General features: G+C 47.1%; 1 protein-coding gene across 4 annotated transcripts; it reads left to right on the top strand.

Annotated features, from left to right (window-relative positions):
- The first annotated feature begins 11,928 nt into the window (after positions 1-11,928).
- On the top strand, positions 11,929-58,932 carry p2ry1 (purinergic receptor P2Y1). 4 transcript variants are annotated; one of them, XR_013886338.1, is made up of 2 exons: positions 11,929-12,189; positions 48,820-48,965. XR_013886338.1 is itself a non-coding variant. In XM_080186019.1 (2 exons), the coding sequence occupies exon 2, from the start codon at positions 53,432-53,434 to the stop codon at positions 54,515-54,517; it is 1,086 nt and encodes a 361-aa protein (XP_080042145.1). In that variant the 5' UTR covers positions 11,929-12,189; positions 53,387-53,431; the 3' UTR covers positions 54,518-58,932. The 4 variants fall into 4 exon arrangements, 3 of the variants coding, with proteins under 3 accessions (XP_080042145.1, XP_080042147.1, XP_080042146.1); XM_080186019.1 differs by lacking the exon at positions 48,820-48,965 and adding an exon at positions 53,387-58,932; XM_080186021.1 differs by lacking the exons at positions 11,929-12,189; positions 48,820-48,965 and adding exons at positions 45,438-45,565; positions 53,387-58,932.
- Positions 58,933-72,089: the final 13,157 nt, after the last annotated feature.

Consider the following 72,089-nt stretch of genomic DNA (forward strand, 5'->3'; position numbering starts at 1 on the left):
AAGTCTGCAAGTTTCCCCAGTGTCTGCGTGGGTTTCCTGTGGGTGCCAGTTTTCGCCCACAGTCCAAAAGATGTGTTGGTTAGGTGGATTGGCCGTGCTAAATTCTCCCTCAGTGTACCCGAACAGGCGCCGAAGTGTGCCAGCTAGGGGATTTTCACGGTAACTTCATTGCGGTGTTAATGTAAGCCCACTTGTGATACTAATAAATGAAACTAACTCCGCATCAAACTCGAGATAGGCTAAAATCAGAGTGTTTGTTCACACAATAAAAGAAAAATAAGGGAAAGGGCAAAGGCCATGGACAAAGTAAGAATTATCACTTGAATTAAGTCCAGGGCCCAGAATCAAAGATCCAATCCTTCAGAGAGGTTAGCTGACTGAAACTGGTGTGGGGACAACCATTTTTTCTGGTAGCATTTACTTCCACAAAGGGAGAAACAAGTAGAGATGGATTAATCTTGTAATAGGCAGTGGTACAGAACATAGAACATAGAACACTACAGCACAAACACGCCATTCGGCCCACAAGTTGCACCGATCATATCCATACCTACCAAGCCATAGAACTATCTGTAACTCCCAATCCCATTAAATCCCATGTACTCTTTTAAAAGACCCCAGCGAGTTTGCCTCTACCAACACCGACGGCAGCCAATTCCACTCACTCACCACCCTCTGAGTGAAAAACGTACCCCTAACATCTCCTCTGTACCTGCTCCCCAGCACCTTAAACCTGAGTGCTCTCATAGCGACCATTTCAGCCCGGGGAAATAGCCTCCGAGAATCCACCCTATCTATTCCTCTCAACATTTTATAAACCTCAATCAGGTCACCTCTCAACCTTTGTCTCTCCAGGGAGAAGAGACCCTCAACTTATCAGACATTCCAGTAGAAACAGTATTGGTGAGGGCCAGGCAGCTAAAACCTAATCAGGGCTCTGCTTCTGCCACTGTTTTCATAGAATCCCTACAGTGCAGAAGGAGGTCATTTGGCCCATCAAGTCTGCACCGACCACAATCCCACACAGGCCCTATTCCCGCAACCCCACATACTTACCTTGCTATTCCCCTTGGCACTACAGTCAATTTAACATGGCCAATCAACCCAACCTGCACATCTTTGGACTGTGGAAGGAAACCAGAGCACCCAATGAAACCCATGCACACATGGGGACAATGTGCAAACTCCACATGGACAGTGACCCAAGCTGGGAATCGAACCCGGGTCCCTGGCGCTGTGAGGCAGCAGTGCTAACCACTGTGCCACCATGTTGGTGCAAGGTAACAGAGTGCCTCCCTTAGCTTGACGAAGCAATATTACGGATTTTAGCAGCTTTGAGGGCATAGTTGGTGAGGGTGAATGGGCGGGGGTTGCGAAGGTGATAAAGAGACATAACTCCCATTTCTTCCCCTTGGTTTGGACGAATAATCTATATTGCTGGCCTGGCTTCTTGAGATGGCTGATGTTTCACCCATTAATAAGTTTACCAGCGGTGTTAAGATCCTTTGGCTTGGCTGACAAATCCTTTGGCCAGAGCTTTGCCTCAGAAATGTAAAGGGACTTTGTGGATTTATTTGGAATTTGGTAGCTGCAGTTACAGTATTTTTAAAAATTACAAAGTTGCTGCCATCTTTTGAAGGCTAGAAATTTCTTTTGTATGGGGCAGCACGGTGGCACAGTGATTAGCTCTGCTGCCTCACAGCGCCAGGGGCCCGGGTTCAATTCCTGGTTTGGGTCACTATCTGTGTGGAGTTTGCACATTCTCCCTGTGTCTGTGTGGGTTTCCTTCAGATGCTCTGGTTTCCCCCCACAGTCCAAAGTTGTGTGGGTTAGGTGGATTGGCCATGTTAAATTGCCCCTTGGTGTCAGGGGGACTAGCTAGGATAAATGTATGGGGTTATGGGGATAGGGATGGGTGCGATTGCCACTGGTGCAGACTCGATGGGCCAAATAGCCTCCTTCTGTACTGTAGGGATTCTATGGCTCTATAACCAATCATCACTTCAGTCTTATTTCTGTATATATTTATAAGTTATAACGAACATGTTTTTAAAGAAAATAATTAAAAAGTGATCACAATATAAAGGAAAGAAGTGTGAGGAATTAATGATTGAAAGTAAGTGAAAGCAGAGGATGGTGATATATAGAGAATACAAGTAACTTCTCAGAAATTGCGATAAATCAGGAACTGGGAGGGAGGGAGGAACTCAAAAATTAGTCATCAGGGAAGTGGTATAGAGCAAATTTTGGAGCTGGAATCTGATCTAAGCTGTGGCCTCAAGTTTTTACAAGTTATATCAATGACTTTCTCAGGAGCCACTCCTGCAGGCCCTGACCCCTCAGGCCCCACCCCTTTGGCATTGCCAGGGTGCCCGATGGACAGCACCATGGTGCCAAGCCCTGCCCCCAAGCACCCGGGGACATCAATGGCCTCCAGTTCCACTACTGAGGCTGTCACATCTGGTAACCGTTGGTGGGGACCATCTGTGGCCTTCACTGGTGAGGGCCATGACCAGTGAGGAGGTTAAGGTGAGTCATAAAAATCATAGAAAACTACAGTGCGTAAAGAGGCCACTCGGCCCATCGAGTCTGTATTGACCGCAGTTCCACCCAGGCCCTATCCCCATAACCCGATGCATTTACCATAGCTAGTCCCCCTGACACTAAGGGACAATTCAGCGTCGCCAATCCACCTAACCCGCACATCCTTGGAGTGTGGGCGGAAACTGGAGCACCCGCAGGAAACCCACGCAGACATGGGGGGAATGTGCAAACTCCGCACAGACAGTGACCCGAGGCCGGACTTGAACCCAGGTCCCTGGCGCTGTGAGGCACCAGTGCTAACCACTGTGCCACCCTTGCCGCTCTTGTGACCCGATAGCATCGGGGACTCATTAATGAAATGTAGGTCATGTCATTAATATTGAAATCAGATTATCAGGTTCATGCCCTTTCTGGGTGTGAGGCTCATTTCGCCGACAGAACAATGCCGACAAGATCACGAGAGGTGGGAAACCGGGTACAAACCTGGTTTTTCGCCTCTCGATGGTAGTCATGATGTGGAGATGCCGGCGTTGAACTGGGGTAAACACAGTAAGAAGTCTCACAACACCAGATTAAAGTCCAACCAATTTATTTGATATATATTTATTTGATATATGATCTGTCTGAGGCCAGAACTCTCCATTCACCTGATGAAGGGGCAAACCCCGAAAGCTTGTGAGTTTACTAGCAGATAAATTGGTTGGACTTTAACCTGGTGTTGTGACTCTTCTTACTGTTTTTGCCTCTAGCCAGATCGTGCCCCTATTTGTTTCATTCATGCCTTTTCTATCTCCTTGGCCTTACACGATAGAAATTGGATAAATGAAGCTCTGTAAGCCCCATCCATCACGTGGATGCTTTGATGTACAAGGTTAAATTTTGCATTGGCTCCTCTCCACTGACCGGAAGTTGAATAGCGCCCTCCAAATGTTCATTTAAATCAAAGAACATGAAATGACAAACAGTGGGGTACATCTTCCAATGAGCGGTGCCGAATATGGGAGAAACAACACCTCGCCATATTTACCTGGCTAGATTGACTCTGGAATTGAAAAATAAAATTTGACCTTCCACGCCCACAACCGTTTGGGTTGTTTTCGTTGGAGCAGAGAAGACTAAGGGATGATCTGATTGAGGTGTACAACGAGAGAGACATGGGCAGAGTGGATAAGGAGCAGCTGTTCCCCTCAGTTGAAGGGTCAGTCACGTTGGGACATAGGTTTAAGGTAAGAGGCAGGAGGTTTTGGGGGGATGTGAGGAAAAAGCTTTTAACCCAGAGGATGGCGAAGGTCTGAAATGCACTGCTTGGGAGAGTGGCAGAGGTGGGTTGTCTCAGATCCTTTAAAAAGTACCTGAATGAGTATTTGGCGTGACTTAACATTCCAGGCTATGGACCAAGGGCTGGTAAATTGGATTAGTTGGGAGATCAGGTGTTTCACATGTGCCAGTGCAGACTCAATGGGCTGAAGGGCCTCTTCTGCTCTGTATGATTCTATGAATCTAACAGTGATGGCCAAACACTCTTGATTTGCTGTGAACCACTGAAAATTTCTGAATTCATTGATGGCATTGTATCTGATGTCTTCCTATATTTGTCTTTATCTTGGAGATTGTCTTTGTGTGTTAAAAACTACAGTAACTATTGGTGGCTTCCAAGTACAAAATGACAGAGTCCTATCATTCCAAAGAACAAGTTTCACTGTGTATGGCAGGTTCAGAGATTAATATAAAGTTTATTTATTAGTGTTGCAAGTAGGCTAACATTAACACTAAAATGAAAATCTCCTAGTCGCCACATTCCGGTGCCTGTTCGGGTACATGGAGGGGGAATTTCGCATGGCTAATGCACCTAACCAACATGTCTTTTGGACCGTGGGTGAAAATCAGGACCCCCCCCGGAGAAAACCCACGCAGACGCGAGGAGAAGGTGCAGCCTCTGCACAGACAGTGAGCCAAATTAGGAATCGAACCTGGGTCCCTGGTGCTGTGAGGCAGCAGTGCTAACCACTGTGTCACCGGGCATGACCTCGATAACCCTAGAGGAGAACAGTAACTCACCGTTACCATTATTCTGTGGGCAGTTTGAATGTCGGCTCCTTGTGCGGATCTGATAAGTTTCTGGATTAAACTGAGCTTCCTCTGTAACTATGAAAATCTCCCTGTATCAATGCTTCAACACTAAATGCTCTTAATGCATCCTATTCCACTGAACAGCTGACACCATTAATGAAATAGCCCCCATTAGAAAATCAACAAGTGAATTATAAAGCACTGATGTAAGTTCTTTGCAACTCTATTCTACAATGCCCACCCTTCCTGTTTTTCCCTTCATTAATGCCTTATCTCTGTTCAGTTGCTCCAGCAGCAGGAGCAGTGGATAAACAGAGACCAAGATAAGACAGTGAGGCTGAAAAGCAAGTCCTAAGGGATAGATAACATTGAGAGCTTCCAACGCTTGCAGAACATTGCCCATTAGAGACAGTCTTAGAAATTTAGGAACTCCCATTACCGTAACTATGCCGCCTTGCCTGGAAATGGTTCACAGGTTGCAGCTTTGTCAATTTTACTTTCATTTCTTATGCTCAGTCGTTGACTTAACCTCATTATCATGTGCTCAAAATCAATGACTTGCCGATCTTCCTATGCATTCTGGGCTAAATGATAGGTGCTAAGCTTGCAAACCCATCTCCACCTCTTCCCCAAAACGCGAGCATGAAGGCTTTTATTCCTCTCTGGTTACCAGGGTCTTGAGCGGAAAACATTTTCCAGCTTGCATGACAAAATCTTGAGTGTTTCAATTCCTTTTTCCTTCACAGAAAGTAAGATGAGGCTGGCATTAATAAAACAGGAACTAGGCGGCATGGTGGCACAGTGGTTAGCACTGCTGCCTCACAGCACCAGAGACCTAGGTTCAATTCTGGCCTCAGGTCACTCTTTGTGTGGAGTATGCATGTTCTCCCCATGTCTGTGTGGGTTTCCTCCAGGCGCTCTGGTTTACATAAGAAATAAGAGCATAAGAAATAGGAGCAGGAGTAGGCCATCTAGCTCCTCGAGTCTGCCCCGCGATTCAATAAGATCATGGCTGATCTGAAGTGGATCAGTTCCACTTACCCACCTGCTCCCCATAGCCCTTAATTCCCTTATTGGTCAGAAATCTATCTACCTGTGACTTAAACACATTTAACGAGGTAGCCTCCACTACTTCAATGGGCAGAGAATTCCAAAGATTCACGACCCTCTGGGAGAAGAAGTTCCTCCTCAACTCTGTTCTAAATTGACTCCCCCTTATTTTGAGGTTGTGCCCTCGAGTTGTTGTTTCCATTCTAAGTGGAAACAATCTCTCTGCTTCTACCCTGCTTCCAGTCCAAAGACAAGAACAAAGAAAATTACAACACAGGAACAGGCCCTTCGGCCCTCCAAGCCTGTGCAGGTACAGGTTAGGTTGATTGGCCGTGTTAAATTAACCCTAGTGTCAGGGGGATTCGTGGGGTAAATACGGGGGGGTTATGGAAATAGGGCCTGGGTAGGATTATAGTCGGTGCAGATTCAATGGGCCAAATGGATCCTTCTGTATTGTAGGGATTCTATGATTCTATGACAGGCAACATTCAAGATTGATTACAGGGCAGTAGTTTTTACGGAACAGCCTATGTTGTTTCAGTCTTGGCTTACTGGTTGTAATCACATCTCAGAGTATGGGTTGCAGGTCCCACTCCAGAAACCTCAGCATCAAATCTCAGCTATCTGTCAATGTACCCAAAATATAAATATGTCACAAGTAGGTTTATATTTAACACTGCAGTGAAGCTACTGTGAAAATCCCCAAGTCTTCACACTCCGGCGCTTGTTTGGCTTCACTGAGGGAGAATGTTGCACGGCCAAAGTACCCTAAACAGCACGTCTCTCGGACTGTGGGAGGAAATCGGAGCACCCGGAGGAAACCCACGCAGACACAGGGAGAATGTGCAGGCTCTAGTGACCGTCGCGAATCAAACCCCGGTCCCTGGCATTGTGAGGTAGCAGTGCCAACCACTGTGCCACCTTGACGTCCACAGACAGGTATTTACTGCCAGACATACTGACCAAAAGCACTTCCGAGCCAGTGGGTTATTTCTGTAGTGTCATGCCGTAATGCAGCAGCTAACTTGCACACAGCAAGATCCCAAAGATACAATTTGGATAATGAGCAGAGAGTCTGTTTTAGCGATGCTGGTTGAGGAATGAATAAGGAGGAGGTGCCAGGGTGAATTCCCTGCTTCTCTATGAAATGGAACACGTCCACCTGAGAGGACAGGCCATGCCTCGGGTTTAATGTCTCATCTGAAAAACCCCAGTCGGGGAAGCTTTGCACTGCGCCGGTACTCAGTGCTGAACTGGGAGTATCCGTTGGGATTTCGTGCCTCATTCCCTTGTGGCTCTTAAGTCTGAAACCTCTGACTGCGAGGCAAGAGTTGAGCCGAAGCTGACACCAACAACTAACTGACAGGAATCAATTGCTGCAATTAGCCAATGACTGCTCTATCGTTGTCAGCTGGGTAGAAGGAGGTCTAGATGGAGGTTGGTCACCGAACGTTACCTCTTGCTCCTCAGAGGCAGGTTTCATTCACTGGCACATTCCTGCTAGCTGAGCCTGATGTGTATCAAGTGATAAACTCTCACCTTGATCTGCACGACTTAAAAGGAATCACTAGAAATAAAACATTAGTTTCACGTTCCACAGTTCATTCCTCTCACAGTTAATGTTTTAACAGCGCTGCAATCAGAGACATCTGTGAGACAGGTCATGGGGGTGGGGGTGGTGCCATGCAGGAGTAGCTGAGGAAATCTGCGCTCTGAATTTTTCAACTCTTGCATTACAAATGGCTTTCCAGGAAAACAATAGAATAAAAATTCCCTCCTGTCATTTGTCAGTTTCTTAAGAAGTAGAGACTGCCAGCTGCCTCCAGTTGGAGGAGACATTGCCCCAGCATCAACCTTGGAGTTACATTACTCTCTGCAAGCTTACTGCGACCCACTTCCACCGTGCCTTGTGGGCTGGGATGAAAGGGGTAATATCGAACGAGAGGACGTCACAACATGCCGCTTTGTACATTCAACTGGGGGCAATGGAGGAGAAAGTAGGGTGAGGCACACCATCCCTACCGCCATCAGACTGTTGAATGGACCTCCCACATATTAAGCTGATCCTTCTCTTCACCCTAGCTGTGACTGTAACATTATATTCCGCACCTCTCCTTTCCTTCTGCCCTATGCACTTGGTGAACAAGTCTGTACAATGTGCAAGAAAGTTTTTACTGTATCCCAATACACGTAACAATAATAAATCAATTCAATTGTGGCCAACCCATCTTAAGTGAAAATTCCCTAGTCACTCCAGCACCTGTTTGGGTGCACAGATGGTGAATTTAGCATGGCTAATACACCTAACCAGCACATCTTTCGGACTGTGGGAAGATAACCAAAGGGGAGAACATGCAGACTACACACAGACAGTGACCCAAGCTAGGAATCAAACCCAGGTCGCTGGTGCTGCGAGGCAGCAGTGCTAACCACCGTGCTACTGTGACACCATTGCACAGTTAAAATTACCACACTGCGTTGGCACAAAGCAATGAAAAGAAGGAAAGCGTTTGTCTTTGCATAGCGCCTTTCGTGACATCAGGATGTCTCAAGGCATTTTGTGGACAATTAAGTACTTTTGAAATGTGATCCATGTTGTAAATGGGAATTAGGCTTTGCCTACTCTTTAGCAGGCGGACTAAGATGTTTATTGGAACATGTTCTTGCTTATAGCAGACAAAGCCCCATCATAATGATGAGTGTTAGTTTCTGTAAGGTAATATCACACAGCTGGCTGAAATTGCTTGCTTCCAACATTAAACTAGTTCAAAGAAAGATGGAAACTGAATTATGTAATACTTTTCATGCCCTCGGCATGTCTCCGACTACTTTGCCACCAATAAGTTACTTTTGAAGTCCAGTTGCTGTTCGTTGGTGACCAAATGTAGCAACCAATCTGCGCGCAGCAGAATCTCAGAGATAGCAAACAAGAATGTTCACCAGTTCATTGGTAAATGGCAAATGAAGGCCAAGATACATCCACTGCTTTTTCTCCAAGTGATCCCCTGAGATAATGATATTTAGTGAGACAGCAGGTAACTTCAACATGGGCACAGAAAGGGCAGTAGCAAATCTACCAAGGCAAATTGTGCAGGGTGCACAGAATCATCGATCCTTGCAGCCTGGAAAGAAGTCATTCGGCCACCATCTCGGTGCCGGTCTTTCTGAGCTTCAGTGGAATTGTTCTTGTATTTGTTCAATGGGGTGTGGGCATCGCTGGCTGGGCCAGCATTTATTACCCATCCTCAATTGTCCTTGAGGAGGTGGTGGGAAGCCACTGTGACCCAGGTGCATGGTGGGCAGCCCAAGTTGACTATTACCCCTGTTGAGAACCCCACTGATGCCACCTACAACAGTGTCTCAAAACCCTGAAGGATAATTTGAAACAAGTTCTTCGTGGTGTATATTCATTTGTGAGGAACAAAGTGCAGCCCAGTCCCATAATGTGTAAACAATTAATAAAGAGTAGTTTTAAAATAAAACATACGGCAAGAAAGATTAATATACACTATGACACTTAAGGATATTAATAACTACACAGGGTGTTTTACCTTAAATTATCTCCTGTTCTCAAAATATACAAATGTTCCCTGAACTCACTCTTCTTCCCAAACAACGTCCAATTTACTAACTCTATGGCTGGCATTTTACGACCTCGCTTGGGTAAAGCCTGTAAAATCCCACTCGAGGTCAATGGAGAATTCCGTTCCGCACCCTCAGTGTGGGCGTGCTGGCACAATTCCGGCCTACAAGTCAAATCCTGCTCGTTGTTACCACACAATGCAACTTAGACAACCAGGTCCGGGAATCGTCTTTTACTGGTTCAGCAAAGGTATGAAATTTTCGCCGAAATTCTATCGCCCCGCCCACCACGGAATCGGAGCAAGCAAGGGGCGGACCATGGAAATGTCCGTTGACATCGGGCGGGATTTTCCAGTCTTGCTGGAGCGAGGGCATAAAATCCCACCACTTGTGTTTTTGAGGACAATGTCGGGAATGGCTATAAATATTAGATGGAACATCTGGCCTTTGGGTGGAAAATTGGTTTCCTTCCACACTGAGGGTGCCAGAAGTTATATCGCTCAGCTACTTTGTGATTCCATCACGTGGATTCCTTGTTTTTAGAAGTTATCATTTTGAGCCCCACCAATCTCTGATAAACAGCTTTCCTGCGATGGCTATCTGCACCTCAATTTCTCTGGATGCCTGCTAATCTTACTGATGGGCAAATCACATCTCATTATTCCTCCAGATGCCTGCTAATCTTGTTACTTGTCTGTTATTTTGTTTTCATCTTAAGTTCAACTGTGAACCTCCCAAATTCCTCACTCCCCAGTACTATCCCAGTTTAACATCTCGCCTCCAACCATGTAACACACAGTATGTTATCAGTTTATTGCAATGCAGCAGTCAATCTGCACATAGGAAAATAGCACAAGTGGTAATAAGGCAATGACCATGACGATAATGATGCTGATTGATGGGATAAATATTAGCACATAAATTGGAGAATAATGAATTTAACAAAATATCTTTAACCGAATGCCCTCCAATATTTTGCGCAAATACGTGTTGAAATTCATGTGTAATCAAACCTGGACGAAACTATATAAAACGTATAGAAACATAGAAAATAGAATGGGTTTCCTCCAGGTGTTCCAGTTTCCTCCCACAGTCCGAAAGATGTGCTGGTTAGGTGCATTGGGCATGCTAAATTCTCCCTCGATGTACTCGAACAGGTGCCAGAGTGTGGCGGAATGTAGGGATTTTCACAGTAACTTCATTGTAGCGTTAATATAAGCCTAATTGCGACTCTAATAAATAAATAAAAAGTGTAGGCTATTTGGTCCTTCAAGCCTGTTCCGCCATTCACTTTGATCATGGCTGGCCATCAAATTCAAAATGACATCTCATAGAAACATAGAAGATAGGAGCAGAAGGAGGCCATTTGGCCCTTCGAGCCTGTTCTGCCATTCATCATGATCATGGCTGATCTTCCAACTCAATAGCCTAATTCTGCTTTCGCCCCATAACCTTTGATCCCATTCGCCCCAAGTGCTGTATCCAGTCGCCTCTTGATTACATTCAACATTTTGGCTTCAAGTACTTCCTGTGGTAATGAATTCCAGAGGCTCACCACTCTTTGGGTGAAGAAATGTCTCTTCATCTCCGCTCTAAACGATCTACCCCGAATTCTCAGACTGTGACCCCCTGACCCTGAATTCCCCCATCATCAGGAATATCCTCCTGCATTGTCGTCCCTGTTAGAATTTTATAAGTCTGTATGATATTATTAAATTAGAGCTAAACAATTAAAGGATATTATTAACTTGAAAGAATGCAGAAAAGATTTACTAGGATGCTACCAGGACTTGATGGTTTGAGGTATAAGGAGAGGCTGGATAGACTGGGACTTTTTTTCTCTGGAGCGTAGGAGAGTGATATTATAGAGGTCTATAAAATAATGAAGGGCATAGATCAGTTAGGTAGACAACATCTTTTCACAGAGGTAGGGGAGTCTAAAACTAGAGGTTTAAGGTGAGAGGGGAGAGATACAAAAGGGATCAGAGGGGCATTTTTTTCACACAGAGGGTGGTGAGTGCCTGGAACAAGCTGCCAGAAGTGATAGTAGAGTTGGTTGTAATTTTGTCTTTTAAAAAGCATTTAGACAGTTACATAGGTAAGATGGGTATAGAGGGATACGGGCTAAACATGGGCAATTGGGTCTAGCATGGTGGTTAAAGTAAAGGGCAGAATGGACAGGTTGGGCTGAAGGGTCTGCTTCTATGCTGTAAATCTCTTTGACTATATGACACTGTGAGATCCCACCTTCATTGGTCTGAACTGCAGCAGTAACTCACTGGACTCTCCCATTGTCCTGGTGGGTCACCGCTGCTCATGCCAACTATTGTGCTCCAAAATATCTCCCTTTGGGAGAAGAGAGCACGGCCACAACTGTGTCTAAGTTAAAAGGCAGATGTCACTCGTCCTGAATTCCAAAGGGCAAGGAGTGGAAAAACTGCAAAGTTTGTAGATTTATCTCCAGTAATAACATACACACACACACACACACAACACTGGCAATTAAGATCTGGGGGTGTCTGGGTTGCGAAAGGAGATTGGTTTTGGAGAGGAATGGGCTGGTTCTCTCTTTACCAGAAGTGAAACTGATTATCCCAGGGCGAATGCCTTTTCACAATCAGCAGTAGTCACTGGGAGGGATGTAACTCGATGCATGAAGCTTGTGAAAGAAAGTACCACGCCTTTGCATGACGCTTACCCCGCAGAGACAGCGAGGAGGTAGAAGTGACATTTGAATGTGTTACACACAAGCAAAAAAAAACAAGCGTGAGATCTGCCGGAGGAAGAGCTGGATTTTCAATGGGAGAGATTAGAAGGCAGAGAGATTCGAACCTGTGCTGCTCTGGGTCACGCATTGCTGCTGGATCTGTCCGACTGTGCGTGTGAGGACTGACTAGGAGTTCCTGTGCGGTTACTTGTTTCAGAAAAGGTCGGCGATATGTGGTAGGAAAGTTTATTTAAAAGTTTGTTTGTCAACATGGAGTGAAGTGTGCTTGGCCCTTCGACTAACTCGAGCAGGGGACAGAGCCTGGCTTCCTCCCCCACTGACTTTACCCATTGAATGCTGCGTCTGACTCCTGCCCCTCATCAGCAAAACCCATTTATTTTCAGTCTTTGACTGTTTAAGAACCTGTATTGGGCGAACTCCGACAAAGCCTGGCTTACAGTGAGAGTGGCGCAATGAACGCGGTGTGAGTTGACACTGTGGGAGTCGGGGAGGGACACACATGTACACTGGACCGTGTCTAAGTGGGCAGGAGTTAGTGCAAACCCTTTCTCAACCTGAGTTCTTCTCTAAGAGGAGCTTTGACAGCAGGCTCAGACCAGGGGAAGATTCTTCACGGGGTAAAATAAACAGGGACTGTTCCTAATAGTGGCTAGGTGGGTAACCAGAGATCACAGCTGATTTGGAAAAAGGAAGGAGGCGGAGATTGTTTTTATTTTGTTACAAGAGTGTTTAAAGTTTATTTGTTAGTGTCACAAGTAGGCTTACATTAATGGAGTTACTGTGAAAATCCTCGAGTCGCCTGTCCAGGTACACTGAGGGAGAATTTAGCACCAAATCAGCACGTCTTTCGCACTGTGGGAGGAAAGCAGAGCACCCCGAGGAAACCCATGCAGACACGGGGAGAATGTGCAGGCTCCCCACAGACAGTGACCCAAGCTGGAGATCGAACCCGCGTCCCTGGCGCTGTGAGGCAGCAGTGCTGCCGCGGTGATCATCAGTGTGCTGCCTGTGAGGTTGGTGGAAGCTGGCCAAAGGTAATGTTCCAATGGGCAATGGGATAGATACGGAAAACAATGCAGTTATTGAGGTGTTGCGGGGGGGGGGGAGGGGAACTGAGAAAAGTCTCTCCAAGCGAGCAGGCACAACGACAACAAGAATCTAGGAGTCACCAGATAAAGGAGGTCGAGGACTGAGACGAAGAGAAATTCCTTCACTCAAATTCTCTGCCCCCAGAGGGTTGTGTGGAAGCACCACTGGGAAACACGATGGCACAGTAGTTAGCACTGCTGCCTCATAGTGCCAGGGACCTGGGTTCGATTCCCAGCTGGGGTCACTGTCTGTGTGAAGTTTGCATGTTCTCCCTGTGCCTGCGTGGGTTTCCTCCGCGTGCTCCAGTTTCCTCCCACAGTCTTAAAGATGCGCTGGTTAGGTGCATTGGCCATGCTCCATTCTCCCTCAGTGTACCCAAACAGGCACCGGAGTGTGGCGATTAGGGAGATTTTCACAGTGACTTCATTTGCAGTGTTAATGCAAGCCTACTTGTGACACTAATGAATAAACTTTAACTGATGGATTTTGTGTTCCGGGGAACTTACGAGATGTAGGGATACTCTAGGAAGGTGTAGCTAAAATACATAACCTTGACCTTATTGAATAGCGGAGGAGCTTTAAAAGGGTTAAATTCCTACTTCGTATAATGGGCCGAATGGCCTCTTTCTCTGCTGTATGACTCTGTGATATTCCAGGTGGAGCAGGCGGGTTCACTAGCAATCCTTTATTGTTATGGAAGGATGCTCACTGAACAAACTCATTGTGTGTTGTCTCACATGGGCCAGTGGACTTTTATTCATTTCTGTTTGTGTGACTTTCAGCCAGCGAATGCTCTTGAGCATATATTTCCCCTCGATAGCTCAGCATCCCAGTGCGTTTTCCATGGTTTCTCAGATCTCGTGACAGCTTCTTTCAAATTTGCCCATACTTGCTTTACGCTTGTATGAGAGTTGAGACCATTAATCGTACCCATTGGAATAAAATGTGGGATAATGTAGGTCTATTTTGGGTCCCCTTTCTTGAGGAGGGATGTTGTTCTGTTGGTGGCGGTTCAGAGGATGTTCGCTCGGTTAATTCCAGAGATGAGCAGTCTGTCTTACAAAGAGACATTGTGCATCTTCAGCCTACACCCCCAGGAATGGGAGGAGATCTAATTGGGGTGTACAAGATGAGGAGGGAGATTGAGAAAGTTGACGCGGAGAGAACGTTTCCTCTGGTGGGGCAATCTAGAACAAGAAATCATAGTTTTAGGATAAGGGGTAGCAGATTTAAAATAGAGATGAGGAGAGATTACTTTTCTCAAAGGGTTGTGAGTTTGTGGAATTCACTACCCCAGTGCGCGATAGATGCCAGGACTTTGACTAGATTTAAGGAAGAGGTGGACAGATTTTTAATCAGTAACGGGTTGTAGGGTTATGGTGAATGGGCAGGAAAGTGGAGATGAGGCCGAGATGAGATCAGCCATGGTCTTACTGAATGATGGAGCAGGTTCGAGTATTGCCCACTCCTGCTCCCAGTTCTTCTGTTCTTATGAATCTTATAATGGAGCCTTATGCATGAAATAACGCAAATTGAAGGGTTAGGGTTGGTGTTACAAGGCAAAAAACAACCATAGAGTCTGTTTCTATTTAGGAAATGCCCAAAACGGTTGACTTGTAATTAGAATTCTTCCAAGTGCAGTCTGATTGTGGATGTGGGTGAATTCCTCTGCGTGAGTTACAGCAGATGAGGGAGAGTGAGGAATTTTACCAGCTTAATCATGACTTCAGCATGCAATGACTGTTGTGAAGCAGATTCAGGATATGAGCGCTGAGTTGCAGCTCGATCACTCCCTCTGGCCACTGCCTGAAGCTGAACGTTTGCAAACTGAACGTCCTATTTGACCTTGAGCTGAATTTCTGAGGCCCTCCCCATCTCTGTAACATTGTTTTTCTTTGCCCCTGTTTCTACACAATGGTTCCATAAAATAGCAAGTTGTTGTGCTCCCTAAACGCGAACTCATCCAAAATTCATAATTCACATTGAGACCCATTCATTGACCTCCAGTGTTCTCACCGGCTTACATTGACTCTTGTCCTGTCAATGGCTTAACTTTAAGTTCTCATCTTTGCTTTTAAATCCTTCTGTAGCATTGTCTTTGCCTAGCTCTGTAACCTGCCATGGGCATACAACTCTGAGATCTCCAATTCTGCTTTCTTGCACATTTGATTTGATTTATTATTGCCACATGTGTTAGTATTCAGTGAAAAGTATTGTTTCTTGCGCATGATACAGGCAAAGCATACCTTTCATAGAGAAGGAAAGGAGAGGGTGCAAAATGTAGTGTTATAGTCATAGCTAAGGTGTAGAGAAAGATCAACTTAATGCGAGGTAGGTCCATTCAAAAGTCAGATGGCAACAGGGAAGCAGCTGTTCTTGAGTCAGATGGTACGTGACCTCAGACTTTTGTATCTTTTTCCTGAAGGAAGAGGGCGGAAGAGAAAATGCCCAGGCTGCAAGGGGTCATTGATTATGCTGGCTGCTTTTCCAAGGCTGTGGGAAGTGTAGACAGTGTCAGTGAATGGGAGGCTGGTTTGCATGATGGATTGGGCTTCATTCAAGTCTCTGCAGTTTCTTGTGATTTTGGGCAAATCAGGTGCTATACTAAGCTGCGACACTTTCTTTGGTGCATCTGTAGAAGCTGGTGAGAGTCACAGTGGACATGCCAAATTTCCTTAGCCTCTTGAGAAAGTAAACAAAGTAGAAGATCCTGACATCAGCCTAAACTCTGGAATTCCCCCTTTAAAGCTCTCCAGTCCTTTCCCACCCATTGTCCTTAGGGCTGGTCTTCGTGTTCTCCTCCTCCCCTCCCAGCAGACACTGCGTTTGCACCACTCCGATGCTTTCACAGAATTTAAGGAATCTCAAGAATTCATTGTCTGAAGTGGAATCCGCTTTTCTCTATCCATCTTAACACTCAGTTGCTTGTATTTCAAGCAAGCTTAACTCTATCCCCACTGAACCGAGTCCGACCCCAACCACTCAAACAAAGGCAAGTTAACTTTCATCACAGTGGGATTGATATATAGCAGGAAAGAGACTCTTAAAACTGAATGGGGGAGTGGTGGTCTGGGGGACACATGCAGTCCCATCTCGGTTCTGAGTGTGGCCTACGAGACATTTTTGGGGTGACTGTTGCCCACCTGTAGGGTTACTAGATTTCCATCCGTGGAATTTTCTTCCGTCCCAGTATGATTGAAATGATTCGCACGCAAAACAAGGGCAAAGGAAGTGATGGTCACAACATTGACTGTAAAAGCTGTGCACTCCCTCTGCGTCCAATGAGAGCTTAAATATTTCTTCTGCTTTTACCATTTGAATTTGATGGTTGTTCTATGAATAATTAAGAATTTTCCTCCAAATTGTTATGAAATACTTGGCATGTATTAATTCTCATTTATGGGTTTGTGGTTAGTGAACAAGTCTGGCTTCAATATTTTGACCCACTAAGAGTAAGGATATTGACTCATGTGGCCCATTCACTAGCCTAGTTACCTATCACTGGTACAGGGTTACTGTAAGGCTGGGCCTTGTGTACAGTTTTGGTCCCCTTACTTGCCTCAGAGATAGTGGAGCAAGGATTCACTTGGCTGGATCCTGTGACTTTTAGAAAGGAGAGATTAATGTACACGAAGCTTATGTTCCCCAGAGTTTGAATAAATAAGTGGTCATTTAAATGAGACAAATAATTTTGGTTCGGATCGATGCTGGAAAGATGCTTTCTGTACTGAAGAGTATAGAACTAAATTTTAAAAGTTTATTTATTAATTTTCAAGTAGACTTACATTAACACTGCAATATCCCCGAGTCACCACACTCCAGCATCTGTTCGGGTACACTAAGGGGCAATTTAGCAAGGCCAGTGCACAACTTTGGAGTGTAGAACGAAACTGGAGCACCTGGAGAAAACCCACGCAGACACGAGGAGAACGGGAGGACTCCGCCGAGACAGTGACCCAAGTCGGGAATCGAACCCAGGTCCCTGCTGCTGTAAGGCAGCAGTGCTAACCACTGTGTCACTGTGCCGAGCGGTGAGGGGGACGGGTGGGGGTCACAGTTTCAAAATAACTAGTTATCCATTTCAATTTGAGATATGGAGAAGTTTCTTCACTTAAGAGATTGTGAATTTGGAATTTTCTATGCACGGAGCTGTGGATACTCATTTGTCGAGAATATTTAAGTCAGGGGTTTTGGGGATAGTGCAGAAAAGTAGTGTTGAGGTGGAAGATCATTCATTGTCACATTGACTAGCTGGGCAGGCGCGAGGACCTGAATGGCTCTTCCTGTTCCAGTTTCTTACATCATCCCTTTCTCCAGTTTCCTCCCTGTATTCTACCCACACCTAACATTCAACACGTCAACCCTTTCTATTTTTCACAGATCAGCTCAATCAGCAGAAATATTAGCCGTGCACAGTTGAGAAATAATCATCATTTATAAAGGATGTTTTCTGTACTGAAGAGAATAGAACTAAAGTTTAAAAGTGTATTTATTAGTGTCACAAGTAGACTTACAATAATCCAAAATCCCTATCTGCGTTAAGAAAATGACCATCATCCAGGTATCTAAGAAAAACCAAGCAGCATGACTTAACGACTATCGACCGGTGGCTCTGACATCCATCATTATGAAATACTTCGAAAGTCTAGTTATTGCACAAATCAGTTCCAGCCTCCCGGACTACCTGGATCCACTACAGTTTGCTTACCATCGTAACAGGTCCTCAGCAGATGCCATCTCCCTAGCCCTGCACTCAACCCTGGAACACTTAGATAACAAGGACACCTATGTCAGACTCCTATTTAGTGACTACAGCTCAGTCCTCAACACCATTATTCCCATGAAACTCATCTCTTAACTCCATGGCCTGGGAGTTGCCTCCTCCCTCTGTGACTGGATCCTGAATTTCCTAACTCACAGATCACAATCAGTAAGGATAGGCAACGACACCTCCTCCACGATCGTCCTCAACGCTGGTGCCCCACAAGGCTGTGTTCTCAGCCCCCTACTATACTCCTTATATATCTCCGACTGTGTGGCCAAATTCCCCTCCAATTTCAAGTTTGCTGATGACACCACCGTAGTGGGTTGGATCTCAAACAATGATGAGACAGAGTACAGGAATGAGATAAGACCTGGTGAACTGGTGCGGTGACAATAATCTCTACCTCAATGTCAACAGAATGAAGGAGATTGTCATTGATTTCAGGAAGCGTAGTAGAGAACTCGCCCATCTACATCAAAGGGTATGAAGTAGAAAGGGTTGAGATTTCAAGTTTTTATATGTCCAGATCACTGACAACCTGTCCTGGTCCCCCCATGCCGACACTATAGTTAAGAAAGCCCGCTGCGCCTCTACTTTCTCAGAAGACAAAGAAAATTTAGCACGTCAGCTACGACTCTCACCAACTTCTACAGATGCACCATGGAAAGCATTCTTTCTGGTTGTATCACAGTTTGATATGGCTCCTGCTCTGCCCAAGACCGCAAGAAAATGCAAAAGGTCATGAATGTAGGCCAATCCATCACTCAAACCAGCTCCCCATCCATTGACTTTGTCTACATTTCCCGCTGCCTTGGCAAAGCAGCCTGTATAATTAAGGATCCCACGCAAACTGGACATTCTCTCTTCCACCTTCTTCCATCGGGAAAAAGATACAAAAGTCTGAGATCACATAACAACTGACTCAAGAACAACTTCTTCCCTGCTGCCATCAGACTTTTGAATGGACCTACCTTGCATGAAGTTGATCTTTCTCTACACCCCAGCTATGAGTGTGACACTACATTCTACACTCCCTCATTCCCTTCTGTATGAATGGTATGCTTTGTCTATGTAGTGCGCAAGAAACAATACTTTTCGCTGTATACTAATACATGTGACAATAATAAATCAAATCAAAAAACATCAAGTCGTGAGAGCGGCGCAGTGATTAGTACTGCTGCCTCACAGCGCCAGGGACGCAGGTTCAATTCCGGCTTCGGGTCACTGTCTGTGTGGAGTTTGCACATTCTCTCTGTGCCTGCGTCAGTTTCCTCTAGGTTCCGGTTTCCTCCCACCATCCAAAGAAGTGCAGGTTAGTGGATTGGCCATGCTAAATTGCTTCTTTGTGTAGTGAGGGTAAATACCTGGGATTACAGGATGGGGTCTGGGTGGGATTGTAGTGCAGACTCAATGGGCCAAATGGTCTCTAAATAGACTAGGTCTGTACTCGTTGGAGTTTAGAAGGATGAGGGAGGATCTTATAGAGATGGATAAGATAATGAAGGAGATAGATAGGGTAGAGGTAGAGAGATTCTTCCCGCTTAGAAAGGATAGCAGGACTAGAGGACACAGCCTCAAGGTAAGGAGGGGGGGCAGTTTAGTTCAGAGTTGAGGAGGAACTTCTTCACTCAAAGGCTGGTGAATCTCTGGAATTCTCTGCCCGTTGAAGTGGTGGAGTCTACCTCGCTAAATATGTTTAAGTCACGGGTAGATAGGTTTTTGATCGACAAGGGAATTAAGGGTTATGGGGAGAAAGCGGGAAAGTGGAACTGATCCACTTCAGATCAGCCATGATCTTATTGAATGGCGGGGCAGGCTCTCTTATGTTCTTCTGTCTCCTTCTGCACTGCAGGAACTCTAGGATTCCATGATGTATTTAGCATGCCCCATGAAGCAGGGTATAACTAGTGCATTACTCTTGAAGTACAGTCAGACAAATACAGTTTTTAGACAAGCAGAGTGCTCAATTTGCAATTTAGCCGCAAACAGAAAATCAATAATAAAAAAAAACTGATGGTTTGATTTTTGTTGTGGAGGAATTGTTGGCAAAGATACCAGGAGAATCTTCTGCTCTCGACTAATGTCATGAGATTTTCTTTTAATTATCATGACAACAAGAACATTGAGTCTTAGTTGAACATTTAATCAGAAAGGCAGCAATTGCCTCCAGACTGGGCCGACATTTTCAGTTTTGACATTGCTGCAGATAGTGACCAGAGAAGTTGTTGCCACGATGGACAGTGAGCATATTGTTTGGACTGCAGAAACAACACTGTTCCAAGGTCGGAACTGTGGGATTGCTACACGCATTGCGACACTTTACTGCCAACAAGAATTTCTTTTTTCTTTAAACGTTTGTTTGCTTCCATTCTCTGCTACCTACTGGCATGAACTGAAAAGCTCTCAGCCGCTCAAAAATATTGAAAGCAAACCATTTGTCCACAAGGACTCCTGCTGAGGGCTTTGTGCTTGTTCAACTGTCTTCAGAGAAGAAAAGCCAGTCTTATTTTTCTCCCTCCGTCCTGATTCCATTTACAGCACGGCACAATGGCTATTTGTAACTTGCAATAGGTATTTCAGGCCAGTCGTACTGCACCCTACCAGTGAAAAGATGAAAGAAAGGCTTGCATTTCTGTAGCACTTTTCACTATTCCAAGACATCTGAAAGTACTTTACAGGCTCAGACTTTTAGTTGTATAGTTACCATTATGATGTAAAATGCCGCAAAAATACAACTCTAGAAATAGGCACAGGATTAGAGCTTATTTATTAGTCACAAGTAGGCTTATAATAACAGCACAATGAAGTTACTGTGAAAATCCTCTAGTCGCCACACTCTGATGCCTGTTTGGATACGCTGAGGGAGAATTTAGCACAGCCAATGCATCCAACCAGCACGTCTTTTGGACAGTGAGAGGAAACCGGAGCACCCGGAGGGAGCCCACTCGGTGGCACAGTGGTTAGCGCTGCTGCCTCACAGCACCAGGGACCTGGGTTCAATTCTGGCATCAGGTCACTGTCTGTGTGGAGTTTGCACGTTCCCCCTGTGTCTGCGTGGGTTTTCTCTGGGCGCTCCGATTTCCTCCCACAGTGCAAAGGTGTGCAGGTTGGTTGATTTGCCTGCTAAGTTGTGCCTAGTGTCAAAGAACAAAGAACAAACAAAATTACAGCACTGGAACAGGCCCTTCGGCCTCCAAACCTGCACCGACCATGCTGCCTAATTTAATTAACACCCCCTACCTTTGAGGGCCAGTATCTCTCTCTTCCCATCCTATTCATGTATTTGTGAAGACGCCCCTCAAAAGTCACTACCGCATCTGCTTCCACCTCCTCTCCCGGCAACAAGTCCCAGGCACCCACCACCCTCTGTAAAAAATCAGCTTCATACATCTTCTTTAAACCTTGCCCCTTGCACCTTAAACCCGTGCCCCTGGGTAATTGACTCTTCCACCCTGGGAAAAAGCTTCTGACTATCCACTCTGTCCATGGCTCTCATAATTTTGTAGACATCTATCAGGTTGCCCCTCAGTCTCCATCAGAGGGTGTCAGGGGGATTAGCAGGGTAAATATGTAGGGTTACTGGAATAGAACCTGGGTGGCATAGTGGTCACTACAGACTCAGTGGGCTGAGTGGGTTCCTTCTGTACTATGGGGATTGTAGGATTCTATGAAACTCCACACAGTGACCCCAGGGTTCAAATCCAGCCCCCGGATGCCGTGAGGCATCAGTGCTAACCTCTGTGCCGCCCCACGGCGTAGACTGTACCATCTGTCAAACCTGCTCCATCATTCAATAGGATCGTGACTGACCATTGGTTTTGCTCCATTTTCCTGCCCTCTTCCCCATGTCACATGATTGGCTTTGAGTCCAATTATCTGTCTAGCCCAGTCTTCAAGGTATTCAGCAATGGATGCATCCAGCAGCCTCTTGGGTAGGGATTGCCAGAGATTCATAACCCTTTGAGTGAAGTAATTTCTTCTCATCTAAAGCATAAGTGGTTGGCTCTTTATCCTGAGAATGAGGCCCCCTGATTTAGATTCCCTGACCAGTGGAGAAAACTTTTCAGTGTTAACTCATCAGAATCTTAAATATTCAGTGAGATTGTCTCTCATTCTTCAAAGCTCCAGCGGATAAAAGCCCATTTGCTTCTCATCATAGGACAAACTCCTTATCTCAGAGACTGATTTAGTGGCTTGTTACTTTCAATGCAAGTACATCTTGTTCTTGGCCGTTCATCGATGGAATTCTCTTCCCATGAGGCAGTGGAGGCCGGGACATTGCATTCAGGCAAGGCAGAGTTAGACAGGTTTTTGATGGGCAGGGGAGTCTAGGGTTATGGGGGGAGTAAACAGGAAAGTGGAGTTGAGACACAACCAGGTCAGCATGATCTTATGGAATGGAGGACCAGGCTTGAAGGGCAAAATGGCCTCCTCCTGTTCATAATAAAGAACAAAGAACAACGCAGCACAGGAAACAGGCCCTTTGGCCCTACAAGCCCGTGCCGCCCGTTTTAACTCTCAGTGAGTGCCTCATTCCAATCCTTCTTCTACCTACAACTTTTGTCTACGCCTCTTGGATTCCACAGTAAGGGGTGCAAATTTAGAGAATTATATGTGCGCCAGATTAAGGGAGGTCTAATTTAGGGACAATCTATTAACACCAATCAGCCTAAAATGCACTCCAAACATACTCTTTTCTACCTTCTTCTGTTGGGAAAAAGATACAAAGGTCTGAGGGCAAGTGCCAGCTGATTAAGGAACAGCTTCTTCCCTGCTGCCATCAGACCTCAAAATGGACCTACCTCATATTAAGTTGACCTTTCCCTACACTCTAGCGATGACTACAACACTACATTCTACACCATCTCCTTTCCTTCTCTATGAACAATATGCTTTGTCTGTATACTGTGCAAGAAACAATGTTTTTTACTACGTGATAATACATGTGACAATAATAAATCAAATCAAATCAAATCAAATCAAGAAGAGCAGTAGATTGCCCCAGGTCTCCTGGCCAATATTCACTCTTCAACCAACATTACTGAAAACAAATGATCTGTTTGTTATTACACTGTTGTCTGTGACACGTCCAGTTGGCAGTTTAATCTGAAAATTCGATATTAAACTTAAACAAAGCCAATTACATGAGCATGAGGGGAGAACTGGCTAAAGTTCAGTGGGTAAATAAGACTGAAAGGTAGTCAGTGAACAGTGGGAGACTTTTCAAGGAACAATTCAAAATGTTCACCAAAAATGCATTCCACTGAAGAATAGAAACTCAACAAGAAAGACCCATCTGTGGTTCACTCAGGAAGTTAAGGCTAATATTAGCTTGAAAGGAGAGGCGTACAAATCCCTCAAAAAATAGGCGCAAGTCTGCGGGATGGGAGTGGTTTAGAAGACAGCAACAGGCTACCATAAAAGAAGATAAAAGGGAAAAAAATAGAATGACTAAACCAGCCAGAAAAAAAACAGCTTCTTCCCTGCTGCCCATCAGCCTTTGCAATAGACCTATCTCATTGAGTCGACCTTTCTCGTCACTCTAGCTATGACAGTGACACTACATTCTCACTCTCTCCTTTCCTTCTCTATGAACGGTGTGCTTTGTCTGTATGGCCCACAAGAAACAATACTTTTCGCTGTACACTAACACATATGACAATAACAAGTCAAATCGAATCCACATTCCTACCTTAAATGTGGGGACGAAGACTGCACACAACTACAGATGTGCTCACACCAAAACCCTGTACAATTGCAGCAAGACTTATTTATTCCAATACTCCAATTGTTTTGCAAAAAAGGCCAACATACCATTTATCTTTCTAATTGCTTGCTGCACCTGCATGATACTTTTCTTTTGACTGGACCTATTTTGTAGTAGTTTTCTGTGTTCCTTATATGAGCACACCCCATGTTCCTCTGAACATCAACACTTGCACCTCTTAAAAAAAAATCTCCTTTTCTATTTTTATGACCCAAGTGAATAACCTCACACTCCCCTAGATCATGTTCCATTATCCTAAACATTAACCTGTATTATACTTCACCTTCCATCATGTTGCCTACTCATGTAATGTGCTGATACTTTTTTGCAGCATTTCCATGTCCTCCCCACAGCTTACCTTTCCACCTAGCCTTGTATCATTGACAAACTTAGATGGATTACTCTTTGTCTTTTTATCTAAGCCGTGAATATCGGTTGTCAATAGCTGAAGCCCAATACTGATTCTTGCAACACTCCACTATTCACTGCTTGCCACCTTGAAAATGCCCCATTTATGCCTGCTCTTTGCTTCCTGTCTGTTAAGCAATCCATGCTAACATGTTGCCCCTAGCTCCATGAACTCTTATTTTGCCTATTAAATGAAATGTGTGTGTGGCACCTTATTGAATGCCTTTTTAAATCAATCCACCTGGTTGCATCCTCAAAAAACTCAACTAAATTTGTCAAACAGGATTCTCCTACAGTAAAGGCAAATTATTGCAGATGCAGGAATCTGAAAGAAAAGCAGAAAATGCTGGTAAATCTCAGCAGGTCTGACAGCATCTGTGGAGAGTGAATAGGTCCAATGTTTCACGTCTGGATAGCCCTTCGTCAAGCTGTTTTTGTTCTCCTACAGTTAAACCGTGTTGACTTATTTTACTCATAGTTTGAACTTTAGGTGCATTGTTAAGACTTCGTTAAGAATAAATTCCAGCATTTTCCCAACACAGATGTTAGGATAGCTGGCCAATAATTCCCTGTTATCTCTCTCTCCTTTCCTGGAAAGTGATGTAACATTTGCCAACTCCCAATCTGATGGCAACGTTCCTGAAACTAAAAATCATTGCATTTAATATCTCTGCACCTGTGTCTTTTACATCTGAAAGACATGCTGGTTAGGTGCATTGGCCGTGCTAAATTCTCCCTCAATGTACCCGAACAGGCGCCGGAGTGCGACGACTAAGGGATTTTTCACAGTAGTGTCATTGCAGTGTGGCGGCACAGTGGCTAGCACTGCTGCCTCACCTCGCCAGAGACCTTGGTTCAACTCTGGCCTTGGGTCACTGTCTGTGTGGTTTGCACATTCTCCCCATGTCTGTGTGTGTTTTCTCTGGGTGCTCCGGTTTCCTCCCACAGTTCAAAGATACTTTCGATACTCAAAGATACTGGATCCAGAACTGTCTTGCCTGCAGAAGGCAGAGAGTGGTTGTGGCTGGGTCTTTTTCTGCATGGAGGTCGGTCACCAATGGAGTGCCCCCGGGATCTGTTCTAGGACCCTTGCTGTTTGTCATTTTCATAAATGACCTGGATGAGGAAGTGGAGGGATGGGTTAGTAAGTTTGCTGATGACACGAAGGTTGGAGATGTTGTGGATAGTCTGGAGGGATGTCAGAAGTTGCAGCGAGACATAGATAGGATGCAAGACTGGACAAAGAAGTGGCAGATGGACTTTAACGTGGATAAATGTGTAGTGGTCCACTTTGGCAGGTCCAATGGGATGCAGGAGTACAATATCAAGGGTAGGAGTCTTAGCTGGGTTGAGGAGCAGAAGGAACTTGGGATCCGGGTCCATAGGGCTCTTAAATTGGCCTCGCAGGTGGAGGATGTGGTCAAGAAGGCATATGGTGTGCTAGCCTTCATTAATCAAGGGATTGAGTTTAGGAGTCGGGAGGTAATGCTGCAACTTTATAAGACCCTTGTCAGACCCCACTTGGAGTACTGTGCACAGCTCTGGTTGCCTCACTACAAGAAGGACGTGGAAGCTATTGAGAGGGTGCAGAGGAGATTTACAAGGATGTTGCCTGGATTGGGAGGCATGCCTTATGAAGATAGGTTGAGGGAGCTAGGTCTCTTCTCCCTGGAGAGACGAAGGTTGAGAGGCGACCTGATAGAGGTTTATAAAATGTTGAGAGGTATAGATAGGGTGGATTCTCGGAAGCTATTTCCCAGGGCTGAAATGGTCGCTGTGAGAGGACACAGGTTTAAGGTGCTGGGGAGCAGGTACAGACGAGATATTAGGGGTAAGGTTTTCACTCAGAGGGTGGTGAGTGAGTGGAATCGGCTGCCACTGGTGGTGGTAGAGGCGAACTCGCAGGGGTCTTTTAAAAGACTCCTGGATGAGTACATGGGATTTAATGGGATTGAGAGTTATAGAATAGGCCTGGTAGGTATGGATATGATGGGTGCAACCTGTGGGCCAAAGAGCCTGTTTGTGCTGTAGCGTTCTATGTTCTATAAGCGGATTAGGTTAATTGGCCATGCTAAATCTTCCCTCCGTGTACCTGAACAGGCGATTCGGGGATTTTCACAGTAATTTCAATGCAGTGTTAATGTAAGCCCAGTGGTGACACTAGTAGATAAACTTACTCACAGCTCCCCACCACCCATCTCATGCACATGCTAAATTAACCCTGATGTCAAGGGGATTGGCAGGGTAAATATGAGGGGTTACGGGAATAGGGTCTGGGTGGGATTGCATTTGGTGCAGATTCGATGGGCCAAATGGCCTCCTTCTGCATTGTCGCGATTCTATGACAATATTAGCCTATTTGTGACACTAATAAATAAACTTAAAACTTAAACTTAGATCCCTAGGATGTAGGCCATCAGGTGCCACGGGTTGTTGAATCTTAGTCGTTTAAGTTTCTCCCATACTATTCCTCAGCCGATGTGAATTTTTAAAATTTCCTCACTTTTTGTAGATCCTAGGTCACTGTCAATTTCTGATATGAAACTTTTTGTCTTCTACTGAGAGGATAGACAGAAAATATTTGTTTAATATCTCTGCTAGTTCTTCATTCACAATGACAATTCCTCCTGTCGCTGCTTCAGAGGGACTGGGGTTTATTTTAGTTCCTGTTTACCCTTTTATATCCATATAAAAGCACTCACAAATTGTTTTTATATTCCTGGCAAATTTACTCAGTCTATTTTTTTCCCTTTTATCTTCTTTTATGGTGGTCTGTTGCTGTTTTCTAAACCACTCCCACTCCTCTGAGCGCGCCTGTTTTTTTGCAGGATTTGTAAGCCTTTACTTTCAAGCTAACATTAGCCTTAAATTCCTGAGTGAACCAGAGGATGGGTTTTTCTTGTTGGGTTTCTGTTCTTCAATGGAAAGCAGTTTTGGTCAACATTTTGTATTGTTCCTTTAAAGGTCTCCCACTGTTCATTGACCACCGTTTAGTCTTTTTTACCCGCTGAACTTTAAAGTTTATTTATTAGTGTCACGATTAGGTTTACGTTAACACTTCAATGAAGTTACTGTGGGAATCCATACTCCGGCGCCTGTTCGGGTACACTGAGGGAGAACTCAGCACCTAAGCAGCACGTCTTTTGCACTGTGGGAGGAAACCGGAGCACCCGGAGGAAACCCATGCAGGCCCAGGGAGAACATGCAGACTTCTCATGGACAGTGACCCAAGTGGGAATTGAACCCAGGTCCCTGGCGCTGTGAGGCAGCAATGCTAACCACTGTGCCACCGTGCCAGCCAGACAGCTCTCCCCTCATGCCCATGTAATTGGTTTTGTTTAAGTTTACTATTGCGTTTTCAGATTAAAATGCCAACTGGGTATAAAACAAGGTCTCATAGAAATAGTGTAATAATGATCAGGTAATCTGTTTTTAGTAATGTTGGTTGAAGAGTGAATTTTAACCAAGAGACCGAGGAGCAGTCTTCTGCTCTTCTTCACAACAGGGTATCGGACATCTATCTGAGACAACATGTAAGTTTAACAGCTCATCAGAAAGACAGTGGGGGAGAATTCTTCCATTCCTGCCGCCACGGGAATCATAATTGGGGGGTGGGGGGGGGTGGCGGGAGGTGCGTAGTCTATAAGAACATAAGAACATAAGAACATAAGAACATAAGAAATAGGAGCAGGAGTAGGCCATCTGGCCCTTCGAGCCTGCCCCGCCATTCAATAAGATCATGGCTGATCTGTCGTGGCTCAGTTCCACATTCCCGCCCTCTCCCCATAACCCTTAATCCCCTCTCTTATCAAAAACCCATCAACCCGCTTCTTAAAAATATTTAGCGAGGCAGCCTCCACCACTTCAACGGGCAGAGAATTCCAGAGATTCACGACCCTTTGAGTGAAGAAGTTCCTCCTCAACTCCGTTCTGAACCGCCCCCCCTTTATCTTGAGGCTGTGCCCCCTAGTCCTACTGTCTTTTTTGAGCGGGAAGAGTCTTTCCACCTCTATCCTATCCATCCCATTCATCATCTTATACGTCTCAATGAGATCTCCCCTCATTCTTCTAAACTCTAACGAGTACAAGCCTAGTTTATTCAGCCTCTCCTCATAGCTCAACCCCCTCAACTCCGGTATCAGCCTAGTAAACCTCCTCTGCACTCCCTCCAAGGCCAAAATATCCTTGCGCAGGTGCGGCGCCCAAAACTGCACACAGTACTCCAGCTGCGGCCTCACCAATGCCCTATACAGCTGCAGCAAGACCTCCCTACTTTTATATTCAATCCCCCTCGCTATGAAGTCTGGCCATGCAAAGCTTCGTTGACCTCAAGGAGGCTTTTCCAGTTTCAAGGCAGGCGCAGCTGGAAAATCCCACCCAGTATCAGGTAGCACAGGGGTTAGTACTGCGGCCTCACAGCGCCGGGAATCTGGGTTCATTTCCAACTCGGGTCACTGTCTGTGCAGAGTTTGTATGCTCTCCCCATGTCTGCGTGGATTTCGTCCGGGCGCTCCAATTTCCCCTCACAGTCCAAACGTGTTAAGTTGTTTGGCCATGTTAAATTGACCCTAGTGTCAGGGGGATTAGCAGGGTAAATTTGTGGGGTTACGGGAATAGGGCCTGGGTGGGATTGTGATGTGTTCAGACTCAAGGGGCTGAATGGCCTCCTTCTGCACTATGCTTCTATGAGTATCTCTGACAGTGGAGCACTCCCTCAGTGGTGCGTTGGAAGCAGCAGTCTGGAGAACATGCTTGACAGTGGGGTTTGAGCTGTGCAGAATCGTGGCAGGCAGGATAGAAAATTCGGCAGATCAATCAAAAGTCCGTTGACCTCGAGCGGGAATTTTCTGATCTTGGGACAAGCGCGACTGGAAAATCCTGCCCTGTATCTTTGGGATTTTAGAGTAAAACAGTTATGAACTAAGCTAATCTTCATGCTGGAGTGAATTGTGTTGACACCAATTTAGATTCTTAGTTGAAAGTACCAGTCCAGGACTCAACAAGAACATCAAACTGCACCCCAGTGAAGCTTTCAATGAGTCTTTTGGATGACATGTTAAACATTTTTAAAATTTACAGAATGCAAATGATGCTGGCTAGGCCTGTATTATAGACTCATAGAGGTTTACAGCATGGAAACAGGCCCTTCAGCCCAATTTGTCCTTGCCACCCTTTTTTTTAAACCTCTAAGCTAGTCACAATTGCCCTCGTTTGGCGCATATCCCTCTATACCCATCTTACCCATGCAACTAAGTACTTTTCAAAAGACAAAATTGTTCCCGCCTCTACTACAGCCTCTGGTAACTTGTTCCAGACACACTACCATCTATGTGAAAAAAATTGCTCCTCTGGTCCCTTTTTGTATCTCTCCTCTCTCACCTTAAACCTATGCCCTCTAATTTTGGATTCCCCTACTTTTGGGAAAGGATATTGACTATCTGCCTCATCTATGCCCCTCATTATTTTATAGATCTCTATAAGATCACCCCTAAGTCTCCTATGCTCCAGGGAAAATAGTCCTAGTCGGTCCAGCCTCTCCTTATAACTTAAACCATCAAGTCCCAGTAGCTTCCTAATAAATCTTTTCTGCACTCTTTCTGGTTTAATAATATCCTTCCTACAATAGGATAACCAGAACTGTACACAGTATTCAAAGTGTGGCCTTACCAATGTCTTGGTTGCCTTTCAGAAGGTGGTGGTGAGCTGCCTTCTTGAACTTCTACAATCCATATGGTGTAGGTACACCCACAGTGCTGTTTGGGAGGCAGATCCAGGATTTTGACCCAGTGACAAAGAAGGAATGGTGATATATTTCCAAGCCAGGATGGTGAGTGACTTGGAGGGAAACTTGCAGGAGGAGGTGCTTCCATGTATCTGTTCCCTTGCCCTTCTAGATGGAAGCGGTTGTGGGTTTGGAAAGTTCTGCCTAAGAAGCCTTGGTGAGTTCCTGCCATGCACCTTGTAGACAGTACGCACTGTTGTCACTGGGTATCGGTGGTGAAGGGAATGAATATTTGTGGAAGTGGTGCCAATCAAACAGGCTGCTTTGTCCTGGATGGTGTCAAGATTCTTGAGTGTTGTTGGAGCTGCACCCATTCAGGCAAGGGAGAGTATTGCATCATACTCCTGATGTGTGCCTTGTTAGGTGGAGGAGAGGCTTTGGGAAGTAAGAAGGTGAGCTACTCACCAAAGAATTCCTAACCTCAGATCTGCTCCTGTAGCCAGTGTATTGACTAGTCCACTTCCGATCCTGACTTCTGCCGCTGAGGCTCCATCTGCCCTTTCATAAAAGATCCCAGGTCACTATTTTAAGAAAGAATTGTGGAGTTATCCCATGTGTGCCGGCCAATGTTTAGCCAGCATCACTTCACCATTAGAGAGTCAGTTCAGCTGATCATTGTCACATGGCTGCTCATGGGAATCTGTTGTGTATAAATTGGGTACCACAAGTGTGACAATACATTGGCTCCGCTTAAAAAATTCTTGGGATCCGGAATGTACTGCCCAAGAGTGTGCTGGAGGCAGATTCACAGAATCTTAGGAGTATTACCCCTACCCTAGCACATTATTTTTCTTCAAATAATCATCTACTGCTCTCTTGAATACCCCAATTGAACCTGCGTCCACCACACTTCCAGATAGTGCATTCCAGATCCAAACCACTTGCCTCGAGAAAAAACATTTTTCTCACATCACATTTGCTTCTTTTGCCAGCTGCTTTAAGCTTGTGCCTTCTTGTTCTTGATCCTTTTAGAAGGGGGAACAGTTTCTCCCTATCTATTCTGTCCAACTCCCTCATGATTTTGAACATCTCTAACAAATCCCCGCTTAATCTTTTGTGTCAAAGGAGAGTAGACCCAACCCCTCCAATTTACCCTCATCACTGAAGTTTCTCATCCCTGGAACCTATTCTGTAATCCTTTTCTGCATTCACATCCTTAGTGTGGCACCCAGACAGTATACAATACTCCAGCCGAAGTCTAATTAATGTCTTGCATAAGTTCAGCACAACCTCCTAGGCCCTATTAATAAAACCCAGAATATAGTGTGCTGTATTAACTGTTCTGTCCACCTGTCTTGTCACCTTAAATGATCGGTGTATATATACACCCAGGCCTCTACACCCTAGCTATGTCTGTAACACCATATTTTGCAACTTTCCTTTCCTTCTCCCCTATGCACTCTATGAACAGTATACTTTGTCTGTATAGTGTGCAAAAAAACAATACTTTTCACTGTATCCCAATGCATGTGAACATAAATCAAATCAAACCATATTTATTTTGTCTGTCCATGCTCTTCCTACCAAAACACATCACCTCGCACTTCACTGCAGTGAACTTCATCTGCCGCCTGTCTGCCCACTCCACTAACTTGCCTATGTCCTTTTGAAGTTTTGCACTGTCCTCCTCACGGTTTACAATACTTTCCAAGTTTTGTGTCATCCGCAACCTTTGAAACTGTTCCCCAGACACCAGGATCTTCTAGATCATTAATAGATATCAGGAAAATCGAGGGTTCCAATACTGACCCCTGGGAAACTCAACCTTCCTCCAGCCTGATAAATATCCACTGACCATGACTCTGCTTCCTATTACTCAAAACAATTTTATATCCACATTGCTGTTGCCCCTTTTATTTCTTGAAATGCAACTTTTCTCATAAGTCTGTTGTGTGGCATTGTATCAAATGTCTTTTGAAAATCCATTGGCAGAATTCTACCATCTATGGAATCAGTGTGGGCGAGGAGCGGACAATGGAAATGTCCGTTGATCTCAGCTGTGAAATTCTGCCTAATGTACACCACAGCATCAGCATTAGCCTCATTGTCCCTTTCTGCTGCCTCTTTAAAGAGCTATATCAAGTGAGTTAAATATGAATTCCCCTTTAGAAATCCATTGGCTCTTCCTAACTAAGCCACGGGTGTTTCCACGTGACTGTTCATTCTATCCCTATCGTAAAAGCTTCCCCGTGATTGAAATTGAGACTGACCAGTCTGTAATTGCATGGCTTATCTTTACAACTCTTTTTGAATGTGGGTGTAATGTTTGCACCTCCCCTGAATCTAGTGAAGACTGAAAGATTATGGCATTAAGAAAAAATTGGATAATTTGCTAAAAATGTTCAGGGCAATAGGGAGAAGGTGGGGAATGACTCTAGGTGTGTTATATCTTTGGAGAGCTGGCAAAGACTCAATGGACTGAATGGCCTCCTTCAGAGCACAGCAATACGGTGATATACAGAGCATCTGAAGAGAGAAACAGGGTTAACATTTCAGGTCACTGCCCATTCATCAGATGGATCGTAATCATGTTGTGTCTCATAATTCCTATCATTCCAACATGTTAATGCATTTTTTTTTGCAGTACAAGGGCTGACAGTCTAGACTATTTCCTTTATACACTATCAATATCTTGCTCGTAGCCAATCAGAGGCAACAGCTGTGACGTTGTTGGGAAGGTGGGAAGTTTTGAACATTCACAGAGATTTAATGGGACAGATAGAATTTGTGTTCATATCGCTTATCTCAAATTCTTTATCAGTCAAATTACTTCTGAAGTTCAGTTGCTTTCCCAAAGGCAAGCATTGCAGCCAGTTTGTGCCCAGCAAGGTTCTGCTAATTGCCCTCTAACATACGAAGGTATGAATTAGGATCAGCAATATAGGCCACTCAACCCTTCGAGCCTGTCCAACCTTTCAATGAGATCATGGCTGATCCTAGAATGGCCTCAACTCCACACTTTCACCTACCCTCATAACCTTTCTTACTTACCAAGTGTGGCAAAATGGCACAGTGGTTAGCACTGCTGCCACGCAATAGGACATAGAACATTACAGCGCAGTACAGGCCCTTCGGCCCTCAATGTTGCACCGACCAGTGGAACGAATCTAATGACCCTCTAACCTAAACTATTCCAATGTTAACTGAGCCACGACAGATCAGCCATGATCTTATTGAATGGCGGGGCAGGCTCGAAGGGCTAGATGGCCTACTCCTGCTCCTATTTCTTATGTTCTTATGTTCTTATATGCCTATCCACTGACCATTTGAACACCCTTAAAGTTGGCGAGTCCACAACTGCTGCAGGCAGGGCATTCCACGCCCTTACTACCCTCTGAGTAAAGAACCTACCTCTGACATCCATCCTATAATTACCACCCCTTAATTTAAAGCTATGTCCCCTCGTGTTAGCCATCACCATCTGAGGAAAAAGGCTCTCACTGTCCACTCTATATAGCCCTCTGGTCATCTTGTATGCCTTAATTAGGTCACCTCTTAACCTTCTTCTCTCTAACGAAAACAACATCAAGTCCCTCAGCCTTTCCTCATAAGACCTTCCCACCATACCAGGCAACATCCTGGTAAACCTCCTCTGCACCCTTTCCAATGCCTCCACATCTTTCTTATAATGCGGCAACCAGAACTGTACGCAATACTCCAAGTGCAGCCGCACCAGAATTTTGTACAGTTGCAACATGATCTCATGGCTCTGAAATTCAATCCCTCTACCAATAAAAGCTAACACCCCGTGCGCCTTCTTAACAACCTTATCAACCTGGGTGTCAACTTTCAGGGATTTATGCACATGTACCCCGTGATCTCTCTGCTTGTTGACAATACCAAGAGTCCTTCCATTAGCCCTATATTCTGTACTCCTGTTACTTTAGCCCTATATTCTGTACTCCTGTCAGGGACTCGAGTTCAATTCTGGCCTGGCTCACTGTCTGTGTGGAGTCTGCATGCTCTCTTCGTGTCTGCGTGGGTTTTCTCTCGTTAACATAAGAACATAAGAAATAGGAGCAGGAGTAGGCCATCTAGCCCTTCGAGCCTGCCCCGCCATTCAATAAGATCATGGCTGATCTGTCGTGGCTCAGTTCCACTTTCCCGCCCTCTCCCCATAACCCTTAATCCCTTCTCTTATCAAAAACCCATCAACCCGCTTCTTAAAAATATTTAGCGAGGCAGCCTCCACCACTTCAACGGGCAGAGAATTCCAGAGATTCACCACCCTTTGAGTGAAGAAGTTCCTCCTCAACTCCGTTCTAAACCGCCTCCCCTTTATCTTGAGGCTGTGCCCCCTAGTCCTACTGTCTTTTTTGAGCGGGAAGAGTCTCTCCACCTCTATCCTATCCATCCCATTCATCATCTTATACGTCTCAATGAGATCTCCCCTCATTCTTCTAAACTCTAACGAGTACAAGCCTAGTTTATTCAGCCTCTCCTCATAGCTCAACCCCCTCAACTCCGGTATCAGCCTAGTAAACCTCCTCTGCACTCCCTCCAGGGCCAAAATATCCTTGCGCAGGTGCGGCGCCCAAAACTGCACACAGTACTCCAGCTGCGGCCTCACCAATGCCCTATACAGCTGCAGCAAGACCTCCCTACTTTTATATTCAATCCCCCTCGCTATGAAGGCCAGCATCCCATTCGCCTTCCTGACCACCTGCTGCGCCTGCAAGCTGGGTTTTTGCGATTCATGCACAAGGACCCCGAGGTCCCTCTGCACCGTCGCCTGCTGCAGTTTTTCGCCACGTAAGTAATAGTCCTTCCTACCATTCTTCCTACCAAAGTGGACCACCTCACACTTGCCAACATTAAATTCCATTTGCCATTTCCTGGCCCATTCGCCCAGCCTATCTAGATCCTTCTGCAGACTCTCCACACCCTCCGCACAATTTGCCGTTCCCCCAATCTTGGTGTCATCAGCAAATTTCGACACCCTGCACTCGGTTCCCTCCTCCAGATCATCTATATAAATGGTAAATAGCTGAGGCCCCAGCACCGACCCCTGGGGCACCCCACTAGTCACCATCCGCCAATCCGAATAGCACCCATTGACCCCCACTCTCTGCCTCCTATTTGACAACCAATCCTCTATCCACGCTAACACCCTACCCCCAACTCCATGTCCCCTGACCTTCTGCAATAACCTCTTGTGAGGTACCTTGTCAAACGCCTTCTGAAAATCTAGAAAGACCACATCCACCGGCTCTCCTCTATCCACTGCCCTAGACACATCCTCATAGAACTCCAGTAAATTTGTCAGACACGACTTCCCTTTAATGAAACCGTGTTGCGTCCGCCCTATCAAGCAATTCCCTTCAAGATGCCTCGCAATTTCCTGCTTAATGATGGATTCTAACATTTTACCTACCACAGACGTTAAACTAACCGGCCTATAATTCCCCGCCTTTTGCCTGGCACCCTTCTTAAACAACGGCGTAACATTAGCCGTTTTCCAATCTTCCGGCACTTCCCCGGAATCCAGCGACGTCTGGAAAATAACCACCAAGGCATCCACTATCACCTCCGCCATTTCTTTCAGAACCCTCGGATGCATTCCATCCGGTCCTGGGGACTTGTCCACAATCAGCCCCTCCAGTCTATCGAGCACCACCTCTCTAGTAACAGTAATGTCATTAAGACCCTCCATTCCTACCACCTTTCCATCGCTAACACCCGGCAAATTATTCACGTCCTCCTCCGTGAAGACAGAAACAAAAAAGTTATTCAAGACCTTCGCCATATCCCCATCCCCTACCACTAGCTCCCCTTTCTCATCCTCTAAAGGACCAACGTTCACCCTAGCCAGCCTCTTCCTTTTTATATATTTATAAAAACTCTTGCTATCCTTTTTTATATTAAGTGCTAGCCCAGCCTCATAGCTTCTCCTACCCTCCTTTATCAACTTCTTTGTCAATCTTTGTTGACATTTAAACCTTTCCCAATCCTCTTCTCGCCCACTGCTCTTAGCTACTCTAAATTCCTCCGCTTTTAATTTAACACTTTCCTTCACCTCCTTCGTTATCCACGGCTTATTACCTCTCTTCCTACTGTCCTTTTTAACCATCGGAATAAATTTCTGCTGAGCACCAAGAAAGATCTCCTTAAAGATCCTCCACTGCTCCTCAGCAGACCTACCTTCCAACACATTCCCCCAGTCCACATTCGCCAATTCTTCTCTCATCCTACCATACTCCCCTCTATTCAAACAAAGGACGCGTGTCCGGGAACCCACTTTCTCCTCCTCCATCTGCACCAGAAACTCCACCATACAATGATCACTCTCTCCAAGAGGATCCTTCACCGCAAGGTCCCTAATTCTACCCGCCTCATTCGTTGCTCTGGTTTTCTCCCACATTCCAAAGATGTGCCAGTTAGGTGGATTGGCCATGCTAAATTGCCCTTCAGTCTCCCAAGCTGCGGCGATTAGACAGATTAGCCATGGGAAATATGTACAGGTATAAGACAGGGGCTGAGCCTGGGTGAGCTACTCAAGAAAGTTGGTGCAGACATGGTCTCTTCTGTGCTGTAGGGATTCTATGCTTCTTAGAATCTATCTAGCTTTACTTCAAAAATATTCTGTTTATGCTGCCTTTTGATGAAGGGAATTCCAGAGACTCATCACCTTCTGGGAGAAAAAAATTCTCCTCGTCACTCTCCCTGAAGGGTAAGCCTTTATGTTTAAATGGTGGCCCCCAAGTACTGATTCTCCCGCAAGAGGAAACATCCTCTCCACGTCCACTCTGTCAAGACTCTTCAGATTTGACACATTTCAACCTGTTGAATATTGATTGGGCTTCATTTGGTTGAGGTATTTGTCCTCCTGACCTCTTAAGTGAAAGGAAGAAAAGTCTGGCTTTCCTCCCGAGATGATTGTGCAATTTGATGCAGGGAATTTGCTAAGATTTGGGAGTGTTTGTTCAGCAGCTCGGCAAAACGGTCACGCCACCTTTCCAACGTGGCTGCCTTATTAATGATTGGTTTAGATGTTAGATTATGAGCAAAGGTTGTGATGTGCCGGCCGTATTTAGCCCTCAGCACATTGGAATGACAAAGGCCGGAATTCTCCGGCCTCCTATCGGCATGTTTCTCGGCAGCGAGAGGCGGTGTGCCATTCCCAACGAGGGGAATGGGTTTTTCCATTCTGTCAGTGGGATTTCCTACTGTAGCCACCCCAAACTGCCAGGAGCCCCTGGGTGGGGAGTGGTGAGGGAGGGAGGGAGGGGGTGGGGGTGGGGGTTGGGGGGGGTGGGGACGCTGCTGCAGGCGGAACCAGAGAATCTGCCACTCGGCAAACAGCTGGAGAGTTGCGGCCAAACACCTTTCTCTCAGAGGGTTGTGATTTGTTCGAACTCTGTTAGAAACATAGAAATTAGAAGCAAGAGTAGGCCATTCAGCCCTTCGAGCCCGCTCCGCCATTCATCTTGATCGTTGCTGATCATCAAATTCAATATCCTGATCCCCCCACTTACTCCATATCTCTTGACCTCTTTAGCCACAGGAGCTATATCTAATTTCTTCTTGAAATCAGACAACATATTGGCCTCAATTGCTTTCTGTGGTAGTGAATGCCACACACTCACCACCCTCCAGGCGAAGAAGTTTCTCCTCATCTCAGTTCTAAAACTATCCTCAGACGATCACCCCTAGTTCTGGACTCCCCCACCATCGAGAACATTGGCTGCGTTTTTTTCCAAAAGGGCTGGATTGGCAGGGAAACTGTTCTAGATCCTGACTGTTTTGTCAGTTCAGCTTCTCACCCGGATCTCCACACTCTGAGCGCTGCAGAGGGCCCAGTTGTGAATCTCATTAAAAACCCAGTGGGGTGGGGCCTATTCACACCAGAGTTTGACAGCTTCGGAACTCTGCGCATGCGTGGTGGTCCCGACCTGTCAGACTCCCCGTTTGTTGGCCAGGACCCCCGCAGGGCTACCCCTCCAGCCTCCCTCAGGGCCCAGTCGCAGCTCCCACAACAATTCCAAGACCAGCCCTTAACCCCCCCCCCACCCCGAAGCGTCCCAATGTCCGGCCCACTCCCCCCACCCGCTCCCCCCCCCCCCAAGCCCGCTCCAATAGCTGCCCTCCCTCCATCCCAGGTCGATCGCCATGCAGCAGGACCCCCCACCCCTCCACTGATTGCCCCTGGGCCCCACCCACAATAAGCCCCCCCCCCCCCCCCTTAACACTGCCCAATGCCCGGTGGACAGTGCCAAGGTGCCCCCTGGGCACTTTGACCCTTGGGCAGTGCCATGGGGCACTGGTTTGCACTGCCAGGGTGCCCATACCCAGGGGACACCACTCTCCCACCACCTGGCCCCTTGGGAGGCGCCAATCGCCCCCCTTCATTCTGGCAGGGTCTCCCACTAAATCCCCGAACGTGGGGAGCTGCTCCAAAACTCACCCGGAATGAAGTATTTCCTGGTGGATGAGAGATTCAGTTGGGACTGGAAAGTTCCTGATAATTAGATTCAAACTCCATTTAAAACATATTACTTACCTGCCTTCCTGCCGGTTTCCAGCGTGGTCTGGCCTGCGATTGTTCTCCAGCTCTGGGAAAAGTGCATATGTTCCCAGTGCATGCGCAAATCCCGGAATAAGGCTGGCGACGTGCATCTCCCACTCTGACCCGCAGAACAGTGGGTCGGGATGGGAGAATCGCGGCCATTCTTTCTGAATCTACCCTGTCTAACCCTGTTAGAATTTCAAAAGTTTCTACCTCTCTCGCTTTTCTCATCTGAGTTCAGAGATTTTGTATCCCTCTGTTCTCCTCCTTCCTGGGTACAGGACTGTCTGATTTCACACGACAGTCATTCTTTCAAAGTATAATTTGATTTGATTTATTATTGCCACATGTATTGGTATGATGTGGAGATGCTGGCATTGGACTTGAGTGGGCACAGTATGAAGTCTCACAACATCAGGTTAAAGTCCAAAAGGTTTAACTGAAATCACGAGTTTTCGGAGCATCTAAATAGATAGTTCTATGGCCTGGTAGGTATAGATGTGATCGGCGCAACTTGTGGGCCGAGGGCCTGTTTGTGCTGTAGTGTTCTATGTTCTATGATGAAGGAACAGAGTTCCAAAAGCTCGTGAATCCAGATAAACTTGTTGGACTTTAATCTGGTGTTGTGAAACTTCTTAGTCGTATTAACATACAGTGAAAAGTGCTGTTTCTTGCGCACTATACAGACAAAACTGTAGTGTTATAGTCATAGCTAGGGTATAAAGATTAATATATGGCAGATGCGTTCAAAAGTCTGATGGCAGCAGGGAAGAAGCTGTTCTTGAGTCGTGACATCAGATTTTTGCATCTTTTTCCTAAAGAAAGAAAGTTTAAAGTTTATTTATTAGTATCACAAGTACACTTACATTAACGCTGCAATGAAGTTGCCGTGAAAATCCCCTTGTTGCCACACTCCGGTGCCCGTTCGGGTATGCTGATGGAACATTTAGCATGGCCAATCCACCTAACCCGCACATCTTTGGATGGTGGGAGGAGACTGGAGCACCTGGAGGAAACCCACGCAGACACAGGGAGAACGTACAGATTCCACACAGGTAATGACCCAGGCCAGGGCAGCAGTGCTAACCACTGTGCCATCTGGCTACCCAGGAAGGTGGAAGGAAAGATTGATGTTAATGAGATCTTGTTCTTTTCACGTACACTTACAAATACACTTTGAAATGCCGGTTGGAATTCTCTGACCTCACCCACGGCTGGAATTCTCCAGTCCCGCTGCAGCGAATGGAGACTTGGCTGGGCACCAGATTCTCGGTTCGCACTGGCTGCGGAGTTGGGGCGTACGACGCAGGAGAGTTCTGGCCGCTGTGTACTTTCTGGGGATTTTTTTCTTGTTTTACTTGGCTTGAAAAGTGAGTAAAGGCAAAGTTGGAATTTGCAGCTACTCTTGACACTTCTTTGTGAAAGGCAGTTTTTAAATAATGCCAGGAAACCGCGCCTGAGGTGACAAGTGATCAGGGGCTGTGGTGACGATTGCGTGTGTGAGATCAGCAGTGTAATGCGTGTGATGAAAACAAATGTTTTAAAATTGCGGACGTGGCAGATAGATCGTGCTTCCATTATTTTTACGTTAAGCAGTTTATTATACTTGAAAATAAACAATCGAAACCATCTTTACCATTTGTTTTGTTACTCGTGTTAGCTTTAAGTTTACATTTTACAGCTGATTTTGCCATAGAAATTTCTGCTTCCTTTCAAAGTGTTGTCTCGGGCGAGAAAAGAGGTGTCCAGATCTCCAGCTGCACTGTTGGCTTTTCACGCCGTACATCAGGACCGTAGCGGGAAAAAGCCGGGAGTCGGGAATCCCGAGCTCGGGAAAAGGGTATCCTGATCACAGATATTAAAAAAATGAACCCTACACACGCCTATGACGGGAGCATCCCCACTATGGAACTCCCCAGATAGCCTGCCCATGGCACTCCCCCCTGGCGCTGCCACCAGGCATTGCCACTCACGGTGCCACCCTGGCATTGCCCCCTGGCACTGCCTCCCTGACACTGCCTCCCTGGCACTGCCCTCCTGTCACTGCCTCCCTGACACTGCCCTCCTGTCACTGCCTCCCTGACACTGCCCTCCTGGCACTGCCTCCCTGGCACTGCCTCCCTGGCACTGCCTCCCTGACACTGCCCTCCTGTCACTGCCTCCCTGGCACTGCCTCCCTGGCACTGCCCTCCTGTCACTGCCTCCCTGGCACTGCCTACCCTGGCACTGCCTCCCTGACACTGCCCTCCTGTCACTGCCTCCCTGGCACTGCCTCCCTGGCACTGCCTACCCTGGCACTGCCTCCCTGACACTGTCCCCTGGCACTGCCTCCCTGACACTGTCCCCTGGCATTGCCTCCCTGACACTGCCCCACCTGGTGCTGCCTACCTTGGCGTGGCCTCCCTGACACTGTCCCCTGGCATTGCCCCCTGGCACTGCCTCCCTGGCACTGCCCTCCTGTCACTGCCTCCCTGGCACTGCCCTCCTGTCACTGCCTCCCTGACACTGCCCTCCTGTCACTGCCTCCCTGGCACTGCCTCCCTGGCACTGCCTACCCTGGCACTGCCTCCCTGACACTGTCCCCTGGCACTGCCTCCCTGACACTGTCCCCTGGCATTGCCTCCCTGACACTGCCCCACCTGGTGCTGCCTACCTTGGCGTGGCCTCCCTGACACTGTCCCCTGGCATTGCCCCCTGGCACTGCCTCCCTGGTGCTGCCTCCCTGGCTTTGCCCTCCTGACACTGCCCTCCTGGGGATGCCCCCGGTGGCATAGGGCCTTCACGTTTTTTTTAAAAAGCAGTTGGAAAGCTTGCAGATATGATGGGGGAATTCTAAATGTTGGGGAGGGATAATATGACGAGGAGCCAGGCTAATCGTAATGGAATTTATGGAAATGTAACGTGAGGTACCCACTCAGTGTTAATGTCACCGGGAAAATTGGTGGGGAAATAATTGGAAAGTGAGATCTCGTCTGCAAGAATCTTGTTCCCTTTAAGCAATTTATTTCATAGAATTCCTGCAGTACAGAAAAGGCCATTCGGCCCATTGAGTCTGCAGCGACTGTCTAGCAGAGTAACTTAACCAGGCCCTTTTCCCCACCCCATCTCTGCTACCCCACACGTTTCCCCTGGCTAATCCATCCAAGGGGCAAGTTTTGCATGGCAATCAACCTAACCCACACATCTTTGGACTGTGGGAGGAAACCAGAGCACCCGGAGGAAACCCACACAGACACGGGGAGAACTTGCAAGCTCCACATAGACTGTTACCCAAGCTGAGATTGAACTCAGGTCCCTGGCCAAGTGAGGCAGCAATGCTAACCACTGTGTCACCGTGCCGTCCAGTTCAGGGAAGGTCCCACGCACTGTCTGAGCAACCTTTGGTTCAGGCACAAGAGTTTTCATTGAAAAGTAAGGATTTGGCTTTGTATCACGTCCAGTCATTTTGTCAGGACGTTCCAGAATGACTCACCGTAAATGTTTTGATGGGTAGTCATTGTCAAAATGATTAACAACCACAGCAACCAGCTGTGGACAGGAAGAGACCACAAACAGGAGTGAAATCATTGCGTAGCTTATTTCAATAGCAAAATGCTGTGGATGCTGGAAATCTGAAATAAAAAAACAGAAAATGCAGGAAATATTCAGCATGTAAGGCAAGGGAGAGAAACCGAGTTAATAGGTTGGTGACCTTTCATTAGAGAGTAGATTACCTGCTTTGTTGGTAACAGATGAGGGGATGAAATGCTGCCCCAAATCTCTGCGTTTCTTCAAATATCGCCATACCGGGGCGGCATGGTGACACAGGAGTTAGCACTGATACCTCACAGCTCCAGGGATCCGGGTTCGATTCCTAGCTTGGGGGGTCACTGTCTGTATGGAGTCTGCACGTTCTCCCCATGTCTGCGTGGGTTTCCTCTGGCTGCTCTGGTTTCCTGCCACAGTCCGAAAGATGGGCTGGTTAGGTGCACTGGCCGTGCTAAATTCCCCCTCATTGTCCCTGAGCAGGTGCCGTGGTGTGGCGACGAGGGGATTTTCATTGCGGTGTTAATGTAAGCTTTACTTGCGATACTAATAAATAAATAAAGGTTTTCTGCATCCACCTGCCAAGGCAGATTAACCCTCAGATCAATGTGTCATCTGAGTGCCAACATCTCCGGCACTGCAGCACTCCCTCAGTACTGCACTAAAGTGTTAGTTTAGATTATGTGCTTAACTCTCTGGAGTGAGACGTTAACTCAGTGACAAACAAAATCTGATGCTCTCAGCTTCCTTGTCAAAGAGTTTCTGCTCGGAAATAAAAGCTGTTTTATTTGTCAGGCTAATTGGATGGTTCTTTCAAAGGCATCGCCTGATGGCCCAATTGGTCTCATTCTGTGTTGTATGATACTATGACTTGAACAGTAAGTGCCATTGAACGCAGAAACAAGAATTAGAAGCAGATGGTGGAACTTTAATTCATTAAAACATTATCTGGAACGAAGAATCTACTGATGACCGTGAAACCATCGTCGGAAAAATCCCATCTGGTTCACTAATGTCCTCTGGGGAAGGAAATCTGCTGTCCTAACCTGGTCTGGCCTACCTGTGAGTCCAGAGCCAGAACAGTGTGGTTGACTCTCAACTGCCCTCTGAAATGGCCAGGCAAGCCGTTCAGTTCAAGAGCAACTCGGGACGGGCAATAAGTGCTGGCCAGCCATCGATGTCCAAGTCCCATGACTGGCCTCTCAAACCTCCTCCATGTTGGTTGCTCTGATTGTGGCCTCAATCCCATTTTCCTGCCTGCTGCACCGCACCCTCCCCCCCACCCCCCACCCCACAATCCCTGACTCCCTTTTTTATCAACAACCTGTCTAACTCAGCCTTGAATATATCCGATGACCCAGCCTCCACCGCTTTCTGGGCAAGGGAAATCCACAGACTAACAAACCTCGGACAAAAGAAGAAGTTCAGTCTTAACTGGGAGATTCCAACTTTTTAAGCTGCATCCCCTGATTCTAGTTCCTCCCACAAGGATCTTAGCATCTGCCCTGTCAGTCATGAGACCATAAGAGATATTAACAGCAGTGACTCATTCATTTAATAAGATCATTGCTGATCTGTGACACTCACTGGACAGGATTTTACGGACTCACTCGGGAGGTCAGTGGAGATTTCCATTCTCGGACCCTCGCCCGCTCCAATTCCGTGGTGGGCAAGGTGGCAGAGTTCTGTCCACTAAGTCCATTTTTCTGCCTTATCTCCATAACCCTTAATTCCCCCTACTGATTAAAGACCTATTGATCTCAGCCTTGAACAAGTTCGAGGCCTCGACCTCTACAGCTTCCTGGGGTAAGTCTTCCAAAGATTGTTGACAGAAGAAATTCCTCCTTCAATAAGCACCCCCATGCCAATAAGCGGCACGGTAGCGCAGTGGTTAGCACTGCTGCTTCACAGCTCCAGGGTCCTGCGTTCGATTCCTGGCTTGGGTCACTGTCTGAGTGGAGTTTGCACATTCTCCTCGTGTCTGCATGGGTTTCCTCCGGGTGCTCTGGTTTCCTCCCACAGTCCAAAGATGTGCCGGTTAGGTTGATTGGCTGTGCTAAGAAATTGCCCCTTAGTGTCCTGGGAAGCGTAGGTTAGAGCGATTAGTGGGTATAACATATGTAGGGATATGGGGGTAGGGCCTGGGTGGGATTGTGTTCGGAGCAGACTCGATGGGCCAAAGGGCCGCTTTCTGTACTGTAGGATTCTATGATTCTGTCCTCTGGTCCTACACACTCCCATGACTAGAAACATTCTCCCAACATTTACTCTGTCTAACCCCCTAACAATCTTCTGTGTTTCAATCATATTGCCCCTCATTTTTCAAAACTGCAAGGAGTACATGCCCAACCTGTTTAATCCTTCCTCAGATGAAAATCCCTCAGTTCCCCTCAAGATCTTTGAAGAAGGTCACTTCTCATTTTTCGAAACTCTGATGGACCCAACCGCAGTAGGTCAATGTGTATTGAGTTGACACTGCTCTCAACTAGGTATTGAACTAGACATTGCATAGAAGCGACATTCAGAAGAATGATCATATTGAAAGGATACCAAAAGGTCATCGCTGTGTGGTGCCTTGGGATTTTTTTTCATGCTAAAGGCATAAGTATAAGTTGTTACAGCTAAGTGTATTATAGAATCCCTACAGCGCAGAAGGAGACCATTCAGCCCATTGATCCTGCACCATTTCTCCAATATAGAGTCATACCCAGGCCCACCCCATCGCCCTACCCAGTAACTCCACATATTTATCCACTAATCCCCCTAACCTATACATCTTTGGACATTAAGGGCAATTTAGCATTTCAACAAAGAATAAAGAAAATTACAGCACAGGAACAGGCCCTTCGGCCCTCCAAGCCTGCACCACCCATGCTGCCCGATTGAACTAAAACCCCCTACCCTTCCACGCACCATATCCCTCTATCCCCATCCAATTCATGTACTTGTCAAGACGCCGTTTAAAAGTCATTACAGTATCCGCTTCCACTACCTCCCCCAGTTCCAGGCATCCACTACTCTCTGTGTGAAAAACCTGCCTCGTACATCTCCTTTAAACCTAGCCCCTCGCACCTTAAACCTGTGCCTCCTGGAAGAGGGAAAAAGCTTCTGACTATCCACTCTGTCCAATGCCTCTCATAATCTTGTAGACTTCTATCAGGTCGTCCCTCAACCTCCATCACTCCAGTGAGAACAAACCAAATTTCTCCAACCTCTCCTCATAGCTAATGCACTCCATACGAGGCAACTTCCTAGTAAATCTTTTCTGTACCCTCTCCACATCCTCCTGGTAATGTGGCGACCAGAATTGAACACTATATTCCAAATGCAAATTTGACTTGATTTAATTTGATTTATTGTCACATGTATCAGTATACAGTGAATAGTATTGTTTCTTGTGTGCTATACAGATAAAACATACTGTACATAGAGAAGGAAAGGGGAGGGTGCAGAATGCAGTGTTACAGTCATAGCTCAGGTGTAGAGAAAGATCAACTTAATGCGAGGTAGGTCCATTCAAAAGTCTGACGGCAGCAGGGAAGAAGCTGTTCTTGAGTCGGTTGATACATGACCTCAGACTTTTGCATCTTTTTTTAATGGAAGAAGATGGAAGAGAGAATGTCCTGGGTGCGTGGAGTCCTTAATTATGTTGGCTGTTTCTCCTGAAGGAAGAAGGTGGAAGAGAGTGGTTGGGATTTGATGAACTCACTCGTAAAATCTCATCTGAGGCCAATGGAGAATTCTGTTCTGTAAGCGGTAAAATTCTGGCCAGTGTGTCTGGGTCATGTGGGGTCCTTGATTATGCTGGCTGCTTTTCTGAGGCAGCGGGAAGTGTAGACAGAGTCAGTGGATGGGAGGCTGATGTATGTGATGGACTGGGCTTTGTTCATGACCCTTTGCAGTTCCTTGCGGTGTTGGTCAGAGCAGGAGCCATACCAAGCTGTGATACAACTGGAAAGAATGCCTTCTATGATGCATCTGTAAAAGTTGGTGAGTGTCGTAGTGGACAATACAAATTTCCTTCGCCTCCTGAGAGAGTAGAGGCATGGGTGGGCTTTCTTAACTATAGCTGTAAGTATTTCTCAGCTATATTTACTTAACTGTATGGCCAATCCAATTAACCTACACATCTTTGGAGTGTGGGAGGAAAACAGAGCACGCGGAAGAAACCCACGCAGACAGAGGGAGAACATGCAAACTCCACACAGGCACTCGTGCTGCAATAACTGCAAGCATCTCAGCTGAAATGGAAATATACCTGCCTGTGCTGTCATGCTTTATGGCTGAAGGTCTGTTGTCAATTCTTTGGGGTCATCATGGTCTTTCAGTGTTGGTTTCATAAATCCCATGAATGTCACTGCCAAAGGACGATACTTCAACAGTCCTCCAACTTCACTCAAGGTTAAACTGCCCTCGAGATGGCTGGCATTTGGGTCCCATCCCGTGCCTGCGACAGCCTCATCGTACCCAGCTTATAGCACTTTTTTTTGGTTGGCAGTATTTAGACTGGCGATTTCAGAGCAGGCACTAACATATCGACCAGAACTAGGAGTGTGGTACGAAGGCCAATGTGGCGGGGAAGGAGGAGGACCTCCCTGGTGAACCCGCTCCTGGGCATGGCCAAACTTGCCACAAACAGTCCAGGCAGTGGGTAACCAAGGGGATCATTTGGCCCGACTGCCTGTTGTTTTACTGTGGCTACACTAGCAGCTAGGTGCCCCTAGAAAGCCAGCATGGGGTGTCGGCTGGCATCATCGAGGCTTTCTATGCCTGGTGGTGTTTCATCGAGCCCTTTAATCACATTTGGTTCAATATTTTCAGCTTCCTTTGTCATTTGTTGTTATTTAATGCAATATTCATTTAGTGGGTTGCATTTTTGATTTGTCCCACGGTTTGTTGATTTGGTTGAAATAGTACAAAAGCCAACATGTTATTCGGTGGCACGGTGGTTAGCACTGCTGCCTCACAGCACCAGGGACCCGGGTTCGAATCCTGCCTTGGGTCACTGTCTGCATGGAGTTTGCACATTCTCCCCTTATCTGCGTGGATTTCCTCCAGTTTCCTCCCACAGTCCAATGATGTGCAGGTTAGGTGGATTGGCCATGCTAAATTGCCCTGTAGTCCCAGGATGTGTAGATTAGGGAAATTAGACACAGTAAATTGCCCCTTTGTATCCAAAGATGTGTAGGTGAGGGGAATTACTCATGGCAAATTGTCCTTTAGTGTCCCAAGATGTGTAGGTTAAGTGGATTAGCTATGGGACATATGGCGGGATAATGGGATAGGGTTTGAGTAAGATACGCTGTCAGAAGGTCAGTGTAAGGCACTCTATCAGACAGTTGGTGCTGTTATGTTGATGCGAAACCAATCGTTGTTTAAAATGGAGTTTTGGATCCAATTCTGGATGCCACAATTTAGGACAGATATCTCAGAGAGGATGCAGTGGGGATGAAGTAAAATAGTTGCAGGATCGTGAGTTAATGTGGAAAAGGCACCAGTCACTTTCCTTTGAGCAAAAAGGTTCAGAGAAGATCTGACAGAGTTGTTCAAAACCTTGACTCGTTTTGATAGAATGAATAAAGAGAAACTATTTCCAGTAGCAATTGATTTGGTAACCAGAGGGTCCGACTTGAAGGAGAGACAATTGCGGAGCTACAGGGGAAACAGCAAGGGAAATCAAGAGATTGCAGCCAAGTGGGTCAAATGGCCTCCTTCTGTGCTGTACCGCTCTCTGTAACTACACTGCAAAAGTCGTAAATGCTTTCAGACGTCCTGGGATCGTGAAAGGCAATTTAGCAATGCAAGCTCTTTAAAACTCAATTTGCACAGGTGTGAGGAGGATTAACGAAAAACTCTACAATGGTCAGGAATCAGAATCCTGCGGATGCCGGGAAGCTGAGTTAAAAGTGCTGCAAATACTCAGCAGGTCAGGCAGCATCTGTGGAAAGAGAAACAGAGGGTTAAATTTTACGTGCTCCTTGGGGGGACATATTTTCCACGGCGGGGCGGGGTGCGTAAAATGGGTGGACGCTCATCCCACCACCTCCCCCCCGCACCCCCTCCCTCCCTCCAGACAGACCACTGAAGTCGGCAGTACGCCCACCATGTTTAAAAGAACAATTAAGACTCGGCTGGGTAATACGCTACTTGTGTCACAGTACGCTTGGTGTGGGTAACCCAGTGGGAAGTCACGTTGAGTTGTTAAAAATTGGGATGGGAGGAAAGGGGAGGTCTCTCTTTTGGGGGCTGCCCTTTATGAAACATGAGGTTGATTCCTCTTCCTTCTTATCACTCCATCTCGTGAACGCACTCCATTCCCCCATCACTGCCCCTGTCCTGAATCTACCCAAACCATCCCAGACCTATGTACTCCAGGGATGTGAGGCCGTGAGCGCCCTCTCTTCACCAACAGTTCCAGCAATGACCTTGACACCTTCCTGGTGCTGCTGGGATTGGCAGAGCTGCCAGCCAGCCTGATTGGTCGGCGGCTCCAGAGGGTGGGTCCTCTGGCCGAGGTTTAGGATTGGTCATTTTCCTTTTCCCTTCCCTCCCGATCTGTCGTCTACCCGCCAGCCTAGAAATTGTAGGAAAAAAGGGGTGGGAGAAAGCCCTTAAGTGCCATCAATTGAAACCACTTAAGGGCTTTAACTGGAGTCAAGGGTAGGCTCTCCCTTCCCCTCCCTACAGTCCCCAAGCCCCTTCCCTCTCTCCCGTAAGATTGAGATTGAGAGCAGGGTCCTGGATAGAATCCGCTCTATGAAAGTTCGCCTACCCCGCCCCGACCCCCCACTCACCATCCTCCCCCCACCCACATCCCCCGCCTCAGAACCTGCCAACATCATTGGTGGCAGTCTAGGGTGGTGACCTGTGGCTGGTTGGCCTGATTGCTTTGAGGAGCACTACTCGGACATGCCCCGGAATCTGTTCACAGGTTTGGCTTGGCCAGGTTGGAATGGGGCTGCAGATAGAGGGTAGACTAAACCATCCTCCTCTGGCCTTTCAGGAGAAGAGACCCCACTGCGCAGTTGAGAGGACATGGGCCTGCGGTCCTCCTTCAAACCCAATGATTTCTGACAAGGGTCAAGCTGGATGCCGTGGAGATGGAGTGTTGCTGCCCACCTCAGCCCCAGCAGGCGTGAAGGACCAGGGGTCCCCGCCAAAGGTAAGGGTACAGTACAGATGCCAGAGCGTCAGAGAGTGTAAACATTGTTGGGCTGTCTCATCTGAAATGAAAATCTTAAAGCTGGAACCCCCATGTATCCTTCAAAGGCAATGGCGCCACGATGGGGATCTCCATTGTCTCCCCGCCTTGCATGCACGGAGAGAGCGCAATGACTGGTTCCACTAACATGTCCTTTTCCTGCCCTAGGTTCGCCATCCAGCAGACAAACGCAGGACCCCAAGGAGCCACCCTTGACACCGGAAGACCAGCACCCCTCACGTGCATTCATGTTCACACCCATTCTCGGAAACACCATCACAGATACAAAAACATCCCAATGGGCATTGGTTCATCAGCTACAATGGCAGTTCACAGGGTGAGGACACATTGCATCCACTGGTGGAGGTAGAGAGTGCCCAGAGCAGAGGCAATCAGAGGACACTTAGAGACCAGAGCCATGTTGAGTCTGAGACAAGGTGACCAGTCTCTGGACACTGGAAGTCCAATGGGATGCTTGGAAGATTTTGTGGCGATCTCTGAGAGTTTGCATACCACAGCCTCTGTCATGGAGGATCCATTTGGAACATGAACACTGTATAAAAAAACCTGCTTATTTATTAGTCACAAGTTGACTTACATTAACACTGCAATGAAGTTACTTGAAAAATCCCCCAGTCACCACATTCTGGTGTCCGTTTGGATACACAGAGGGAGATTTAGCATGGCCAATGCACCCAACCAGCACAGTTTCAGATGTGGGAGGAAACTAGAGCACCCGGAGGAAACCCACGCAAACATGGGAAGAACGTGCATTCTCCGCACAGTGACCCAAGCCGGGAATCGAACCCGGGTCCCTGGTGCTCTAAGGCAATTGATCAGGGCTCCAAATGCGCAACTTCCTCCATTGAGACAGTGGTGACTGACTTGGAGAGGCAGTTCCAGGAATTCAATCCGGGTGTCAGGAGGTCACTGTCAGAGTGAGTGATGGACAGAGCACCTCACCTCTCTGCTTGGTGTCTGTGGTTAGGAGCGAGGCCCAGCCTGATCTCAGGCTGGCGACGAGCTCCGTGTCGTCTCCGCGGGTTCCCCTCAGGGCTCCCTTGATGATGACACCAGCTCTTCCACTCCTCTGCCAGGGTCCATGCCCCCTGTTCAGGTGGCAATGACTGAGGAGTTCCCAGCCATAGCGCTGGACGCGCCTGCTCAGGATACTGCCCTTCCACTGGCCAGTGAACGGCCACTGAGATCATCAAGACTAGCAGAGTGGCAGAGTCAACAGGTTGCTTTCAATGCCACTGCCAGCGAGGAGGGGCACTAAGATGCAGCACCCACAAAGGTACGTTTAGATCACCCTGAACAGCGGAGATGATGATTTTCCATTCTGCCGTTACTTGTTCAGTTGTTTTCTTGTGTGGTGGTTAACACTGTGTAATGATACCTTCTTTATTACATGCCACAAGCAGATAAATATTGCCTTTGTGCCAATGGCATGTGTTTGTTTTATAGGGTGCAGCAGATGCCAGGACATGAAGGGGCTGGAAACCTTATTGCGCAGTGCTGAGCGGACTTTGTCATCCGTAGAATGGGTCATTACAAATGCTTGGCAAGAACACGTTACTCTTGCTGGAGGCAATGCTTTGGCAGCATGGCTGAAGGTGCACTGACTCCAGGCCTCCCTTCCTCTGTGAAGGTCCTTCCATGTCCTCATCCTGATTATTGTTCCTTGGGCTTCTATCTTGATCCAGCCCCGGAATCATCGTCAGTGGATCTGCCTGGATTTCCTAACCCTCAGTGGGTCCCCCCTCATGCCTGAGTGCAGAATACAATAACTATAAGAGACACAAAGTGTGGAGGATTTTGCGTGCTGCCCCTGAATGGTCCAGATCTCTGAATCTCATTTCCAACAGACCATCTATCACTGACATTGTGGAGGCATAACTCCTATTATCCCTCTTCTCCACGTCTGTCCTTAGGTGCTGGAGACACATCAAGAGCCACCTTTTGAAAGGTTAGCCTTTGTCACCCAGGAGCCACCCATCCACCCGAGCTGGAACGACCAACAGCCTTGGCAATGAGGAGTGTCGGGAGATGGGAACTGCCAAGGTTCCCATCTCCCGACATCATGGGAACTGCCAAGGTTCTTCGCACAGAATTTGTACCTTGTGGGTTGCAACCTATCTGCAGGTCCATGGAGGAGAAGCCTTTTCTGTTCAAAGGCACACGGCTCACTCACTGGTACCTTGATGGTCGCATGAGTGCGATTGATGGCACGCTGGATGTGGAGGGGGAGCCCTGCAATCTCAGCGAAGCCTGGCGGGTCTCGACCATCCTGTAATGAATGAAGCTCATGACCCGACCTGAACAGAGCGCCGGTGACTGGCTTGACGCAGCTGTGGGCAGCAGATTGGGACACTCCACACAGATGCTTCACTGATTGGGGGCAAAGGCATAGAAGTTGAGGGTTAGAGCCATAGGCATGGGGTGGAGATGATCTCTGGTCCAATCATCTGATGCAGAGCGGGATTTTACAATCTCGCTCATCCCAAAACTGTAAAAACCCGCCTGACTCAAAAAATCTTTCAATTGTCTTCCCCAGTCCGTTCCGATTCCCATTGTAGGCAGGGCAGTAAAATTCCAGCCGTAGAGGTCACAGTCTCCCTGGGGAGGCAGGGTCTCCTTTGGCACAAGACCTTGGACATGTTAAGAAGGCTGGATCACTGCCTGTACCCTCGCGCAGCAAGGCAATGGGGTCTGCTGAGGCTCTTTCCATTCTGCTCTCTCTGCGCCCCCCAGTCTCTGCGTCATCCCTCCCGCAGGTCGATGCCTGGGACACTGTCAGTGGCCACTTGGCCTCTCCCTTCTGCTGCTCTGTTCCTCCTCAGAGGAAGACCCGACAGTGGAGTAAACGACACCCCCCACCCCCCACCATTCGCTGAGAAACAGAGGTGTATCTGGTGAGCAGATGGGTCCACACGGTGTAAATCCTCCAGGAACCTTTGTGACAGAAAGGATTGTTGAAGTAAAGGTGAGCGATGCAATGCTGGAGTGAAAACGAGAGGTAATGCTGCCAGGTTTCACAGAACAGCCAACAGTAACCTAACTCCTGACTATTCAGAGTGGCAATGCTCCGGACCCGGTTTACCCTGCCCTTGGATAACACAGTAAAAATAAATACAGATTGCCTGCCTGGCATACGCCAAGTGAGAAATCACATGGTGACTTAAAATGTCAGTCAATTGGGACGTGTTGATGGATAATTATGTTATCAGTGGGCATGCTATCGACTCCAGCGCGTGTCGCTGACTGTATTATTGTTCCAGTGTGAGATGAAGCCAGGGCATTCGCTCGCCGTTTTCCAGTGGGTCCGGCGTGCGCCCGCATTTAGAACGTAAAACTCAGGCCGTCAAATCAAGTCTCTTGTTTGTTTCATAATGTCGTTGTGAAGGACGGTGCGAGGTCAGAGGGGCTACCAGAAGGCAGGTTGTTGTTGCTCCAGGGCCTGGCTGTGTGCGCACTTGCTGTCACGCTAATCAGCATCAGTCCAAGAACTAACTGATTGAGTGCAAAGCAGATTTAGGGACTTCCTGAAAACATTATCAGAAGGGACAACGTTAACGCAAGTTTCATAGAACCATAGAACCTCTACAGTGCAGAAGGAGGCCATTCAGTCCATCGAGCCTGCACTGACTCTTTGACAGAGTGTTTTATCTGGGCTCCCCACCCTATCCCCAAAACCCCGGCACATTTACTCCACTAATCCCCCTAACACACATATCTTGGGACATAAAGGGGCAATTTAGCACAGCCAATCTATCTAACCCACACACAAGGAGGGCACAATGGCACAGTGGTTAGCACTACTGTCTCACAGCGCCGGGGACCTGGGTTCGATTCCCGACTTGGGTCACTGTCTGCACATCCTCCCCCTGTCTGTGCGGGTTTCCTCCGGGTGCTCTGGTTTCCTCCCATGCTGGTTAAGTACATTGGTCATGCTAAATTCTCCCTCAGTGGAGCTGAACAGGCTCCTAGGGGATTTTCACAGTTACTTCCTAGTATTAATGTAAGCCTGCTTGTGACCCTAATAAATAAACTTTTACCTTTGGAATGTGAGAGGAAAGTGGAGCATCCAGAGGAAACCCACGCAGGCACAGGGAGAATGTGCAAACTCCACCCAGCCAGTGACCCAAGAATGGAATTGAACCTGGGTCCTTGGCACTGTGAGGCAGCAGTGCTAACCACTGTGACCCCGTACCACCCTTTTGATCTTCCTTTTGCACCGTTTGATTTAACCTTGCCAGAGTTTTGGTAGAACAAAAATACTTCCCTGAAGAAAAGGAAAATTATTACTGGCTCATAATTGCTTACCAACGATCCTGCAGACTTAAACTTTGATTGTTTGTTGTTTCAGATGTTCTGTTCGTTGAAGGGACACGGGCCATCTTGTTGATGTCAGATGGAAGACCTTGAGTTTGATACAATGCAGGAGGTGTTATCTAACTACTCAAACTTGTCCACTGACCTGACTGCTAGCATCAACAAAACCTGCTCCTTGAACAAGGGTTTCCAGTTTTATTATCTGCCCATCATGTACATTATAGTCTTTGTCACTGGATTCATCGGAAACAGTGTTGCTCTCTGGATGTTCATCTTCTACATGAGGCCTTGGAGTAGCATCACTGTGTATATGTTTAACCTCGTCCTGGCTGACTTCTTCTACGTCTTCTCCCTGCCCGTTTTGATCTTTTATTACTTCAACAAGACCGACTGGATCTTCGGGGAGACCCTGTGCAAACTGCAGAGGTTCATTTTCCACGTTAACCTGTACAGCAGCATCTTGTTCCTGACCTGCATCAGCGTCCACAGGTACATGGGGGTGGTCCACCCCATGAAATCGCTGGGCAGGTTGAAGAAGAAGTCGGCCACCATCGTGTGCGTGTGCGTGTGGGTTACCGTGATAGCCGCCATCGCCCCGATCCTCTACTTCTCCCGAACGGGGCTGAGGAAAAGTAAAACAATGACGTGCTACGACACGACCTCTAAAGACCTCCTGCACACTTACTTCATTTACAGCATGCTGACCACGTTCTTCGGCTTCTGCGTCCCCTTCGCCACCATCCTGGTCTGTTACGGATTTATAGTGAAGGCACTAATATGCAATGACATGAGGACGCCGCTCCGGGGCAAGTCCGTGCGCCTCGTCATCATCGTGTTGGCGGTCTTTGCCGTCGCTTACCTCCCCTTCCATGTGATGAAGAACCTGAATCTTCAGTCTCGACTTTATTACCAGGGGCCAGAGACGTGTGAGTGGAACAAGAGGGTCTATGCCACCTATCAGGTGACCAGGGGTCTCGCCAGCCTCAATAGCTGTGTGGACCCGATCCTGTACTTCCTGGCGGGAGATACTTTCAGGAGGAGGTTCACCAACGCGGCCAGCAGGTTCATGTCGCGACGGGGCGAGACCAACCCACAGTTTCGGAGCGAGGATAGCCCACTTCACGCTGTATTGAACATTTCCCAAAACGGAGACACCTCTCTCTGAACTTACAATTGTGTCGATGAATTTTATGGCATTTTGTTTTTTAGGCTTTGAAGGGTACAGTAAGAACTGTGATTGAGAATGGTCTGTTATAGGAAATAGTGAAGATTGAAGTCCCCAAACCTTGTTTGAGCGTTCGGTACAATACTTAACTGTTCACCTTCCAGATCTGTCACAGATGAACCTGAAGTTTCAGTCTCAGAGCAAGAAATGCCTTTCATCATTTTAGAAAAGCATTTGCTTTGTTCTGTTAGCTCTTTCCAGTTGCCCACATAGTTTGTTCAGCATCCCAGTACTGTGTTGAAGTCGAAACAGAGGAGGGGTACAATAGCTCTGGGCTGACTGTTCCAATGAGGGACATCATGATTAGCACTGCTGCCTCACAGCGCCAGGGACCCGGGTTAGATTCCCAGTTTGGGTCACTGTCTGTGCAGAGTCTGCATGTTCTCCCCGTGTCTGTGTGGGTTTCCTCTGGCTTCCCTGGTTTCCACCCACAGTCCGAAAGACAGGTTAGGTGCATTGGCCATGCTAAATTCTCCCTCCGTGTACCCAGACAGGCTCTGGAGTGTGACGACTAGGGGAATTTCACAGTAATTTCATTGCAGTGTTAATGTAAACTTATTTGTGACACTAATAACTAAACTTACTCACTCTTAGGGAGTGGGATAGCTTGATCTTGGGTTTGGACATAGCTGGGCACAACATTGAGGGCCAAAGAGCCAGTACTGTGCTGTACTGTTCCAGGTTCTATGTTCTCCCCACTGCCCCTCCCAAACACAACGACTTGGCAGGGATCTGGAATACAACCTTAAAAGGAAAGTTATCCAGCCATCACACCTGACTGTTTTACTGATACTTTTACAGAATGGAACAGGCCTCCCTCAGCTACCTAGCAAATTATAATGGAGGTTCTTCAACAAGAATCTTGGAAAGCCAGTCTGCGTTTAGAGGTCGTTTTGGGACGACCTGATAAAAGACTCTGTTTTGGGCAAAGTCGTTAAGCTGGCGGTTTAGGATGGACCACCGGCTGCAAGGCCCACCCGATTTTCAGCTCCGATTAAATGCAGTGGAAAGCAAACTTGGATGTGGCTGAGACGTGAGGGAGAGTGGATACTGACGGCTGTTCTATATCCCCGAGCCTACCACCCTAGGGTTGCCAGTTCTGGTCGGACACCTCCCTGTGATCACCGGCCTGCAACCCCTGTCACCGGCTGCCCAACATGCCAATCCTCATGGAGCCTCACCTCCTCAGAGCCGATTGGAATTGTGACGATCACGAGGGGGTCACGGGCTCAAGGTGAGAGGGGCAAGGTGTGACTCAGATGTCAGAGGGAGGTTTTTTTACGCAGAGGGTGGTGGGGGCCTGGAATGCACTGCCAAGTAGGGTGGTGGAGGCAGGCACGCTGGCATCGTTTAAGAATTACCTGGATAGTCGCATGAGCAGCCTGGGAATGGAGGGATACAAAAGAATGGCCTTGTTGGACCAATGAGTGGCACAGGCTTGGAGGGCCGAAGGGCCTGTTTCCTGTGCTGTACTCTTCTTTGTTCTTTTGTTCTTTGGAAAGCCAGCAGCCTCCTTGTTACCTGCTTGGCTGATCCATCCCTCGCAGCCATTCTCTCTTCGGTTGGGACTTTTCCACTCCGGTGGCGGCCATCGTCACGGACGGTGCAGGAAAATTTGGCTACTTTGCAAAATTTCCTGCCCTGCCTGTGACGATGCCCGCCTTGAGTAGAAGCGAAGATTCCAGGCCTTCGTCTCTTAAATCGTTGTAACTGTGAACAAAGGCATTCCATAACGTTCAAAAACAAAAAGCATTTTTCTTTAACGCCCCATTGGTTTGCCTCCTGGGTTTAGCTTGTAGCTGTGCCCAGGGAGATTAGAGGCTAATTCCTGTAGACGCCAGGCCAATACTGGAGATTTGGCAACCCTGTCTACAGCCAAAGTTACATCTGTGCTATCTTGAGCTAGGGAATAACAATAAATCAATCGAAGGAAAAGGATTTATGCATTATTATGTACATTCAATTCGTTGAAACAGTTGAGATGCTACAATTAACATTTTGATGGCGATCACGTACACTTAAGGTATGGGCCGAATGGCCTCCTTTTGCACGGCAACGACTCAACAAAGTGTTCAGCACTGCGTTGGCCTTTACAATCTCCTTTCTTTCTCTTGAATGTACAATGTGGTCCCTCCACGTCTTTGCTTCTCACAGTCCAATTTCCCTTGGTGAATATTTGACTCAGAAAGCTATTTGAAAAAAAAAATGATGACAGTATTTATTTCTCAGGAATTAAAAAAGCTTTCATTTCTCGAAGATTGTTGGCGGTGCCGGTGAAAACAAAAATAAAATCTATGGGCGGAATTCTCCGGCCACCACGCTGGTCTAAAAGCCTGAAATTCCCGCCCAACCATCAATGGGGTTTCACAATGTCTACAGCCCACCCGCTAAAATTCCAGTGGCGGACGGGATGGGAGAATTCCAGCCCAGATAGGGGCTTTCGAAGAAAGTTAGTTTACGCTTCAAAAATTGCCTTCTTGGCTGTAAGTTGCTTCGGGGCAACGTGAAGTCATGAAAGGCGCTATACAAAAGCGAGTCCTTCTTTTTCTTGTTTCTTTCTATTTTGCTGGTGCAGCGCAGTGTTGTTGACCCAGTGCGATTCCCAGTTTTGGAGGGCCACCTTCTGCATCAGGAAGTGGAATCAGAGTGGAAGGAAAATCAAACTGGCTTTTCGTTGGGCGGCACGGTGGTTCGCACTGCTGCCCCACAGCCCCAGGGATCCGTGTTCGATTCCCGGCTTGTGTGGAGCTTGCACATCCTCCTCGTGTCTACGCGGGTTTCCTCTGGGTGCTCCAGTTTCCTCCCACAGTCTGAAATACGTGCTGGTTAGGTGCATTCACCTGAAGAGGTGCCAGAGTGTGGCGATGAGGGGCATTTCGGAGTAACTTCATTGCAGTGTTAATGTAAGCCTTACTTGTGACTAATAAATAAACTTTATTAACTTCCCAGCAGGGATAATTGGAAAATGCATAGCCTGAAACATCTCCAATAAAAGTACTTGTAGATACTTCTGGACCTGGGAAAGATTTTCACTTCACGCCAGAAGATAGCAGTGGACTGAAGAAAACAAACTAAAGCAATCTTGTCTGCAGTAACAAAGACAGAAAATGCTGGAAAATCTCAGCAGGTCTGACAGCATCTGTGGGGGAGAGAACAGAACCAATGTTTCGAGTCTGGATGATCCTTCAAGAGGGAAGGGTTTTGTGAAATTCCTCTTGCAAAGCTGAGTGGGCTGAATTACCCCCTTTGTGTGCTGCAAGCATTAGCTGATTCTATGATACTGTATCGATATGGGCAGCACGATGGCACAGTGGTTAGCACCCCTACCTCACAGCACCAGGGACCCGGGTTCAATTCTAGCCTCAGGTCACTGTCTGTGAGGAGTTTGTACGGTCCTTCCAGTGTCTGCGTGGGTTTCCTCCGGGTGCTCCAGTTTCCTCCCAGAGTCCAAAGATGTGTGGGTTAGGTGGATTGGCCATGCTAAATGTTTCCTTAGTGTCTCCAGATGTGTAGGTTGGGGGGGGCGATTAGTGGGGTAAGTATGTGGAGTTATGGGGATAAGGCATGGATAAGATGTTCTGTCAGACAGTTGGGTACAGACCTGATGGGCCAAATAGCTTCCATCTTCATTTCAGGGATTCTATCATTCAATGATATCTGGATCTCCATTTGAGTCACTTCGGCTTTGTGCATAAGACCACAAGAGCAGAAGTAGGCCATTCAGTGAGATCATGACCAATCTGATGTGATAGTATCAGTATCCATTGATCATTATCAATTCTCCTGCCTTACCCCCTTGATTCCCTTACTGATTAAAAATCTGTCTGTCCCAACCCGCAGCACGCTCAATGATCCAGCCTCTACAGCCCTCTGCGGTAAAGAGTTCCACTCCCCTCCAAAGAGAAAAAAATTCCCCCTCATTTCTGTCTGAAATGAAGTGAATCGACCGCCCATTTCACATTGCTTCTGTTTGTCATCAGGGACGATAACGATCGGTTGAGGTTGCTGGAGATCTGCTGTCACCCGTTTTAAAAACTCTTGTCCAAAGTCCAGAAGGAGCTCGTTACGTTTGGTCCTCGTGTGGTGTGGAATGTGTGGGGGCTGTATCAACTGTGTCGACACTGTAACACTTGAACAATGAGAATGAAACAATTATTGAAATACCGCATCCTATCGTGAAACTGAACAGATAACTATTGCAGTTTACCACTCTTGTGGAAAGAAATGTTTGTTTTCTGTGTGTGTTTCCTTCGCTGCAGTCCTGAATGCTATCAGACAAACGGATACTAGAATATTTTATTTGTTGCAGTGCAATATAACACACCTTTGAGAAAAGCAAAGAAGCTTTTATTCCATTATATTTAATATATTACCAATTTTTATCAGAGTAATTCTTGTGTTATTTCTCTGCCATCGCTCACCAATGTTTCATCCTTAAAGCAAAACAGAAAATGCTGGAAAATCTCAGCAGGCCTGGCAGCATCTGTAAGGAGAGAAAGAAAAGTTGACGTTTTGAGTCCAGATAACCCTTTGACACCCTAAATATCTCCCACTTTCTGGCTTTGACAAAGGATCATCTGGATTCGAAACATCAGCTCTTTTCTCTCCTTCCAGATGCTGCCAGACCTGCTGAGATTTTCCAGCGTTTTTTCCTTTTTGGTTTCAGATTCCATCATCCGCGGTAATTTGCTCTAATCCTTAAATCCTCCTACGTGGTTCAGAGACAAGGGACGGTATCTTCCAGCTGTGCTCACTCCTAAACTGGAAAATCCCGCCCGATCAACGGACCTTTGCACACTCCACGCACCACCCCCACTCCCACCCGCTACAATTCCAGTGGTGGGCGGGACAGGAAATTTCCCCCTCAGAGGCGGAATATCCCACTCCCGCCTGCCTTGGGAATGGCAGCAGGCGGGACAGGAAACCTTTGGCAGTCCACTGTGTTGGTTTTGAGTGGGAATTTTCACTCTTGGGGCACACACGGGCAGAATACTCCCCTGCCCATGGAGTGGGATTGTTCTCCCTCTCTGCAGTGTTTCGCTGTGGCAGGAGGCTGATCGCCACTCATGGGTGATGGGATCTTAAGGGTCCCACTGTTAGTAGGGTTTCCCATTGAACACTCTCCTCATTACCTGTGGCTGGACTGTAAGAGCCTGCTGGAGTGAATGGGAGTAAGATTTTGGTGATGGACTATGTACCTCAAAACCCTGGAGAAGTCCCACCAGCGCTGCCTCAGCAAGATCCTGCAAGTCGATTGGCAGGACAGACGCACTAATGTTCTCACTCAGGCCGATATCTCCAGCATCGAAGCACTGACCGGTCAGATCCACTGGGTGGGTCACATTGTCCACATGCCGAACACAAGCTTCCCCAAACAAGCATGCTACCCGGAGCTTCGACGCAGGAAGCGAGCTCCAGGAGGGCAGAGGAAACATTTCAAGGATACCTTCAAAGTCGCCTTGAAAAGTGTAACATCCCCAAGGTTGCCTGAAGCGGAGGAAAAGCATCCGGGAAGGAGTTGAACACTTTTGAGTTTCATCGCCCAGAGCAAACTGAAGCCAAGCATCGATAGTGAAGAAAGAGCATGGAACCCCGGGCACCCTGCCCACCCGAGCAACTCACCCACCCAGGCATGGCATCCCACCCACCCGGGCATCCCACCCACCCGGGCACTCCATCTACCCAGCACCCCACCCACATGGGCACCCCACCCACCCACCCGGGCACCTCACCCACCCAGCACCCCATCCACCCACCCAGGCACCCCACCCACCCAGTACCCCACCCATCTGGGCATCCCACCACCCAGCACCTCATCCATCTAGCACCCCACCCACCCGGTCACCTCACCCACCCGGGCACTTCACCCACCTGGGCACTTCACCCACCCAGCACCTCACCCACCTGGGCACCTCACCCACCTGGGCACCTCACCCACCTGGGCACCTCACCCACCCAGCACCCCACCCACTTACTCCTCCACCCATTGTTTGCCCCACCTGTGATAGAGACTGTAGGTCACCTAAGGAACTCATTTTTAGGGTGAAAGCAAGTCATCCTCGACTCTGAGGGACTGCCTAAGAAGGATCCGTTCAGGATGATTCCATTTTCATTGAGTATTTTCCCCATGGTGGGATCAATAGCCTGTACGAGCAGGGCTGTATCTCAACGTGATTCCATCACTATATTTGGAATGTGCACAGTGTTTGATGTCTGAAGCCAGTTGGTACAGAAATCTGTTTCCAATGTGCTTTCATACAATCATTTTTCACAATAATATTTCCCAAATGATTATTAAATACTAAGGTCTATCTGGCTATCCATCCAAACATATTCCCTGTTCATTATCCTCAGCCCACTGCTTCCTGCATTTATTTTAATTGGTGGTGTTTTAAAGCTTCTCTACTTGCTGTCCAATGTGAGTGCAGTGATTTTGAAGTCCAGGTCTACTTGGGGGAGAGCAGATCTGATGATCAAGCTTCTGAATCCAGCGTCGCTTTCAATCCTTGGTTAATCAGATTCACTTGAATCATAGAAACCCGACAGTACAGAGGGATGCCATGTGGTCCATCGAGTCTGCACCCACAACAATCCCACCCAGGCTCTATCCCCGTAACCCCACATATTTACCCCGCTAATCTACGCATCCCAGGACACTAGGGGGCAATTTAGCATGGCCAATGCACCCAACCCGCGCATCTTTGGATTGTGGGAGGAAACCAGAGCACCCGAAGGAAACCCACACAGACATGGGGAGAACATGCAAACTCCACACAGACGGTGACCCAAGGCTGGAATTGAACCCCAGGTCTCTGGAGCTGTGAGGCAGCAGTGCTAACCACTGTGGCACCATTTTACTTTCTTTTCCCATGGGATATGGGTGTCACTGGCAAGGCCAGCATTTATTGCCCATCTCCAATTGCCCTCTGAATGGCTTGCTCGACCCCTTAAGAGATCAAATAAGAGTGAGCCTCATTACTGTAGATGTGGAGTCATACCTAGGCTAGACTGGGTAAGGACGTGAGCTTTTGTCTCCGAAGAAATGTGTGTATGTCTGATTGACTCCCTAGTTAGCAGTGTTTTGACCCCAAAAAAACAAATGGGTTTACTGTGGCAAGAAAGTAAAAACGTTAAAAATTTCAAACCTTATCTCCTAACCACAACTAACTTGCACAAATCCAGTAAAAATGAAGGTGGATAGAGAGGAACAATGGGTGGATATAAAGAAGGGACAGTGGTTGGATAGAGAGATGAGAACAGTGCGGGGATAGAGAGAGTGGATGGATAGAGGGGAAGAATGGATGGTCAGAGAGAGGGGAACAGTGGGTGGACAGAGAGAGGGGGAACAGTGGGTGGACAGAGAGAGGGGGAACAGTGGGTGGACAGAGAGAGGGGCACAGTGGGTGGACAGAGAGAGGGGAACAGTGGGTGGACAGAGAGAGGGGAACAGTGGGTGGATAGAGAGAGGGGACAGTGTAGATCAAATTTTTCTCAGACAGTCGAATCTGTTCAGGAAACTCTATGCCTCCATTTCCACAAGCTGCTTATTTTTAGCCAACATGAACCTGGTTTTCAGACTGTGGGGATATCAGCAAGGTAAAAATGGGAGAGGATATTTGGATCCATAAGGTAAGAGACTGTGAACCAGAGGAGTGTTCGCCCCATATCCAACAGAAAAACATCTTCATTGATCTCATCATTAGCCATTCCCACCCCCTTGCATTTCTACCTTCAACTTCCACAATCACCCCGACCGCCATAATCACCCCTGACCTCCATATTCACCCCAACTTCCATAATCACCCCTGATCTCCATATTCACCCCGACCTCCATAATCACCCCTGACCTCCATATTCACCCCAACTTCCATAATCACCCCTGATCTCCATATTCACCCCGACCTCCATAATCACCCCTGACCTCCATGTTCACCCCGACCTCCATATTCACCCCTGATCTCCATATTCACCCCTGACCTCCATAATCACCCCTGACCTCCATATTCACCCCGACCTCCATATTCACCCCTGACCTCCATATTCACCCCGACCTCCATAATCACCCCTGACCTCCATGTTCACCCCGACCTCCATATTCACCCCGACCTCCACAATCAAACCTGACCAGGGCAATCAACCCTGGCCTCCACAATTAACCTCTGACCTTCACAATCAACCCCTGACCCCCACATTCACCCCTGACCCCCACATTCACCCCTGACCCCCACATTCACCCCTGACCTCCATATTTACCCCTGACCTCCATAATCACCCCTGACCTCCACAATCAGCCTCTGACCTTCATAAAGAACTTCAACCTCACTTGTCCAGATCTCAGATGTGGCCTTGTGATGCAGGCTTTTGTACTCAGCAGGCTGTCAATTGGGACGGCAACAAGTTTGTTGAAAAAGCTTAAAAGATGCCGCTAACATCATGGCAGGATATCTAAGGAAACCTTACTCCTGGATTTCCCATCTAGATATCCATCCCCATCCCTGTTTTGCTTCACTGTCTCAGGCAAATATCAGCAGCGACCCCTCACTTCTCAAATCTGCTGCTTGACCAATATCAATCCAATTAACTTCAAAGCTGATAATTGATCCCCAAGACCCGAATCTCTGTATGGCCCAAAAATGTTGAGCATTTTCAGGTTGATGTGGTTTTCTCAGCCTGACTCAGTCCATAGGTGCAGAAGTAGGCCATTTGGCCCCTCAAGCCTGCTTCACCATTCAGTTAGATCACGGCTGATCTACACCTGAACTGACCAAGCAGCCTTGGTTCCAGGACCCTGAACAGAAAGCTGTGGCTGGTTGTAGCTGGTGGCGCTCTTGCCTTTGAATCAGAAGGTTGGGGGTTCAAGTCCCCATTCCAGTACTTTGAGCACAAGAATCCAGGCTGACGCTCCAGTACAATACTGAGAGGGTGCTGCACTGTCAGATGTGCCGTCTGTCATTCACTGTGATGTTAAATTGAGGGCCTATTCTGCCCCCTGAGGTGAACATTAAAGTTCCATTTTCATTCCTCCTTCCCCATTGAACATAAGAACTAGGAGCAGGAGTAGGTGCTATTTTGAAGAGAAGGGGGAATTTTCCCTTGTGTGCTGCTCAGTATTTGTCCCTCAAAACCACTGAATATCTTGTGTTTTCAGCAGCTGGCTATGTATAAATTGTCTGCTGCCTTTCCTGCTTTGCCGTAGTTACTATACCACAAGACGGAACAGGCTCAATGGGCCAAGTGGCCTACCCCTCCTCCTAATTCATATGTTTTTATGCATGTTATAGAGACATTGGCCAGAATTTTACGACCTCACTCATCCCAAAACCATAAAATCCCGCTCAAAGTCAATGCATCTTTTACATGGTCCGCCCCTCGCCAGCTCCGATTCCTGTGACGGGCAGGACGGTAACATTTTGGTCATAGAGTCATAGAGCAATGCAACGCTAAAACAGGCCCTTCGGCCCAACCGATCCATGCTGACCATGGTGTCCTCCCAGCTGGTTCCAGTTGCTCACATCTGGTCCATATCCCTCTAATCCTTTCCCATCCATGTGCTTATCCCAATGCTTTTTCAATGTCGTTATTGTACCTGCCTCAATCACTTTCTCTGGAAGTTCACTCCAGATACACACCACCCTCAGCATTAAGAAGTTGCCCCCTCAGGCATCTGTTATTCCCCTCTCACCTTAAACCTTTGCCATGGGGAATTAGTTCAAATGGTAGAGCACTTGCTTTGCATGTGAGAGGTGGTGGGATCAATGCCCACATTCTCCACTTTGAGTGGGATGGCACGGTGGCACAGTGGTTGGCACTGCTGCCTCATAGTGCCAGGGACCTGGGTTCAATTCCTGGCTTGTGTCACTGCAGTGTGGAGTTTGCACATTCTTCCCATGTCTGTGTGGGTTTCTTCCGGGTGCTCCGGTTTCCTTCCACAGTCCAAAGATGTGCGGGTTAGGTTGATTTATCATGCTAAATTGTCCATTGTGTCCTGGGATGTATAGGTTAGAGGGATTAGCAGGGTAAATTTGTGGGATTTTGGGGATAGGGCCTGAGGCAGGATTGCTGTCGGTACAGACTCGATGAGCCAAATGGCCTTCTTCTGCATTGTAGGGTTTCTATGACTCTATGCCCTTCATACAGTTCTGTACAGTTCCAGTAAGTTAGTGGAAAAAACTGTTAGCTAATATGCAGTACAGTTATTGTTGATAGAACGGACTTACAGTTGATGGCACTCTTGCTTCTGAATCAAAAGGTTGGGGGTTCAAATCCCCATTCCAGTCCTTTGAGCACAAAAATCCAGGCTGACGCTCCATACAATGCTGAGAAGGTGCTGCACTGTCAGATGTGCCATCTGTCATTCACTGAGATGTTAAATTGAGGGCCTGTTCTGCCCCCTGAGGTGAACATTAAAGTTCCATTTTCATTCCCCCTTCCCCATTGAACATAAGAACTAGCAGCAGGAGTAGGCCATCCGGCCCCTCGAGCCTGCTCCACCGTTCAAAAAGACCATGACTGATCTTTTTGTGAACTCAGCTCCACTTACCCGCCCACTCACCATAGCCCTTAATTCCTCTACCGTTCAAAGAAGCATTCAATGAGGTACACTCAACTGTTCCACTGGCAGGAAATTCCACAGATTCACAACCCTTCGGGTGAAGAATGGAATATCCTTCAGCAGGCTTTGAGAGGTTGTCTGTTTCTAGGCCTCAGCTCCTGGCTTGCCTGTTCCTGGGCTGGCAGCTCAAATGAGAGGCGAGAAAGAATTCAAAACATTTCAAAGTAAAACACGAAGGAGATCTATTTTTGTGTCAAGTTCGCAAGAGTCAGTCAGGATTGAGGCTTAAAGAAACTGATGAAGTGAGTCGCGCTGGTGTTTTTCTTGGCCATTGGAAGGAATTTCGAAATGAAGGATATCTTAGTGGGTAAGAAAATCAAGATGTGGAGATGCTGGCATTGGACTGGGGTAGACACAGTAAGAAGTCTCACAACACCAGATTAAAATCCAACAGGTTTATTTGGAATCACACAGTTTTGCAGCACTGCTCCTTCATCAGGGGGTCCCTGTACATAAGGGAGGGGATGGATGGTCGAGGGTGAAGGGGTAGTTAGTGCCTAGCAGAGACTGAGGGGGTGCCCTGATCTCTCAGTGGTGAAGAGGGATAGCCCCTGGTTTCCATTTCCCCTAAAAACACAAGAGTTTTTGGGGCAAGTTGAAGATGATGGGGGAGGAACAAAGAAAAAATTGATGTGGTTGAGTCTGGATGCAACAAACACATGCATCGGGACTGCAGTGGAGCTGAGGTAGGAGTCTCCTCGCTGCTCATGTCATGAAAACCTCCCTCTCTGCTCCGCACTCGAGGGGTGAAGGCCATCATGTCTTCAGGGCTGCATGGCTTGAGTAGGGGAGGACAGTAAAGGAGATGTTTCATCATCTGAGACAGTCACAGTCACAGTCGCGTTAACTTGGATTGTTTCCCCAACACTGCGTTAGAGCCTTGCAGCAGCTGACATCCTACAATAGTGCTGAAGTCAGGCAATGATTCAGAGACACAAGCAAGTCAATTCTTTCCTATTCCTGGTGATTGCAAGCTGGCCTCAGCCTCCCTCTTGTCCTGCTGTCCAATTAAATCTACTGACCTTGGACCCAAGACCCTTTGACTAACAAAAGTAGATCAGTCTCAGTTTTGAAATGTTTAATTGATGCACAGACCCAACAGGGGCAAAGGTTCCAGTCTTCCACTAGCCTTTGTGGAACAATCACCTTGCATCGATAACACGTTGGCTTTTAGGGGCAGCCATTTTACACTAAGGCATCACTAATGGCGTACACTAAGGCAGTGGCACAGTGGAATTATCACTGGACTGGCAATCCAGGGTAATGCTAAAGGGGACCTGGGTTCGAATCCCACCATGGCAGACGATGAAATTTAAATTGGATAAAAATCTGAAATTAAGAGTCTAACGATGACCATGAAACCATTGTCATTAAAAAGACTCGCTGATGTTCTTTAGGGAAGGGAGTCTGCCAGCCTTACCTGGTCGGGCCCACACGTGATTCCAAAGCCACAGCAATGTAGTTAACTCTCAACTTCCCTCCAAAATAGAGGGGAAGTTAGAGATGGACAATAAATGCTGGCCCAGCCAGCAACATCCATAAAAATGAATAAATAAATTAAGCTAACAATCTCTCGCCAGTGTGTGAAAATTAAAACATGTTTTATAAAGCCCATGGAAACTAGCAATTCAAAGAACAAAGAGCAACACAGCACAGGAAACAGGCCCTTTGGCCCTACGAGCCCGTGCCGCCCATTTTAACACTCGGTGAGTGCCTCTTTCCAATCCTTCTTCTTCCTACGACTTTTGCCTACACCTCATGGACTCCACAATAAAGGGGTGCAAATTTAGGGAAGTATATGTGAGCCAGATTAAGGGAGGTCTAGTTTAGGGACAATTTGTTAACACCAATCAGCCTAAAAGCACGTTTTTGGGGTGTGGGAGGAAACCGGGGCACCCGGAGAAAACCCACGCAAGCACGGGGAGAATGTGCAAACTCCCACAGACACCGACCCAAGCCGGAGATCTGACCCAGTCCATGTATCTGCACAGCAAACAGTGATAGTCACTGAGCTGTCATGTTGCCCATCAGTTGGTCCAGTTTAAGTGTACACTAACGACGTGAAGCACTAGGCAATTCTCGAAGCAACATCCAAGAGCAGCCCTCGCACGACCCACCGCGTGTATGCCCCTTGTCTGCCTAGACAGTCCAAAGATGTGTCGGTCAGGTAGATTGGCCATGATAAATTGTCCCTAAGTTTCCAGGATGTGTAGGTGTGATGGATTAGCCATGGGAAATGTGTAGGGTTACACATAGTGGAGAGGTGCTGGGTAAGATACTCGAGAGTCAGTGCAGAGTCAATGGGCAGAATGGCCTTTCTGCACTGTAGGGGTTCTATGATTCTAATGATTCATATCACTGGGGAAAAGGATTGAGTGATTGAGGCTTGCATGAATATTTTTGAGTTTCTGCTCTACCCTCCTGGAAAGAGATAAGATTCTGTAACTGAGGAACAGCACGCCTCCCCGCTGGAAAAATGAATCACTTTGCTCCATTTTTAAGAATTGGTTTTTTTTCCCATTGAGAGCAATGAGTGATTCGAAACAAAGAACCTTATGACTGGTACAGAATTTCGAGCCAAGTATTCTAACATGAATGAGAGCGCATGATATTATTCATACGCACAGAGTGCATTTTTATCAAATCCCTTTACTGCTTTCTTGGAACTCTTAACTCGCGTAACATAAGTGGGATGATGCTTCTGTTAATATAATGGAAAAAATTTGATATGAATGCACACTTGTATGATAATGTTATAAAATCTGATACAATCCTATAAGACTGATTGGAAATTATAAGTGAGTAAGAAGCCAGTGACTTCACGTACTGCAGTGGCAATGAATAAGTAACGGGATTCGAAATTGCAACCTCCAGACTCGATCTCTGCAGATGCTGCCAACTAAGCAATGGATGCCACTCACAAACTGAGAATGTGGTGGGGAGCCACCTTCTTGAGCCGGTGCAGCTCACGTGGTGTAGGTACACCCACTAGGAAAAGAGTTTCAGGGTTTTGATTTAGTGACAGTGAAGGAATGGCCGATATATTCCCAAACCAGGATGGTGAGTGACTAGGTGGGGAAGAACAAAGAACAAAGAACAGCACAGCACGGGAAACAGGCCCCTCAGCCCTACAAGCCCGTGCCGCCCATTTGGAACTTCCATGTGGTAGCGTTCCCAGGTATCTGCTGCCCTTGCACTTCTAAATGGGAGAGGTTGTGAGTTTGGAAGCTGTTATCAAGGAGCCTTGGTGAGTTCCTGTGATGTATCTTATAGATGGCTGCCACTGTTCATAGGTGGTAGATGGAATGTATGCTTGAGGAAGGTGTAGTAATCAAGCAGACTGCTTTGTCCTGGATGGTGTCGAGCTTCTTGAGTGTTGCTGGAGCTGCACTCATCCAGGCGAGTGAACGGCATCCCATCACACTTCTGACTTGTGCCTTGTAGATGGCGGATAGGCTCTGAGGAGTCAAGAGGTGAATTACTCGCCACAGGATTGCTAGTCTTTGACCTGCTCTAGTAGCCACAGTAATTATATAGCTTCAACTTCTGGTCAATGGTAACTCCCAAAATGTTGACAGCAGGGGATTCAGTGATGGCTACATCATCAAATGTCAAAGGGAAATGGTTAGATCCTCACTTGTTGGAGATAGTTATGCCTGACACTTGTGTTACACGAACGTTACTTGCCACTTACCAGCCTGAGTCTGGATATTGTACAGGGCTAGTTACATTTGGACATAGGTTGTTTCAGTACTTAAGGAGTTGTGAAAGGTGCCGAACATTATGCTAACATCCCGTTTCTGACCTTTTGATTGATGAAGCAGCTGAAGATGGTTGGGCCTAGGATACTACCCTGAGTAACTCCTGTAGTGATGTCCTGGAGCTGAGATGATTGATCTTCAACCATCTCAACCATTTTCCTTTGCACCAGGTATCTCTCCAATCAGTAGAGGGTTTTCCCGCTGACTCGCTGGGGCTCCTTGATGCCACCCTCAATGAAATTCTATCTTGATGTCAAGAGCAATCACTCTCACCTCAGCTCTGGAGTTTAGCTCTTTTGTCCATGTCTGAACCATGGCTATAATCAGGTCAGGAGCTGAATGACCCTGGCAGAACCAAAACTGAGTGTCAACGAGCAGACCATTGCCATGTAAGTGCCATTTGATTTGACCACACCTTCCATCAATTTTCTGATGATAAAGCGCAGACTAGCAGGGTGATACTTGGTTGTATTGGTTTTGTCCTTTGTGTGGACAGGGTGTGTAGTGTATAATGGACAGGCAATTTGACGTGCAGCTAATTTGATCTTGCTCCTTCTGCACCCCCACTAGTTGAATGTTAGGTATCCAACAGAATCTGGCCAACTGCTGATAAGGAAGCAGAATCCTGGCTGGACTCTCCCATAAACAGTACAGGACGCTGCAACTCACTGAAGTAAGGCCCTTCAAATGTTTCATTACATTAGTTGTTGCTGTTGTCTCTTAGTTCTTCCTTAGCGAATGCATTATTTGTTATGGCTGGAATATTTCCCATCGTAACTTGACATTCATTGAAGTCAGGCAAGTGTCTATCTGAGACACAAATTAAGCAAAAATTGAAGAATAAATGCTGGAAAATTTCAGCAGGTCAGGCAGCATCTGTGAAGATAACAGACAGAATTTTCCAATCCCGCCCCCCACTTTGACCTGGAGCAGGTTTTCCAGTCTTGGGGCGAGCATGGCCAGAAAGTCCGGCCCAACATATTAGGTTGATGATCTTGGCATCTCTCAAGTACTATGCGGGGAGATGGCAAATAAAGAAAGGAAACTTAGACCAAAAGGCCATAAGATATAGGAGCAGGATTAGGCCATTCGGCCCATCGAGTCTGCTCCGCCATTCAATCATGGCAGATATGATTCTTATCCCCATTCTCCTGCCTTCTCCCCATAACCCTTGATCCCCTTATTGATCAAGAACCTATCTATCTCCCTCTTAAAGACTCTCAATGACCTGGCTTCCTCAGCCCTCTGTGGCAACGAATTCCACAGATTCACCACCCTCTGGCGGAAGAAATTCCTCCTCACCTCAGTTTTAGAGGAGTGTCCCTTCACTCTGAGGTTGTGCCCTTGAGTTCTAGTCTCTCCCACTAATAGAAACATCCTTTCCACATCCACTCTATTCAGGCCGCTCAGTAAGTTTCAATCAGATCCACCGTCATCTTTCTAAACCCTCTCAAGTATAGACCCAAACCCCTCAACTGCTCTTCATTTAACAAACCTTTCATTCTTGGGATCATTCTCGTGAACCTCCTCTGGACTCCTTCCAGGGGCAGCACATCCTTTCTTAGGTATGGGGACCAATAAATAAACTTTAAAAGCTGCCAGGCCGGCACTATGGGGGGGGTATTCCTTCACAGGATGGATTGCACTTGCAGAGATGACCCTCTTGCACTGGGGAAGCGGGAGCCAGAGCTAAATTAGGCACCGCTGTGACCCCAAGGCCTGTCTCTAGGAAGCAAACTCCATCCACCCACCAGGATTCAGCGGGGGGGGTCTGACCACCTTCACGGCCTGTGAAGTCAATTCAAGCGTCTTGGTTGGCATTTCAATTGGCTACGCATTGCTGATGGGTGCGTGGCTGTCATCTGCCCGCCCACCCAAACCCTCCCCCAAAGTAGCCTCGGCCAGAATAAGCCGGGGGTCGGGGAAGTGGGCAACGTGCTGGCTTCCCAGCATGTACCTGGTGGTGCCAAATTGCTGGCACATCCACTTCCAAAATGGTGGTGGGCGAGTGGAATGGGCTGTCTGCAGTGGTGGTGGAGGCGGATTCATTAGTGTCTTTTAAGAGACTTTTGGATAAGTACAAGGGACTTAGTAAGATAGAGGGTTATCGATAAGCCTCGTAGGTAGGGATATGTTCAGCGCATCTTGTGAGCCGAAGGGCCTGTTTGTGCTGTAGTCTTTCTATGTTCTATTTTATGTTCTATATTCTAAAATCATCACCTTTGATGAATAGAACCGAGCCCAAATTTCCTGAGAGCTTTTCATTGTGAAAACTACGAACCAGGCAGTTTCTGGATTGGGCATCTGAACAGCAATGCCAGGCTGGTAAATGCCAACCAAGAGATGACTGTCAGTGAAATCAGTGGGAGGGGTAAAAGCTGGGTGACACGATGGCACAGTGGTTAACACTGCTGCCCCGCAGCGCCAGGGACCCAGGTTCCATTCCCGACTTGCGTCATGTCTGTGCGGAACCTGGACATTTTCCCCGTGCCTGCGTAGGTTTCCTCCGGGTGCTCCGGTTTCCTCCCACAGTCCAAAGATGTGCGGGTTCGTTGGACTGGCCATGCTAAATTGACCCTCAGTGTCAGGGGGATTAGGAGGGTGTGAGTTATGGGGATAGGGCCTGGCTGGGATTGTGGTCGGTGCAGGCTCGATGGGCTGAATGGCCTCCTTCTGCACTGTTGGGATTCTATGATTTGATGAGTGTTCCCTGTCATCTATTTTAGCAGAAGCACCAAATTGTTCCATGAACGTCACCCCATTAAGATGCTGGACACCAAACGCATTAACTATTTGCTTGGGAATAATACTGATTGAAATTTCACTCCTATTGATGCCAATGGATATACGTAATCTAGAAGGATTTAGACCAGGATTACAAGATGAAAAAGGCGGATATTATATGTTTCCTAAATGACCACACCATTGTATTGCTGTACGGAAATAGTGTTGTACTGATGTCTGAACAGGCTGGAGCCCTAGAAATGTTGGCACAGAAGGAAGCTATTCAGCCCATTGTTTCACATCAGAATGATCTATCAGCTTCAATTCCACACTCTCTAACATTTTCTCCTTCAAGCGGTTATCCAATTCCCTCTCAAATGTCATGCTCGACTGAGATTGAATGGCCGATTGTGAT

The sequence above is a fragment of the Carcharhinus amblyrhynchos genome, chromosome 3 (assembly GCF_965287045.1).
Source record: "Carcharhinus amblyrhynchos chromosome 3, sCarAmb.v2.hapA, whole genome shotgun sequence".
Taxonomy (NCBI): Eukaryota; Metazoa; Chordata; class Chondrichthyes; order Carcharhiniformes; family Carcharhinidae; genus Carcharhinus; species Carcharhinus amblyrhynchos.

Coding starts and splice junctions, on each gene's coding strand:
- p2ry1 (XM_080186019.1), top strand. CDS start 53,432: ATGGAAGACCTTGAGTTTGATACAATGCAGGAGGTGTTATCTAACTAC.